This window comes from Aquarana catesbeiana, linkage group LG12 (assembly GCF_042186555.1).
Source record: "Aquarana catesbeiana isolate 2022-GZ linkage group LG12, ASM4218655v1, whole genome shotgun sequence".
Lineage (NCBI taxonomy): Eukaryota > Metazoa > Chordata > Amphibia > Anura > Ranidae > Aquarana > Aquarana catesbeiana.
This window is the reverse complement of record NC_133335.1, coordinates 62919087-62980253: the sequence shown is the minus strand read 5'-3', so window position 1 is coordinate 62980253 and position 61167 is coordinate 62919087. Positions and strand designations below refer to the sequence as shown.

The following is a 61167-nucleotide window of genomic DNA, read 5'->3' as shown; positions in this document are numbered from 1 at the left end:
TCAGCTCCACACTCAGCAGCCAAGAATGAGAGAGGCAGCAGCAGCGGCAGCGGCAGAAGGGAGAAGCAGCTGATAGGGAGCAGAAGGAACCGGAGTTATCAGGGGTGGGAGAACACATATAAGCTGCAGGTTTAATACATTTTTTTTAAGCAAACTAATTTGTTTTGCCCACAGGTTTATGTGGGTTTTTTTTAACTGTACTGCAGCATTGTGGCATGGAGGAGGAGTCCTTAGTAAATGATGATTTTTTTTGAGAGACCCCGTCATGTAGCAAAACGCTTGTGTGAGCCTACATACTGTATCTGTATCTTCTGGCAGTTATATTGACTATGCTGCATACTCTAATATAATGCATATGAATAAACAGTGTACATTTACAAAGTAAGACATGGGCAACTCTTGACATCATTAACCCCTTCCCACCCATCTCAGTCCTTTCAATGAACCTTAAAGTGGAGTCCCATCTGCAATTTTTTTTATAAAGTCGGCAGCTACAAACACTGTAGCTGCTGACTTTTAATAAGGACACTTACCTTTCCAGGGAGCCTGTGATGTCGGCACCCCGAGGCCGATCCATCCATCCATCCATCAGATCAGGTGCAGGTACCACCATTGTAACTAGCCGGTTTCCTACTGTGCATGCGCAAGCGGGGTCTGGGGCGGGGCCAGGGGTGGGGTTGAGGGTGGGGCTAAAGGGGGCCCCATCAGGTAGGCTGTACGGGGCCCCGTGATTTCTATGAGCAGCCCTGGGCACAATACTATTGAAACACTCACCCTTATTGGTCATACAAAGAGAAAACATCTCCTCCTCTGCCTTGTAGCAGTTGATGCCGAGAAGGCTTTTGACCACGCTTCCTGGGAAATTATTTTTGCTTCTCTTACACAAATTGGTGTACCCTCTAGTCTGTTAGCCAAAATAATGCCCCTCTATGACTCACCCTCGGCTAGGGTTCGGGTCAACGGTATTCTGTCTAATCCCATTCATATTCCTAAAGGTACTTATCAAGGCTGCCCTCTTTCTCCTTATCTCTGTTCTGGAAATGGAACAACTTGTGAATGCTATTACATCTAACACTTCTATTCAAGGTCTTATTATAGGCCAAAGAGAAATAAATAAATAAATTATCTCAAATCTTTGGCCAACATAGCAATCTTAAGGCAAACACGTGTAAGATGGAAGCGATAAATGTCACAATACCAGGCTAGATCGTTTCCACCCTACAAGACTCTTTTCCCTTTATAACACCATCAAATATTAAGGTATTCACATTCCCTCTAAGCCAGAATCTCTTTACAATCTAAATTATAAACCCTCACTGTCATTAATAAATAGTAATTTGAAGGACTAGCATCTTCTTAAATTGGAGGTGAACTTGTTTCTGCTAATTATACCTACAGGTAAGCTTATAATAAAGCTTCCCCATAGGTAAAATGAATATCCCACACATGCACCGTTTAGGAGATATTCCAGTGAGCAGCAGCCTGTGATGTCACCAGCGCATGCACTCTGAAGGGTCGGCATACTTATGCTGTCCCCTCAGAGCTCTGTGCTGCGATCAATATTTCCTAAGTGCATGAGCAGGACTGACGTGGCCCGAGCCCATGAACCCGGAAGGAAGACCAGGTGAAGATGGAAGCCTCTGCAGCAGTGACAGGACGCTGCTGGAGGGCTTTATTTAAAGGTAAGTCTCTTGTAATGTGCTAGTATACGATGCATACTAGAACATTATGACATTATCTTGCAGGGGACCAGACTTTTTTATCCAGTATTTACTACCACTTATACCACTTGCCGTCCCCCCACCATCAAATGATGGATGGACGGTGCGGCTCTCATTCTGGGTGGACATCATGTGACTGCGCACCCAAACGGCCGCTCCCACACGCCCGTGGGGGGCACGCAGTGTGGCAATCGTGGCCGCGCCATGTTGCTAGGGCACGGATACATGTTGTTAGGACACGGCTGCCGTGGCTCTTTAACTATCTGATTGGCTGTATCCAATCACAGCCAGTCACATGTAAATACAGGAAGTACTGGTAATGGGCTGTCATCGCCTCACACTTACAGAGCGTGCAGCAAGGAGAGCCTCCTCGCAGGGGAGAACAAGGCATGTAATTAGGGCACTGTTCATCAGTGCCCTGATTACAGTAAAGCCCCAGAAGTGCCAATAAAATCAAGGCCCATAAGTGCCATCAATCAATGCCCATGAGTCCCACCAATCAGTGCCCATCAGTGACACAAATCAGTGCCCATTACTGGTGCCATTCAGTGCTGCCTTTTAGTGCCAATCAGTTCCTGCTTATCAGTGCTGCCCATAAATTCCCATCAGTGCCCATAAGTGTCACCCATTAGTGCCCATCAGTGCTGCCTATCTGTGCTGCCTATCAGTGCCCACCAGTACCGCCTATCAGTGCCCACCAGTGCTCATCAGAGCCACCTATCAGTGCTCATCAGTGCATAATAGTGCCTCCTCATCAGTGCCACCTAATCAGTGCCCATAAATGCCTCCTCATCCATGCCCATAAGTGCCACCTCATCAGTGCCCATCAGTGCCACCTCATCAGTGCCCATCAGTGAAACCTATCAGTGCCCATCAGTGCCACCTCATTAGTGCCCATCAGTGCAGCCTGTCAGTGCCCATCAGTGCCGCCTCCTCAGTGCACATCACTGAAGAAGAACAATTACCTATTTACAAAATTTACTGCCAGAAACTAAAAAAAACTTTTTTTTTTTCCAATTTTTTTTTTTTAGTAAAAAATAAAAAAACCCAGCAGTGATTAAATACCACCAAAAGAAAGCTCTGTTTGTGTGAAGAAAATTATTAAAAATGAATTTGGATACAGTGTTGCATGACCGTGCAATTGTCAATCAAAGTGCGACAGCACTGAAAGCTGAAAAATGGCCTGGGCAGGAAGGGGGTGAAAGTGCCCTGCATTGAGGTGGCTAAACACTTGGTTTGGAAGGATGTCACTTTTGAAAATAGACTTTTCGCTCCACTTACTTTATAGTTTTCAAACTGTACAAATAGATCCCATACATTGCTTTTTTAGTTCTCTAAAGTCTTTATTTTTGCATTATATTTGGGGTGACTCCCATGCCAGAATTGGGTATGATACATTACTCAGGCCTAAACACTTGGGAGGTATGTAGATAGAAGGAACATAATGGGGTTTTTAGGATGCATGGAACCAGAAGGCCAATTTCAGCATATACCTACCGAGACACAGTAGATATTCTGTCAATAAAAATTGTAGCTCATTTGTCTAGAGGACAATGATAATTTAGAGATATCTGGTATACCACAGAGGGGGACATAGGGACTCCAATGGCAATAGGCCTGTGTATATAGGAAGATATTAATTGAAAAGGCCATCACTATGTAGATATTAGGAACAAATTGGCAAACATATATACATATGCAAATATGCACATACACATAATGCAACCAATACGTTGAACCTACCAGAAGATCCAGAGTCAATAAATCAATATTCTAACATATTCATTCCAAAGAGGCATACACTCCCAGTTTGTCTCGCGTTGAAAGAATTAAACTTCCAGAGTGAAATTCAAAAGCTGGTAATATTCCTATATTGACAATAAATGAAAGAAAGAAAAAACAGCCATGTACAATCCACTCCATCCTCAATCAGAAAGAGATAGGATCAAAACAACACCAAACCTTTTTTTTACCTTTATATTGTGGTACCACACATATCTCTTCCTTCCAGTTCAGGCAGCTGCAAAAAATAGCAGGCTAAGGGGTCCTTTTATGCCCCCTCCACTTCCTCCGGCGTCCAATGGCGCAGACGGATGCGCGAACGCCTAGAATATCCAGTGTGCATTCGCAGGTCGCGCCGGAGGTGACGTCACTTCTAAGTGCGGCTAAAACATTGGCGTCATGTTGGAAAATCTGCCAAGAGCAGGGAGTGGCTTCTGGCTAAACAGCCCTTAGCCACTCAATAACACCCAAGCCCCAAGCATCCTGATGTTTTTATGTATAAATAAATTTGATATTTTTATATATCGGTTCATATCTGATTTATTCTTGGCACCCTAAAAATCCCATTATGTTCCTTCTATCTATGTACTTCAATTTAGGGATGTGGTGCCGTTGACTATTCAACATCCAGCAATATTATTTAAAAAACTTGGAATGTATGAGTCTGACTCATTATGGTCACTATCACAAAGTGGTTCATATAGCATCGGATCTAGCTTGGTTCCACAACCCCTAAAGGAAACCATGGGTCCACTTAGGAGGTATGAGTGTAACTCATTTTGGTCACTATCACAAAGTGGTTCATATAGCTCAGGTTCTGCCCTCCTTATGCCCTAAGGCAAATTTGATACCTCTCTGTGTTTTATCACTTCTTAAAATTTGGGACTGTTTACTTAGTATTCGTCTACTATCTTCTTATATAAGTTTGTTAACGCCACTTATTAGTAATATGTCTTTCCCTCCCTGGTCCAACTCCAATGGCTCCTTCCTTTTCTATTTTAAAAATCTAATTTTTAATGACTGATGTCATTGACTCAACTAGTTTAAAACTTTGGGACCATTTACTTAGTATCCTCCTACTAACTACTTATTAGTAATACGGAATTCCCTCCCTGGACCACCTTCAATGGCTCCTTCCTTTTCTATTTTCAAAACTTGTTTTTTAATGACTAATGTAATTCACTTAACTAGTTTAAAGCCTTTGACACAACTGACTGAGTTTGTACCCTGTTATTCAAGTGGGTGGTTATTGTACTTTTTTACAACAAAAAAGAGGCGACCTTCACCCTCTTACCACCTTTGATTCTCTATGTATGCAATTTGATCCCCTTACGCATATTGTAACTTTCTCCTAACTGGGATTTTTTCTGATCAACCTTTCACTTTGTTGAATGGGAAAGCTAGGCGTTACCTTCACAGAGGAAGAAGTTCAAAAATCTTGTGTTTTGTCTTATAAACTCTCTATTGAGAGTAAAGCACAGGAGTGAAATTATAAAGTCATTATGAGATGGTATCATTGGCCCTGGATTTTACAGAAAATATTTTCAAATATATGTGACCGATGCTGTTTATCTCATATAGGCACCATACAACATATACAGTGTGGTGGAAATGTTCTACCATTCTGGGACAATGTCTTTAAAATATATAACGCTTTGTCCTTTTTGGTAGATTTCCCCTCACCACCTCCTTCTCTAACAACTGTGACATTTATGGATCTCTTATCATGTTCTATAATTTTTACTATTTGTTGAACTAGATGGACATATGTCTTTTTTCAACCAGACTAACTATGTAACTATGTAACTACAATGATAATAAATATAATATCCTACACATATCACTAAAGATGTGGGGACAAGTGCAGGAAAAAAAATATACAGGGCAGTACTCCAATCTATGGTACATAACCGCACGCTTGTAAATTGAGGGTTCTATGTTTCTTGCCCAAATTTCACACCACTTTGCCTTACAATTTTCCTGCAATCTTCTTTCCTTATATTCTTTATATCTTGCAACTCTCACTGTAAACATCTCCTATGGCCTAAGGAGATGGAAAACATCATAAATTGGGATGACACAGGAATGAGGATTGGGACATGGGTATTGGTAAGTCTTCCTCGGCTTTCAACCCCATACCCTTTTTTCTCAGTTCTTGACCTCTCTTCTTTACTTCGAATAACCATCCTTCCTCTTGCCTTCAGGACACATACTTAAAGACACTTCTGATAGGCTTTGAAGAAATTAATGATCATGATAAACATGAGTGAGACCACAACGGTGTCTACTAGGGCAGCCACCAAATAATATCCCACCTCAAGCTCAAGACCCACTTAGATCCCCAACATAGTGGGCTTACTTATCAGTAAGACAAGCTGTTAGGCTATTGACCCTTTAAAAATCTTGCAATAGGATGGGTTACACCTGGTTAAAAGTAAAATGAACAGGTCAATCCTTCAAGATTTCAGTCTGCAAGGTATGAGAATATACCTTTACTTAAATGGTTGTTCTCATGACCCCGTAATGTACCAAATGCAATTTTACTTTCTGGAATTTTACATTTATGTAACTGGATAAAACTTAACAAAAGAAAAAAAAAGAGAGAAGAAAAAAAAAACATAAAAAAATATCAATTGTACTGAAACAAGTGTTTTGTTGTACAAATGAAGGGGAACTTTCTCCCCCATGTGGGGTACACAGACCACAAGTAACACCAGACTGAGGTCATATCCCTTTTTGTCTACAAAACTAAAATAGTTTTTGTCTCAAGTTTGACTTTAAAACACAGTTCCTCTTAACATCATAATGCTACTTAAAATTTCACTAAAATGTTTACATAGTTTAAGAACACATGCTGCGATGATGGTCTGAAACAGAGATAGAATGTACCAACATACAGACCATCTAAATAGGGTAAAAACAATCAATTTTAAAAACGACTGCACGCACATGACATTACCAGTCTGAATAGCACCTCAACTTAAGGCAATGGACCTGTGTTGCAGTGCACAGCAACACACAATAATGCACAACCATGTGTTGTGGTGCATTGTGTTGGGAAAAAAAGGTCAGGTTGTGTTGTTATTGTCCCGGGGTGTCTTGGTGCTTCTTTAAAGGGTTAGTTCACCTTTACCAAAAAACTGCCTATAGGAAAAAACAATCTTTAACTAATGTTGAATAATGCCCTTGCTGTAGGTGTAGGCCATTTAAGTTCCTCATGAAGCCTGGCTAAAAAAAACTCACAGATATGGAATGTCCCCATCCTGCCTTGTCACTAGGATGTTGCTAAGACACACCCAGCCATTACTGCTTGCCGCCATCATTACAGAAGTGAGCTCTCAAACCACACATGTGCGGTTCTCTATCTCTTTCATCACAACAGTGCTGAGCCCAAAATCAGAAAGCTCCTGTGATTGTGGGGGCAGACTGTAAATGTAACTGTTGAAGTGTCCTAGCAACATCCTAGCAACAAGGCAGCACGGGAGGGGGGGGGGTGCCACCTCTGGAAACCTTTTGGACCGTATGGATATAACGTCTTCTCATTTATTTGCCAACTATTGATTATACATGAAGGACCGAAAGTGGCAGACTGGAGAGACTTCTTCATGTTATATAGAAATTCACTATACTGATTTATTACTGAGTTCTGTTCTAAGCACAACTCTAATCTGATATTTATAAGCTTTTGACAACTGCTTAGCTTGTGACAACTGCTTAGCTGCTTAGCTATGTTTAAGATTTTCCAAGAGCACTAGAGTTTTTAATAACATTTTAAAAATAGGCAATAATAGCAGTGGCCGGTCCATAAGGGACACAGGGGCCACCCCCCTAATCTCCATGCGCTGCCTCCTAATCTCCATGCGGGGCGCCAGACTTTTTTCTTTTTTTTTAAGCACATGATTAGAGCCTAAGGCTGAAATTAGCTTCAAAAAGACTGGGCTCGAGGCGCAGAGCACTGCGAACCCACCCACTTGTGACATTAGCGAATCAATATTCACTATTGTCTTTTCCGACTTCTCCTCCAATCAGGACTAGAGGCAGATATAAAGAATGGATTAGCCAGGAGGAGAAGCTGGGGAAGCCGCGACCTGGATGGGGTAAGTGTGGACCTGGCAGGGGGTTTGTTTGCCGATTTTTGCTTGTTGACAATGTTTTTATTTACAGACAGTCATTCAAAATATACTCTAAATCTAATTTGTATGAATTTTCAGAATAATTTTATTTGTATGACGTTTATATTTATTAGAAACAGATTTTGATTCCTGTAAACTGATGGAATGCTTTGCAGACCTTAAAAAGTATAGCGTGTAAACTGCCTGCTCCATCAGAATACTTAGGGCTCAAGTAATATTTTATGGGTGGGAAACAACTATTTATTAAAATAACAAGGTACTGATCATCTTGTTAGTAGAACTGAGTAACAGAAATAATGTCATACTTCTAAAGGTTAGTGATCTCACAGAGGCACATTTATTTTATCTTTTGATTGACAAGATTTCATTTTGTCAAGCTGCTAGTGTTTTTGTCCAAGCTAGTGATTGTATGTGAACATAGTTATTAAATGATTGTAAACTGTACAATGTTTAGTAAAGTCATGCTGAAGCTATACACCCCCAAATGTGTAGTTTTTCTGAGAAGAGCAAAACAATCTCACCTCCACCAACTGTAGACAATTTTGCCAAACACGAAGTAAAAGAAATCCTTCGGCCCCATCCCCACTACCTGCTCCCAACATCAGCTGACTAATTTTCCTGGGTTAACATATTGCTTTCTGAAGCTGGTCATGAATGGATCAAAATTCAGCCAGTTCCTTAAGGATTGGCTAAATTTCAATCTATGTGTGGCTGCTCCTGCTCAGTGGGGTATCTAATGTGATGGGGGGCCTCTGATCATTTATGTGCATTATCCCAGGCTCAGTTTTCCCATTCATACTGTAAGTAACGTTTAAGTTTTTTTTACACGTTAGACTGGGGTGCCTTGAGATTTTGAATACTTTTAAAGGGTGCAATGACTGGTAAAAAAAAGTTTGAGAAACATAACAGAGCAAATCTTTGGTTTTTGAGTTTGGTTCCACTTTATGGAACCTATCATGGGTTTCTGACAATATGCTTATCAGTTATATTTTTTCATACCATGACATTATCAATAGTGGTTTTTACTGCATCATAAGGAATGATGGTTTCTCCCATAGTACTAAGTATAAAATTGATGCGCTTTAAATAAAGTGCACAATATGCTGCTGCGACTAAGCTTAAATCCAGGAATAAAAAATGCATACATGTGAATAAAATAAATAAATAATTATGGTGCTAATACATGTGTTAAAATTGCCAAAATAAATCTTCAAATTGGTGATGTGACGGTGAATATAAATAAAATAATAATGACACTCTGAGTACAATGTCTAGGCAGAGATAAATAGTGGGGGAAAGTAAAAATAATTAAACAGTTCCTTCCCTTAATCCAGATTGATTGACTCACTGGGTTAGATCTTTTGTATCAGGATATTTAGTTTTTCTTGCATCCCACTTTAGCCATAATACTGCTGGTGATTCGGCTCTCAGGATAAAGGTTTTATGCAAAGCAAGTAAAGAAAAAATAGATCATTGTGCAGTGAACTTACTAGATAGTACATAAGCAAAACAGGGACAAGAGATACACTCACAAACTCCCAGTCTATTAGAAGCATTCAAATATGCAGATTGCAGTCAGCCACTGTGGACGAGGTTTCCCATAGAGAAACAGCTGCTGTTAACCTTCAGTTGTATTGCAGCACTGAACATCCTAAGCTCCTCCCACGCATTACATCACTGACACGTGACTTTTTCAAGGATCATGGTTTCTCCCATGTCTTTGCTATTACCTCTTTGGCTGCTAAAAAATTAAAGGTAAAGAATTTCTATTGTGCTTTATTGAGAGTTTCCAATGTAATAAGGTGCTCCATGCATTTTTGAAAGCACCAGCAGGTCAGTGTTTTGGGGTTTAAATATACTTTAGCTTAGGACTTATTAGAGTGTCCGATGCTCAACTTCGAAGGTCGTGGCTAAAGTATGCAGAGCCGTGAGCCATTAGGAGCTTTCCTCCCTGTGACTACCATACCAGTCATGATTTTGATGCAATTTAGATAAATACTAAAGCTACATGGCCTCTACATATTTCCAATGATTTTAAAGAGAGTCTCTTGTGAGAAAACATGGGGGTGCCATTATTGACTTTTCCTGATTTGCATACTAGTTCTTGGTAGGGATGAGGTTCAGATTTATGGAATTCACCTGGAATATTTTTTTTTTTTATCCATAATTACCTTTGAACCATGTCTAACAAGGGAGCTTTGGCTAAGCCAGCCATTTCACTATAAAAGGAGGAGATACAAGCCAGCCATAGTATCAGTGTATTAAAATTGCTGTTGGGAAAGGATAGGGAAAGCTGGAAAACTGCAAAGTGAGAGAATAAGGGTCAAATAGGAAACTGTGCAAACTGTACTTTATTTCTGGTTGTTAGCTCTTTGGGCAAAAGAACTTATTTACTTTCTTTTCCTGTTCATATTAATGTTTTTTTCCCTTTTCCTGTTCATATTATTGATATTATATTATTATATGTTTTTTGTGTATGTGTGTGTCGGGGGGGGTTGTTTTTTTTGTGATTGACTTTAGGCCAGCAGTCAATTTTATCTGCTGTCCCTTTCATAGCAAACTTTCTTTTGGTGGAAGACTTCCCTTTGTAAATATGAACTTTAGGCTCAAGGGGTGGTATTTTGGGATTTTCAATTTTTTGGCAGTATCTTGCTTTTTATTTTATTTGAAAGAGCTCTTATTTTAGGTTGAATTATTTTATGTTTTGCTGCAAAACTTAACCTTCGAAAAGTTGGCTTTTGTGGGTTTTTTATTTTTATTTTATGTTAATAGGGCCTTTTTAGGTTTGGGGTGCTCAAGTAATAAGCAAAGCATTTACTAGTTTTTGGAGTTGCCTTTAGTTTGCAGGAAGCCACTGCATTGTTTAACCACTTCAATATCGGGCACTTTGACCCATTTCCTGTCCAGATAACCCAAATTATTGTATATTATTTAGCTTGTAGGAAAGTTACAAAGTATGGTATATACACTATATTGTAAAAAGTATTGTGACGCCAATGAACTTTAATGGCATCCCAGTCTTAGTCTGTAGGGTTCAATATTGAGTTGGCTCACCCTTTTCATCTATAACAGCTTTAACTCTTCTGGGAAGGCTGTCCACAAGGTTTTGGAGTGTGTCTATGGTAATGTTTGACCATTCTTCCAGAAGCGCATTTGTGAGATCAGGCACTGATTTTGTAGAGAAGGCCTGGCTTGCAGTGTCTGCTCTAATTCATCGCAAAGGTGTACTATCTGGTTTAGGTCAGGACTCTGTGCAGGCCAGTCAAGTTCCTCCACCCCAAACTCACTCATCCATGTCTTTATGGACCTTGCTTTGTGCACTGGTGCTCAGCCATGTTGGAAAAGGAAGGGGCCATCCCTAATTTGTTCCCACAAATTTAGGAGCATGAAATTGTCCAAAATGTCTTGGTATGCTGACGCCTTAAGAGTTCCCTTCACTGGAATTAAGGGGCCAAGCCCAACCCCTGAAAAACAACCCCCACACCATAATCCTCCCTCCACCAATGATTTGGACCAGTGCACAAAGCAAGCTCCCTAAAGACATGGATGAGCAAGCTTGGGGTGCAGGAACCTGACTGGCCTGCACAGAGTCCTCACCTCAATCCGATAGAACACTTTTGGGATGAATTAGTGTGGAGCCCATGAGCTAGGCCTTCTTGTCCAAAAGCAGTGCCTGTCCTCACAAATGCGCTTCTGGAAGAATGGTCAAACATTCCCATAGACACGCTCCTAAACCTTGTGGACAGCCTTCCCATAAGAGTTGAAGCTGTTATAGCTGAAAAGAATGGGCCAACCCAATATTAAACCCTACAGACTAAGACTGGGATACCATTAAAGTTCATGGGTGTCACAATACTTTTTACAATATAGTGTTTATACCATACTTTATAACTGTCCTATTCTTAATTTACACGTACCATCAGATAATGTAGGGAAAAGAGCTAAATTATCTCTAGATGCAGCCAAAGCATTTGACTGCATCGAGTGTATATATCTATGGAAGGCCCTTGAAAAATTTTGGGGAGATGATTTGTAAAGTGGATTCAATTATTGTACTCAGCTCCGCGAGCATATATACAAATAAACGGCTTATTATCAGAGCATTTTTGTTTGTCTAGAGGTACTAGACAGGGGTGCCCATGTCACCGTTGTTGTTCGCACTGGCTATAGAACCACTGGCAATAGCAATAAAACAGACAATTACTGTCATGGGATTTCAGAGAGGAGGAAGAGTGAATAAAATCTCCCTATACGCAGATGATGCGTTACTATTTTTGGGAGCTACAGATCAATCTCTAACATCTGCAATAAAGTTGATTGAGACCTTCAGCAGCTTCTTGGGGTTTGTTATTAATTGGGAAAAATCAGTATTACTCCCGGTCGATGATTTAACAGTTGCTTTAGCACAGACAGATTATAAAATACAAGTTGCTACATCCTTTAAATACCTAGGTATATGGGTTTCTTCCAGTGACTGCTGGTGCTCAAAATTTTTTGGGGGGCGCAAATAAACTGAAAAATACTGAACCCCCCATCAATTGTAGCCTCATTGTGAACATTAAATGCAGCCATTGTGCCCAACAAATGCAGCCACTGTGCCCATCAAACGCAGCCACTTGTGCCCATCAAATGCAGCCACTTGTGCCCATCAAATGCAGCCACTTGTGCCCATCAAATGCAGCCACTGGTGCCCATCAAAACAGCCATTGTGCCCATCAAACTCAGCCACTTGTGCCCATCAAATGAAGCCACTGTGCTCATCATATGCAGCCACGTGTGCCCATCATATGCAGACACATGTGCTCATCATATGCAGCCACTTGTGCTCATCATATGCAGCCACTTGTGCCCATCATATGCAGCCACTGTGCCCATCATATGCAGCCACTTGTGTCCATCAAACGCATCTACTGTGCAGCCACTTTTGCCCACCAAATGCAGCCACTCGTGCCCATCAAATGCAGCCACTTGTGCCATCAAATGCAGCCACTTGTGCCATCATATGCAGCCACTTGTGCCATCAAATACAGCCACTCGTGCCCATCATATGCAGCCACTTGTGCCCATCATATGCAGCCACTGTGCCCATCATATGCAGCCACTTGTGCCCATCATATGCAGCCACTGTGCCCATCATATGCAGCCAATTGTGCCCATCATATGCAGCCATTGTGCTCATCAAACGCAGCAAATGTGCCCATCAAATGTAGCCACTTGTGCCCATCATATGCAGCCACTTGTGTCCATCAAATGCAGCCACTTGTGCCCATCATATGCAGCCACTTGTGCCCATCAAATGCAGCCACTTGTACACATCAAATGCAGCCACTTGTGTCCATCAAATTCAGCCACTTGTGCCCAGTATATGCAGCCTCTGTGCCCATCATATGCAGCCACTTGCCCATCAAATGCAGCCACTTGTGCCCATTATATGCAGCCACTGAGCCCATCAAATGCAGCCACTGTGCCCACCGACCCCCCCAATTGTGGAGTTTGCGGCTCTGGCAGCACCCCCCGCGTGCGCGACTCTGACAGAGCCAAGAGGACTTACCGTAGCACTGCAGCAGCTCCTCTCAGAGTGACGGCAACCTTCGCTCCAGCGCGTGTCTCCTCCGATCCTCTTTCTAAGTGCCAGGCATCCAATAGGGTTGCCCGGCGCTTTGGCCAATCAGGAAGCGAAGCAAGTCTGACACCCTGCCTCCTGATTGGCGGGGAGGAAGGTTAGTGTGGAAATAGCGAAAATTAATTTGCTATCATCACACAATTGGATGGGATCAGGGCGCATTCTCTGCGCCCTGAGCCCACCCTATTTTGAAGCCTATTAGAGCCTCTGGCTCTAATCAGGTGCTTCAAAAAGTACCACTCCCTCCCATCCCCGTCATAGGAATCCATGCGTCCGGCGTCCGTGGGGCCGGGCGCATGGATGGGGGGGAGCGGCACCCGTGCGCCCACAGTGCACGGGCCACCACTGGTTTCTTCTAATATAAGGAAATATATAAACTATAAATTAGTCCCTATACTGGATAAATTTAAGATGAAGAGTAGAGCATGGACCTAATTAACTTTATCGGTGGTAGGGCGTGCAAATTCAATAAAAATGTTTTGGGCTCCACAGTTACTTTATGTGTTACACAATTCACTGATCTGGATGCCACTTAAATGGTTTAAAAAAATAGATTCCCTGTTTCAAACATTGTTACAGAAAGGGCAAAATGCTAGAATTAAGCTGAATACACTACAATTCTCTAAAGACAAGGGGGTCTAGCTGTTCCAAATGCTAAAATTAATTTTTAACAGCACAATTCCAACAAGTTGCAGGACAGGGGAGATAGATTAGACAGATCCTGTCCAATCGATACTCCTGAGCAGATCATCACAATATCATCTGTTAGCTCAATTAGAATCGGGTAACTTTGTTTATGCATCACAGGGTCCTACACTGGGGCTCATGTATAAAATCTGGCGGGAAATGAGACATATTAAGCAATATAGCTATATCTCAGTCTATTCCCCATGATGGGGAAATAAAAACTATAAGGAAATAGGTAGATTAAAAGGGTTTGGAGTATGGAGAGAAAGGGGGATAAAATATATTGCACAGCTGTATACACATACATATACATATATTAAAAACATTTCAAGATTTGCAAAAAAAAAATACTTACTGCCCTTTCACACTTTTTATCAATATTTACAATTACGCCATGCGTTACAGAGTCAATTTAAAGATAAAAAAGCCAAGATACAAAATATACCACTCATGGATGTTCTTAAAAAGATACAGGTAAAGAGGGGTCTAATTTCCACTCTCTATGGCCACCTGACTGAGCAATCATAGACGGCGAATAGTTGTTTAGCCAGAAGGGGGTGGGAAAAAGACCTTGAAAAAATTACAGATGAAACATGGCAGTGTATTCTGGAACATGTATAATCTGTATCAGTATCTCCACAGTAATGCTTAACCCAATTATATATAATATATAGAGCTTATAGGACACCAGCTAAATGAAATAAATTGGGGAGGCGGCATACGTCGGAATTCCCAAGATGGTCAAGAGTATCTGCTGACCTAATGCATATGCTTTGGAACTGCCCTGAACTGTTAAGGTATTGGCAGAATGTGGTAGAAACCATCAATCAGGCATATCAAACTTGGATACAGGTAGATCCAAGAATATGTTTATTAAGCCAATTAGATAAAGAAATATACACCCCAGTAATTAGGATACCCATTAATAGGATGCTGTATATAACATGAAAATTGATAGCAATGAAATGGATATGCCCTAAGAGCCCTACATTTAAGGAATGGCGGATACAGGTAAATGAGGCATTGTTAAAGGAATGGCAGGCGTATAAGAAAAGGGGTTTAGCAAATAAATTCAGGGAAATGTGGGAACCATGGTTGACACTACCAGGTTTGATACCATTTATTTTGGGATCAGATGGAAGGATAAGGGTTAACATACTATTTACTAGTTAAAGAGCAGTTAAGGAATGATAACTCAAGAAGGACGGATTGGTGTGGGGTACGCATGGAGGGGAGGGGTGGAGGAAAGGGAGAGAACATTTAGGAAGGGTTTTTTGTTTTTTTTTCTGCTGCCTTTTGTTGTACTGGATGTAATATGTTATTGTTGTATGTATTCAGGATTTTTTCTTTGTATGTGTGTTTCACAATGTGATTGTAATGGAGAAAAATGTTAATGAACAGAGATTTAAAAAAGAAAAGGGTAGGCCTACTCAATATTGAACCCTACGGACTAAGACTGGGATGCCATTAAAGTTCATGTGCGTGTAAAGGCAGACGTCCCAATACTTTTTTGTAATATAGTGTATGTGAACCATGAAATAATGTGATAAATAAATTCAATAAAAGTGAATTATAGAGCTTCTGCTGTTGAAAATGGGGGGGGGGGGGGGAACGCATCCAGTGATTACATTTCTGGTTGTTAGAACGCACTCTGAGGCAGCATTCCCTGTATAGTTTACATTCTCATTGTACAACTACACTTGTAAGTGTAGTTTGTTTTTAATTCTTAAATAAGCGGTATCACGCAATGAAGATCTCTTCAATGATTTTTATGGAAGAAAGGGCTCATTTAGGGGGTATTTGTACTCTCCTGACATTTTGGGGACTCAAGAAATGAGATGAGAGAGGCTGTCAGTACATCAGGACTGATCAATTTTCAGATATACACGGTGTACATCTTGCGGCATGTATGCGTTCCTTGATCATCCGATCAAGGGCAAATACTGCTGTGCAAAATGTAAGCACATTGTTTCCCTGGAAGCCCAGGTTCTGACAGAGGCACAGCACAGAGGCGGGTCAAGATAAAGAGGAGCAGGCACCAAAGCAGAGTAGATGGGTGACAGTCAGGAAGGATAGAGGGGAAAGAGTCAGGAAGGCAGATCCTAGACTGAAACATCCCAACGACCCGTGGAGTGACATTGGTGAAACCAGTCAGGGACCGGCACTGCTGGAGCTGAGTGACTCCCCTAGCTGCCAGGGGAATAACTCCTCCAGTGAGAGTGGGAGTAAAGCCAAGGGAAAGGAAAGACAGATTCTGGTGGTAGGGGACTCAATTCTTAGAAGGACAGAGAGGGTAATCTGTCACAAAGATCTGAAGCGCTGAACTGTATGTTGTCTACCGGGTGCTCGGGTTCGGCACATCACGGATCTGGTGGACAGATTACTGGGAGGGGCTGGGGAAGACCCGGCTATCATGGTGCTCATTGGCACCAATGACAAAGTCAGAGGAAGATGGAGTGTCCTAAAAAATGATTTTAGGGACTTATGAGCTAAATTGAGGAAAAGGACCTCCGAGGTAGTATTCTCAGAAATACTACGGTACCTTGAGCCACACCAGTAAGGCAGAGGGAGATTAGGGAAGTAAATAAGTGGCTGAGGAGCTGGTGGATAAAGGAGGGGTTTGGGTTCCTGGAGAACTGGGGCGACTTCTCAGACAGTTACCAGCTCTATAGAAGGGACGGACTGCACCTAGGGGCAGATCTTCCGGGAGTGAAGATAGCCGAAAAGTTAGAGGGGCTTTTAAACTAGGCGACGGGAGGGTCCAGAGGTAGAGACAGTCAATGCGGAACATATTCCAGAGGGTAGTATTGGGGGCATTAGTGGTGGGTTGGTAGGTTGACTAAAGCACTTAAACCAGAGGTAAGTATAGTAACAATTCCTATTTGCAACCCCAGAGCACCCAATAAGAAGAAACCAACAAGAGACCCCCAAAGCACCTTGTCCCCATGTTGGTGGGGACAAGGGCCTCATCCCCACAACCCTTGCCCGGTGGTTGTGGGGGTCTGCGGGCTTATCGGAATCTGGAAGCCTCCTTTAACAAGGGGACCCCCAGATCCCGGCCCCCCCATGTGAATTGGTAATGGAGTACATTGTACCCCTACCAATTCACAAAAAAAGTGTCAAAAATGTTAAAAAATACAAGAGACAAGAGACAGCTTGGGACAAGTCCTTTATTAAAAAATAAAATAATAAAAATGTCCCACAATTTAAATCCACGCCACCTGACGGAAAAAGAAAAAAAGAAAAAGCTGCAACAGTTCCAGCCCGTGGCCTCAGAGGGGGCGGGGTCACTCGTTTACGTCACCGGTTGGCCCCGCCCTCAGCTATATCACAGCTGTCAACGAGAAGAAGCGTCACTCAGCGGAAGCCTCCCATGGAGGCGGAACCGTTGCGGCTTTTTTTTTCTTTTTTCGGTCTTTTGGGCGGCGTGTATTTACATTGTGGGACATTTTTATTTTTTTATTTTTTAATAAAGGACTTGTCCCGACTTCCAAGCTGTCTCTTGTCTTTTTTACCATTTTTGACACTTTTTTTGTGAATTGGTAGGGGTACCATGTACCCCATTACCAATTCACATGGGGGGGCGGAATCTGGGGGTCCCCTTGTTAAAGGGGCTTCTAGATTCCGATAAGACCCCCGCCCGCAGACCCCACAACCCCCTGGGCAAGGGTTGTGGGGTGAGGCCCTTGTCCCCATCAACCTGAAGGGCCTGGTATGGATTTTGGGGGGACCCCCACGCAATCTTTTAAAGAAATTTTTGGTTCAGGGTTCCCCTTAATATTCATGCCAGACCCAAAGGGTCTATATGAAAAATAAACAGTAATTTGAGCAGCAGGACTGAGGGGGCAGAACGGACATGGAGCTGTCAGGCAGAGAGGGGAGAAGGAGAGGAGGGGGGAGAGCACACAGGAGACACAGAGTAGACTGCGGATGACGGAGGCACATACTGATGACTCCGGTGTCAGAGCTTGGCAGCCCTGATATATTGGAGTCAGTGTACAGGGGGGAAGGGTATAGCCAGGCAAGGTCAGCCAGGTATTTCAGGTGTTACAGGGGGCCAAATGACACAGCACATGCACTGTGATGTATAACATGCTTTAAGGGCTCTTTCACACTGAGCCACCCCGGGCATTAGTGGTAAAGCGCCACTAGTTTTAGCGGCACTTTTCACCCACTAGCGGGGTGCTTTTAACCCCCGCTAGCGGCCGAAGAAAGGGTTGAATGCGCCTGAAAAGCGCCACTGCCTAAGCGCTTTTCAGGCGCTTCAGCAGCGCTGCCCATTCATTTCAACGGGCAGGGGCAGTGGAGGAGCAGTGGAGTAGCGGTGGAGAAGCTGTGTATACACGGCTTTAACATGTGTTCATGTCGCTATTCCAACCCAGACTATAATACAAAAAACATAAGACAAGAAACAGCCTTCTTTCTAGAATTTTTGTGCTGTCTGTGCTGCAGCTTGTGAGAAGCCATGTGGAAGAAGGTGCTCTGGTCAGATGAGACCAAAATCAAACATTTTGGCCTAAAAGCAAAACGTTATGTGTGGCGGAAAACTAACACTGCACATCACCCTGAACACACCATCCCCACCGTGAAACGTGGTAGTGGCAGCATTATATTGTGGGTATGCTTTTCATCAGCAGGGACATGGAAGCTAGTCAGAGTTGATAGGAAGATGGATGGAGCCAAATACCAGGCAATCTTAGAAGAAAACCTGTTAGAGCCTGCAAAAGACTTGAGACTGGTTCACTTTCCAGCAGGACAACAATCCTAAACATACAGCCGGAGCTACAATGGAATGATTTAGATCAAAACATATTCATGTGTTAAAATGGCCCAGTCAAAGTCCAGACCATAATCCAATTGAGAATCTGTGCTCTCCATCCAATCTGACAGAGCTTGAGCTATTTTGCATAGAAGAATGAGCAAAAATGTCACTTTCTAGATGTGCAAAGCTGGTAGAGACATCCCCAAAAAGACTTGCAGCTGCAATTGCAGTGAAAGGTGGTTCTACAAAGTATTGTCTCAGGGGGGCTGAATACAAATGCAGGCCACACTTTTCACATATTTATTTGTAAAAAATGTTGAAAACCATTTATCATTTTCCTTCCACATCACAATTATGTGCCACTTTGTGTTGGTCTATCACATAAAATCCCAATAAAATACATTTATGCTTTTGGTTGTAACATGACAAAATGAGGAAAATTTCAAGGGGTGTGAATACTTTTTCAAGGCACTGTACGTTTGCCCATATAGTGTAGGTGTGATGGCCAGTTGTCCTCAAGCTTTTGGCTATTTAGTGTATTTAAAGGTTTTGGTGGCAACCATTAAATTAGGACTGGTCATTTTTTGTCTTTCAATAGAAAAGAAAAAAGTTCAGACACCAACAACACACTACATCCGGTCACTTAGTTTATTATACAAAGTCAGCTCTACATTAGTCAACAAGCACTTTAAAAACCACAGTTAAGAATCAATCTGAATCCAAATACTTTTCATATGCCACATTATCGTGACCATATGCTTTTCACAATGGCTGTGCTTAGTGGGTGAACCACCACAGTTCTTTGTGCTATTACACATTTTTGGAAAAGCAAATTAGCATTTTCATAATAATAGACTTATGTCCTGTTAAGGCCAGTGTGATAAAACATATCAATGCCATATAAAGATGATTTTCTAATCAAACCATACATGGAAGACACAAAATAACCTTTTAACTACCAGTATATTGTTAAGCTATTTAGGGATTGGTTTGAATGGCTATGAAAAAAAGCATGTAGTTGATGTTTATAATTCCTAACCAATCATTTGAATGTATTACACTTTAGAATTCCAATCCTCATTTTATTAATGTGCCGAATGTGTCTCTGCAACAGCATTATTAGGATATGTATAAACAGACCAAGCTAAATTTACGTTTTCTCAGCTTAAAATGTGGGTAGTTCCCGAAAGCCATTGAAACTATCACATACGGTTTCCTTTCTAATGAAATTAACATCTAAAATCATTTCAATTCTTAACCAAAAATGTATACATATGTTAACTAGTTTAGTATTTGTAGAGGCTCTTTTTCTATCAAAATTGTTAGGGTGTTTGCTCCACAAGCCTAAAGAGAACCTGCCATGAGGAAAATACCATCCCCAGTCTCCCTATCTGAAATGACAGTGCAGTCATGTTGATGCTTTGATGACACTAGTTTTGTGTTTCTCAACCAGAGTGCTTTTTGGGTTCCTCCAGGAGGCCCTGTGTCCCCTAAATCAGCATCCTGGGTTGCCATGGTGTGGATGGACCAGCCACCAACACCATAAATCCTAAGAAGGCCTAGGGTCAGGGCATCTGGCATCATTCATTGCCATGGTGAGGGCGGCCGGCTCGCCCGCACCATGGCAACACATGATCCTGTCCAGGGCAAGTGTCATGCAGTGCTGCCCCCAGCATTCAAGAAAAGATGGATGTCTACCTCCTCCAGACCTTTTCCATCTCCTGCCTGATTGTGGGGCTCTGAAAATAGGGGAAACTTTGACCAGGGGCTCTGTGAGGGAGGGCTCCTTGATGGGAAGACTATATGATTGGGGGGCTCTTTGACTGGGGGAACCCTGATGTGATAGTGGGATCCTAATGTGATGGGGAAGCTCTGATGTAATGGGAGGGGACCCTGATGTGATGGGGGCATAGGGGTGGGAGGGGACCCCATGCATAGTGGTGACTCTGATGTTATGTGGGGCCTCTAAGGTGAAGAGGGGACCTTGATGTGAAGGGTGAGGCCTCTGACGTGATGGGGGACTTCTGATGTGACAGGAAGTCACTTTTGTAAAGAGGGGACTCTGATGTGATGGGGGGACCTCTGATGTGAATGGGGGCTTCTGTTGTGAAGTTAATTTTATCAAGACGCTTGTGTGCATCATCCCAGGCTCAGGTTTTCCATTGATAAGTAAACCTGATAAGTAACCTTTACATTTTAAGGGTGGTGCAACATAAAAAAAGGTTGAGAAACATTGCACTAGTTAGTGACTTAACTAAATCTGGAGCTGATTCATGAAGCTTAGGGATTAGCATGAAAAACAGAAAAGTAACATCTTCAGAAGGCAACTTAGGAATGGCACCTCAATGGCAGGTTTTTGTTAAGACCTTATACTGGTGGAAGCAAAATATAGTAAAACACTGTGCATGTGTTATATTTTACATTTATATCATAGCTGTAATAATCGGGAAACAGGAACTATCATGTTCTACTTATTTTATTAACAGTAAAAAAAGGGAGACTAAAAAGTGCAATTTGTTTGACTCTAACTGTACAAACAAATGTCCCAGTGTGGTTACCAACCATACAACACACACTGTAGTGTGACCAGATCTGGCTAAATTGGTAGCAGTTTTGTGGTTGGAATTGCTGGCCATACCAGCCATACCAATTTCTGGTCAGTTTAGTGTGGCTCCATTGCCTTGTAGTGTCTTATAGAGCCATCCCTACATGCACCCTTCCGGTACATAAAGAGATTTCCGGGTGGCAAGCCGCCCCCCTGCCCTTCAATCCTCCCTGCATTGTACCATCTGAACTCAGGGTGTGTACTACCCTACCCAGAGGTTCAGGGAAGTGGCACCTGAGCCAACAATGGTGTACAGGTAGCTTGGTAAGTGTTTGTACACACATACGGAGTAAATTATATGCTTGGCAATGTTTAAGAGGTTGTTATCAACACATTCACTTAAAGTGGTTGTAAAGTCAGAAGTTTTTTTTTTTTTATTATATGGATCTATGCATTAAGAAAAAAACATTCTGTGTGCCCCCCCCCCCCCCCTTTAGCCCTTCTAATACTTACCTGAGCTCCATCTCTATCCAGAGATGTTACACAAGAGACTCGGCTGTCCGGGTCTTTCCCTCCTGATTGGCTGAGACACAGCAGTGAGTGCCATTGGCTCCAGCTGCTGTCAATAAAAATCAGTGATCCAATGAGGAGAGAGTGGACGGACTGGGCCGAGCCGCGGCTCCATGTCTGAATGGACACACAGAGCAGTGGATCGGCTTGGGTGCCCCCATAGCAAGCTGCTTGCTATGGGGGCACTCGGCAGAAGAGAGGGGCTGAAGAGGGATACAAGAAAAGAAAGATCTGGACTGCTCTGTGCAAATCCACTGCACAGAGCAGGTACGTTTGACATGTTTGTTATTTTTAACCCCAAAAAATTGACTTTAGTACCATTTTAAACATTTTATAAAGTAATATATATTACTATAAGATTAGATGCATTTACTTTCTACTAAGAATATATATATTTTTTTAATTTAAAGTGCAATTAAGTTATATACTAATACTTATATGTACGTCTTATAAATAAAATTAACTTTAGAACTGAATTAGGCATGTTAGGCAAAATAAAGAACACATCTGATTGGTATTTGTTTTGTATGTTTCTTTTCTCCTTTCTTCTTTGTGACCATATAACTAATCCCAAGCATTCTTCTTTAGCTGCTTGTCTCACAAGCATGATTTTCTGTTGGGGAACACTCTGTTGCGTTGGAGCCTAGAATATGAACACACATGTCATTAATGCACTATGAAGTTGATTTAAAAATCTTAAATGCATTGTGGCCCGTTAACACTTTATATTTTAATAGCCATACGGTAATTTAAGCGTTTGTTACCCCAAGACTTAATATTCCTGATATGTGCCTGATGTACCATGTACTATTGTACATGTATGAGAAACTATTCTGTTCTCTTTGTATTACTTCCTTTATGTGACATCCCTGGTACTCCAGCTAGTTCCCTTGCTTTCCTATTAATAACTGAACACACTAAGCAGCAGAGCATACCGTGATCAGTTCTCTAACCACCTCAATTCAGGGAACTTTCACCCCCTTCCTGCCCAGGTCATTTTTCAGCTTTCAGCGCTGTCGCACTTTGAATGACAATTGTGCGGCCATGCAACACTGTACCCAAATTAATTTTTAATAATTTTCTTCATACAAGCAAAGCTTTCTTTTGGTGGTATTTTTTATTTTTTTACTAAAAAATTTTGAAAAAAAACATTTTTTCTTTGTTTCTGTCGGTAAATTTTGTAAATAAGTATTTTTCCTCCTTCATTGATGTTTGCTGAGGAGGTGGCACTGATGGGAACTGATGAGGTAGTACTTATGGGCACTGATGAGACGCCACTTATGGGCATTGATTAGGTGGCACTGATGAGGAGGTACTATTATGCCTCACTGATGGCCACTGATAGGTGGCACTGATATGCTCCACTGATGAGCACTGATAGATGGCACTGATAAGTGGCACTGATGGGCACTGATAGGCGGCACTGGTGGGCACTGATAGGCAGCACGGATAGGTTGCACTTATGGGCACTGATGGGCAGCACTGATGGGCACCAATGGGTGGCACTGATGGGCACTAAAAGGCAGCACTGACTGGCACCAGTAATGGGCACTGATTTGTGTCACTGATGGGCACTGATTTGTGTCACTGATGGGCACTCATGGGCACTGATTGGTGGCACTCACGCACATTGATTGGTGGCACTGATGGGCACTGATCGGTGGCACTTCTGGGGTTTTACTGTAATTAGGGCACTGATGGTCAGTGTCCTGATTACATGCCCTGTTCTCCCCTGCAAGGAGATGCCACTGATCAACTCTCCTTGTCGTACACTCAATGAGAGCCGATTACCGGCACTTTCTGTATTTACATGTGACCAGCTGTGACTGGACACAGCCAATCACATGGCTTAAGAGCTGCGTCAGTGGCTCTTTACAGAGATTGGGGTCACGCCGTATCCTAGCAACACGGCGCTGCGTGACAGTGGGCGGGCGGCAAGTGGCTAGCTATGCTGGGAACTCAGTGTATTCTCCTCCAATGATCAGACTTGCACAGCCATTCACTGGGAAGCTCAGTGTGCTGCTGCTTCTCCTCCCCCAGCTCTTATGCAGCTGAGAGCAGAGGGAATGTGATCAGTTATAACAAAGTGAAAAGGGGGATTTATATATTTTTTTTTATATCTATACAAAAATGTTTTGCGTTTAATTTCATTTTTAAACTGAATGAGTTGTTTTACACGGTGATCATTTACAATGACTTTAATTCTTTAACTAGATTTGAATCTGCTGGAAACTGACATAGTTACATATTTACATAGTAGGTGAGGTTGAAAAAAGACACAGGTCCATCAAGTCCAACCTATGTGTGTGATTATATGTCAGTATTACATTGTATATCCCTGTATGTTGTGGTCGTTCAGGTGCTTATCTAATAGTTTTTTGAAATTACTTCTAATCTTTATCATAAAAAAATGAAAGCGGACCCTGCATGAAAAAAAAGGAGAGGTGACCTTTAATGACAACTCTAGATCCCCAAAATACAGCATTGCATTCATTACAGCAAATAAAGTGTTATAACTTTGTGAACTGAGCCTGGATTGCTAATAAAGGATGTTCCCCTCCCTTTATACAGATTGTTTTTGGCATTCCAAGCTTACCTTCTCTTGCAGTGATTGTATTTATACTTGATGTAGTTGGCTCTGCTTCTTTAACACTGGAAAAAAGAAAATTATCTTTTTTTTAAAAAAACATTACATACTGGTTCAATGATCCTCTCTATGAAGTTACTGATATCCTAAAAACACATCAACTGTAACAAAGAATAGAACACCATTGCTAATAAAAAACACAACCAGCATTTTTGTGAGGACTTCTGAAAATGTTTGGTAAATCCAGTGAAATCTGGAATTGTACTGTAGGTTGTAAAACATGAGGGAACTGAAGTAGACAGAATCCATAGCAGCTAGGCATTGGAAAGCATTCAGCTTCTATCTTTTATTTTTCAGAGCTTAAATGAACAAACTGAAGATAGAAGCTGAGTGGTTGCCATCCATGTACATCCACTCCAAATGTTGTCTGCTCCAGTTTTGATAACTTCCCCCCATTGATTCTCTATTGGATTCATAGGGGTTGATTTACTAAAGACAAATAGATTTTGTAGTTGCTCCAGAGCTTAGTAAATGGGGTAAAGCTTTGCTTTGCAATGAATACCCAATCACATGCAAGGAATACAAAGTTTTTGATATAGGTAAATCATCTTATAGGCCGTTATTTTTCTAGAGACTCTACTGGTGAGATCTCTGTTTTTGAGTTCCAGTGTTTATACCAGTGGGCGAACCTTGGCATCCCAGATGTTTTGGAACTACATTTCCCATGATGCTCACGCACTTTGCAGTGTAGTTGAGCATCATGGGAAATGTAGTTCCAAAACATCTGGGGTGCCAAGCTTCCTCATCACTGGTCTATACCAATATGTGGCCATCATGATGGGCTCAGACTTTTCTTTTTTTATATTAGGGGAAACTGTGACAGGTGCTGGAATACACAAAGGTAGGTTAGGACGCCCATATGTCCCAGGTAAACAGGAACAGTCAGAAATTATGACAGGGAGACCTTGTTAATAGAGAACTAAAATCAAGCCAGGGCTGACTCAGCTCACCAATGTCTACCTAACTAAACCATCATTTTGGGTTGGATAATTATGTTATTCCATTTTAGGTGTGCACCTCTGTGTAGTACTTACTGACAGTCCTGTTGCTCAAGCAAGTGTTTATATGTGGCAATTTCCTGCTCGAGAAGATTTTTTTGATCCATAAGAATTTTATACTCTATAATTTGTCGCTCTAGTTCACATCTGTTGTGGGCGATCTCCGACTCCACATTGTTAATCATTGTCTGGAGTTGGTCAAGTTCTGAACTGTAGTTGGCTTCTGTTTCTGTCAGTGTGTCTTGAAGAGCTGAATTCTGTGAAGAGAGATCAAATAATAAGGTCTTTTTTGTATGGCATTCAAAGCACTGTAGCTTCAAAAATTGTGTTTGTAGAATAGATATCTAGTAAAGGTGAAGGTATGCTTACCAGTAACAGTTTTGTATTGCCATAATGTAACGTTTATACATAAATTAAAGTGGACCCAAACTCTAGAACCTGTGCCAAAACATTGCAAGCAGAATTCAAACCTGTATTGTTTGTAGGCTCTTTGGAGCTGATCTTTTCCCCATTACTGAATTATTATGCAGGCACTGGGTTTCTGTGTGGGGCTAGCCATCTTTGCAGAGGCAGAGCTTTGCTTACTCATGTTAGAGCTGCCTACCCGATGATTGGTGATCTGATAACTGGTGGAGGAATATTCAAGAGACAGCATGGGAGGTTCTCAAAGCACAGGTCTACAGAATGAATGAAGCAAAAGCAGAGAGATGCATGCCGTGCTGATTTGTTTCCAGCCAGCATGACATTAATGACATTTCACCCCAATTCTTATGCAACTAGCAGTCAGAGGCAGCAGTACCTTAGATCCCACACTTCCGATATTTAGCTGTGAGGTTGTCATCACAGGAATTCCTAGGCACCTTCACATATCAGGAAGTGCATGGTATTTTTCCGGAGGAATTGAAGACAAAATGTTCATTTTTCAGCATATTACTTAATAACAGCTTTCCAAGATGTTCCATATAACATAGTAAATCTTATTTTCTTTTAAGTTTAGGGGAAGTTTTATAAGTTACAACTGTTTCCTCTTATACTGACCACAGACATTCAAGAGCAATCTTATATATGGCACTGATCTGATCACCAATATATCACCCCGTGCGTATTTTAATTTACATGGTAGAGGGAAGTATAATAAGACAGCCATGGCTCTATTTTATCCTAGGGTAAAATCTTGTAATAAGGATCAACAGAAAATAAATTATATAGCTAATTACTGTTTTCCCTAAAAATAAATTGCCCAGGTTGTATAGCTCAGCATGATGGCACCTCTAGACAGAGTGAGTGACAATTGCTTCACCTCAGTAGTTGTCCTAGTCCATAACTCCCAACTGTCCCTCATTTGGAGGGACCGTCTCTCTTTTAAGAACAAATCCCTCTACCCCCTATGCAGTCTCGGTTGTCCCTATTTTTGGTCTGATGTGTTCACCTCTTTACAAAATTGAATATTTTACTACCAAAAGTGTCACGCTTTACTAAATTTTTTATCCAACCTCTGAATTACTGAATTTATTATCTTGAAAAGCCAATATAAAGCACTTGTGTGGTTTAGCCAATCATTTTCTGCATATTAGATCTTTGTGGTTAGTAGTGTAGCAGTGACCATGCAAGGATGTGTCCTTTGCCTATATGCTGTGGCTGAAGGGTGCCCCACTTTATTGTTACAGAAATGATTTGATTTATTAATGATGAGCTGTGAAAGAAGACAAAATACCAACTTCTTGCAACCATTTACAATCCGTAAAACAAACAAGAAAGTTATGCTTATATCGTTTAAAGAAAACATAAAGGCAAAACTTTTATCAGATATTGATAGATTAAATTCCCTGTGATTTTATTAAGGTCTGTGCCACATTAAAATGATTTTCCTTCAATTCCTATGCAGGAGACACAAGAAGAGGAAATCATGTTGTGGAAATTTCCCTCTTAGATAATTGTCACCAGACCAGGTGACACAATTGCAAGACTTGGAAGCAGATAAATATAATGATTTATGAAATACTACAAGCTTCCTTTGTGTTTGAGTACGGTATTGTACTTACAGCACATACTTGGTGAAGTTGAGCATATTGTTCTTGGCTTTTTGCCTTCTTGGGCTTTTTAAGAGGCTTCATACTGTAAATATGTTGTCAGTTGCTCTTATTATAAAGCCAGGTATAATTAAGTCTTATCCTTTAGCGTAAAAGGACATTTGCAAACAAAGTAAAAAGAAAACACAGAAAAAACAGGAAAAAGGAAAAATACAAAAGTTAACCAAGAAATTTAAGCAACCAAAGCGGACAATAGAAAAACCGAGGCTGAACAAAGCTGCTGATAGAGCAAATGGAAGTACAAAAACAGATAAAAAAAGAAAGAAATACATACAAGAATAAAAGCAAGGAGGGATAAAAGTCAAATGGTGGGGTTTCACATATACCAATTTTTAGATGAAAAGGAGAGTCAGTACAAAATCAAGGGAACTGACAGATTAAAATAAGACTTCAGTCAACACTACATCACCCTAATACACATTAAAGTACCAAGTGGCAACACTTACCATGTTCAACTGACTCTGCAGATCAATTTCCAGGTTCTGTATATTACGCTTCAAGTCAATTATCTCAATCTGCACTGATTGAATGCTTTCTGATCCTGACTGGACTTGGAAACTTAGTTCTTCAGTCTATAAAATTATAAAATACAAAAGACCATCATAGCATTCAGTTTTGGAAATGCTTTTATTTACATTTTTATTACAAAGCTTCATAATTACATGAGAATGAGAATATAATACTGAAAAATGTAAATGTTTGGTTACCCTTGCAAGAAACATGGCTTCAACATCTCTAAGGTTCCTGTCCATTAGGTTTTCGTACTCTTCTCGAATATCAGACAAAACGCTATTCAGATCTATAGATGGAGCAGCATCTAATTCCACACTGACTCTGGCGCCCAGTTGACCACGGAGAGAGTTCACCTCCTGGATAAGATGATCACATGAAAAATGTTATTAAGACCTAAAAGAATAGTGCCATAAATACATCATTAGAAAGAATGTGCATCCTCAGTTCCACAAGTATTTTTTTGAGGGGGGGGTGACAAACTGGGCATAATAATTCCAAGATATAAAATGAGTCATCTGGTAATGTATTTGGTTATAATTATTTTTAATTTAATTTTAAAATATTTTTAATTAAGTTATAGATATTTGTAAGTTTAATTTGTTTATGCTGGCATTTTATACCTCATCTTCAAGGCAAGAGATATATATATTGAATGCAACGCCCTCTTCCCAATGCACACGTTCCTGTAAAAGTGGCTGTATGACTAAGTGGGTGCTGAAGCGACCACCAGCTGGAACCATGAGCAATGAGGAATGTCACCAGCACACCATGGGTCTCCAAAACATGGATCCAAATCTTTATTTAGTGATCACATTGTTACAGCAAACAGCAATTTTTCAAAGCTTTGCAGGACTCCTTCATCATGAGTGAATTTGGGGTGGAGAAACTTGACTGGCCTGCACAGAGTCCTGACCTCAACCCGATAGAGCACCTTTGGGATGAATTCGAATAGAGATGGCGAGCCAGGCCTTTTTGTCCAACATCAGTGCCTGATCTCACAAATGCGCTTCTGGAAGAATGGTCAAACATTCCCATAGACACACTCCTAAACCTTGTGGACAACCTTCTCAGAAGAGTTGAAGCTGTTACAGCTGCAAAAAGTGGGCCAACTCAATATTGCACCCTACGGACTAAGATTGGGATGCCATTAACGTTCATGTGTGTGTAAAGGCAGTCGTCCCAATACTTTTGGTAATATAGTGTATATTGAATGGACTTCAGATTTAAACTATAGAGGAAAATGACTCGGATTTACATATAGTAGCTACCTAAAAAAAGAATGTACAATATTTTGAAAAACTATTTCAGTAAGGAGTAATTCGAGAGATGTGCACAACAGAAACATTTGTTTTGTTTTCTTTCGTATTCATTTGTTAAGTTAATCAATTTGTTTTGTCATGTTCATTATATTAGAATGATTCATTTTCGTAATCCATTTTATATACTTGGATTCATTTCATATCTTTGTTGTTGCGAATCCAATAGTATTTTAGAAGATTGGCTATATTCCTTTTAACATGTTAATTTGTTATTTCGGGAGATTACTTATGAATTCTCTTAAGGTTGGATGGAGGTGGATCCATCAGAATCTGTGAAGCATAACATAACAAATGGGACTAAATTAATTTAGTTAATATCCAACTCGAACACAATAAGTAGGAATCATTACCTTTTATACCTTACTGTATTTATTGCAATATGTTTCCATTTCATATGTAGTGCATTTTCTATAAAAATTTAAAATGTTATTGCACTATAAAAACCAAATGGATTTGAATCAATTTGGACCATTCTTTATGCCGTTATGTTATTTCGGATCCTTCAAACATTAATAAAAGGCCTAAACTATTGCATCATGTCATCATGAATGAATACGAATGAATTTGTTGTTTCATTGTAATTTATTTTGAATTCATTGACATTGGTTACTATTGTGATTTGGAGATTCATATACATCTGGATCTCCAAATAACAAAAATTTCAACCGAATTTCGATTTGTAACAAAATGAATCATACATGTCTAGGATTAATGTCTACCAGCAGGGGGCACCTACTAATCCACTGGTTTGAACATTTGGAGAACAGAGTGTTTCTTGGTTTTCATCAGTTGAGAAAAAATCCAGCACACAACCAGATCTTAGAAACTGTGTTTTATATTTACAGTATTTGTGCAACTTACCTCCTCATGGTTCTTCTTCATTATTCTGACTTCTTCTTGGAGTTCTTGAACATTCATTCCTAGTTCCGGGTTTTCTTTATTTAGTCCCTCCAAGATTCTTTGAAGTCCTTGTACATCAGCTTCCACATTGTTGCTTAGTCTGAGTTCAATTTCATATCTTTAGAGTAAAAATGAATAGCTGTTATAACAACTGCAGAAGAGGCTATGAACACATTCAAGGGAAGAAGACGTGTGACTTTTGTATTTGCGACTAAACTCTAAATTCACAGGGATTCTGAGAAACTGCACCTAAGTAGGTCAGACTGGGTTCAAAAATCTTATTCACCCTCTACCACAGGTAATTTATCTTAAATCTAGTTTAGTTTTTAATTTAGTTACTAGCTGGAGCTGGAGGCTCATATCTATTCTAGTGACCTTAAAGTTGTATTAAACCCTCAGCTTTTTTTAGTTTAACACATTGAGCACAATAGAATAAACATTTACTGGTAAACTATTTGTTAAAATTCTTACCCCAGCATTTGCAGTTTACAACTTTCAATGTTGCTGGCTCCTGCTCTGTCATTGCTTCTTCCCTAAACTTCTAGTTTTTGCAGGAAAGAGTTACCAATGCCATCAGGCTGTTAGCTTGTAGAAAGAAGGAGGAAGGAGGAGCAGGGGGGTTCCTAGTCATCCTAGGCTATGAGGCTGTGTGTTTCTATTGATGCACACAATGTAGAGAGACACAGCTCTATGCCCTACATGCAAAGGTGGCTCCATAGGATTCTACAAAAGAAAGGAGCCACCCTGAAACAGGAAACGTGTGGTCATGGCACAGCTGAAACTGGAACATACAGTAGGGAAGGATTAAAAGATAAAGAAGCTTCATAATCAGTACATTATTAAATCGGCCACTAAAAGTGCTTAAAAAGTGAGGGTTTGATATTACTTCAGTATATCAAAACCCAAGGTTAAAAAAATTGCAACCTCAAAAGAGATATTTCCTCCAACTGAGTCTTTATCAACCTGGGTTCTGTGGAACACTAGGGTTAGTCCAGAGATTGGTGTGCATAGTTCTTGCACCAACATTACCTGGCAGACTGTAGCCACCCTTCTCACCTGTTGGCTTAGTATCTATGGACAATGAGGATTTTTCTTGCTGTTGTTAAAGGGTATTCTTCCCCTGGACAACAATTGGAAGGACAACTTTTTACACCGACCACTAACATAAGAGGGCATTCTTCTCACTCAACACCAGTGTAAGGAGACCCTTCTCCCACTGATCTTCAATGTACAGTAAGAGGGCCCTCTTCCTCTGACCACAAATGTAAGGGCATCTTTTCTACAACAAAATTATTAAGAAGAGAAATGTTAAAAGGTATTTCTCAGCTGAGAATGTAAAGAAAGTACTGCAATCTGTGTTGCCTGCTTTACGTTTCTGGTTATTATTATTTGTTTCATTACATTCTTATTATTGAAAATGATTTTGTTATAGAGCAGGAGAGTGTTAAAAATTAGATAACAGTTATGCCACATTTTAATTATTTTATTACTATATCTACAATGTACTATTTAATATACTAGAAGTACCTTAGTAATACTAGGTAATAGTTTTTAACTGGGTTTCCACATTGGTAGAAAGATACACTAGCCACACAAAAATTCTTGTAGCTCACAAAATATTGTCACACTCAATACATGATCATCTGATTCCACCTTTCTTGTTTTTTTTAATCACTTTGTTCTGACTGATATCATATGCTTACTTGTTGCTAAAGTCATCAATTGCCCATTTAGTATTGTCAATTTGCAGATCAATGCTGGACTTCTCAATAGTGGCTGATAAGATCTGTATAAAAAAAACAGAAATGATCATGTTGGGTTGGTTAACAATTACCAATCAAGAACGCCTAACTGTCACATATTTTGCATGTCAACGAGTATGTAAAAGTATTGTGGGAAAAATGAATGTTATGTCAGGATCTGGTAGATTAAAAGTTTACATAAATTTTGATTGTTACCTTTTTCTGGAGCTCGTCAATTGTTTTGAGAAACTGGCTAGAGTCAGGCAAAGCACTGGGGGCATTGCTCTCATACCACGCAGATATTTTCTTCTCCAATTCCTTATTTTCCTGCTCCAAGGTGCAAACCTTTTCGAGATAAGATGCAAGTCGCTCATTCAGATGCTGCATGGTTTCCCTTTCATTGATTCTGAACAGGCTATTGCTTTTTGAACTTCCATAATCTCCGGAGTGGGCTCCACCACATTGCATATTATGAGAATGTCCATGTGAATGGGTGATTTCTTTAAACCGTAGATTTCCTTGAGCACTAGAAGCCCTGTGGTGGTTGTCAAAGGTTTCACCATGATAGGAATTGTAAGATCCTCCACGTGTTGGACTGGTTACTCTAGCATGATGAGATATCTTGGACTGTCCATAGAGGTTTTTGTAGGCTCCTCCTGAAGACAGACAATTGTCCTCATGGCTGGCTTTGTGGGTGAATGATCCAAAGTGGGTATTATTAAATCCACCACCATGCTTGAAGCTTCCATATTTGAACTTAGGAGAAGGTGCTGGAGAATAGTTCATCATATTGTGTCTAATGGCTTTAGCAAGGATGGGATCAAAGAGAAGTGTTACAGCTGTGTGTATGTGATACAAATGTAGCCAGTTTATAGAATCCTTTTTATATTAAGTCAAAGGGTGTTGTGAATTGTTAGAGATGTTTATAGGATTTTTTTTTACAAGCATCTGAATCCTTTGTCCCTTGTTGTACATTTCATATAGAATGTTGTTTGAACTTCATGTGATTTGTCATATAGTCTGAAACATAAACTTATTGGAAGGCGTAGAAGGTTATTATATATTTATTGAACTCCTTGTTCACAGGTTTAAGGCATGTGACAGCAATGATGACTTATAAATGCTGTGCAATAATTTCTAGAGTTGCCTAGTCATTTGAACGGGTCATCTCATTCTGGCATTTAGACCCCTTTTATACTTGTGTGACTTTTCCTGCGACTTTGGACATCAGAGTCACATGACAAGTCATACCCCATGATTCCCAATGATAACCATTCAAATCTATGCGACTTCAAGTTGCAACGACTTCAAAATAGTCCCTGTACTACTTTGGTCCAAGTTTGATGCGAGTTGAGGTCCATAGACCTCAAGTTTATACAGGTATTCCTTGAAATTGCGGCAAAATCGTGGCGTCAATATTGCGGCCACAAAATTGCGGTAAAATCTCACGACTTACAAATCACGGCAGTGTGAAAGGGGTCTTAGGCTGTTTCAAGTATGATTTTGCCATAGGAAAACTGTGGCCAGAGTATGGACATTAACAGCTTCAGCACTGGAAGATTTTACTTCATTCCTGACCAGAGCACTTTTTGCGATTCGGCACTGCGTTGCTGTAACTGACAATTGCGCGGCCGTGCAATGTTACACCAAAACAAAATTGACATGCTTTTTTCCCCACAAATAGAGCTTTCTTTTGATGGTATTTGATCACCTCTGTGGTTTTTATTTTTTGCCGTATAAAAAAAAAGAGCGACAATTTTGAAAAAAAGCAAAAAGGCAGTACTATAAAAATGCACTGATTACTGTGTAAATGACACTGGCAGGGAAATGGTTAAACACCAGGGGGCGATCAAGGGGTTAAGTGTGTCCTAGGGAGTGATTCTAACTGTGGGGGGATGGGCTACCACTGACATGACATGACAGCAATCACTGCTCCCGATGACAGGGAGCAGTCATGTCTCTGTCATGTCACTTAGCAGAAGGGGGAAATGCCTTATTTACATAGGTATCTCCCAGTTCTGTGGCTCCATGACTCGATCGCCGGGACACTGGCGGACATCGAGTCCGCGGGTTCCGTGGGCACGGTCATGCTGTATGCGGCAAATGGGCACGCACCTGCTAGCCCCGCCAATTAAAGGGGACGTACAGGTACACCCATTTGCCCACCACTGTGCCAACATATATCGGCGTGCAGAGGTCGGCAAGTGGTTAAATTATTTACTACATAACAAGCAGTAAACAAGCATTAAAATAAAAACAGAAAAAATTAAATTACTGCGCTATCCCAAAAATGATCGTGTATATAGGGTTGACCTTTAAATGAAGTGACAAAAGCTGCAACTAAAAATGTGAGACACACACACTACAAATATCATAAAAAGGAAAGCTGCGCTAAAAAAAATTGATATGTGACCATAAACAATGATACAATCAATAAAATCACACCATTGAAAATACATAAAAAATATATAAAAAGTTCTTGCAATGTGGTATCACATCAACATTTACATTTTCACCAGTGATAAGTGCAAAGAATTGTGATAATAAGGTATATATCAAGATGCACGTGTAACAAAATCAAGTCCACACAGATAGGCTAGTTGAAAAAAGCCCACTTATATGCAGTTGTATGGAAGGTGACTTATAATCTTCCTGTCAGCAAAGACATGCAATTTCTACACTCGGAGGGGTGTGATGGGGTGCAATGAGAGAGTGCCTCCACCCACGAAAATGCTGCCGCTTACCAGTTCCTTAGATCCCCTGTTTAAGGAGGTCATACACGCCTGTGGCTCTTAACCCCAGCCTCGGGTCTTTCACAGCTAAAGGGACTCCTCAGGCTCTCCATGTAAGATGTCATCACATGTGGTAGAAGTATGTTCATTCACCATGAAAGGACATAAGAGGTTCCATAGCGTAACACGTTTTTAAAATTTTATTGGTATAAAAAGGTAATGGACTTACAGTTATGCAGGAGAAGTAAAGCGGTACAAAGCGATGGATTAAAAACAAAAACCACGAGCCGGCCAGTTCTCGTATGCTGCCCGTAGCTTCCGGGACTAGCGCGGTATGTGGTGACGTCAGCACGCCGCTCCTCCCTACTGCGTTTCGTCACAGATGACATCTTCCAGGGCCGTGGAGAGTTTGAGGAGTCCATTTAGCTGTGAAAGACCCGAGGCTGGGGTTAAGAGCCACAGGCGTGTACGATCTCCTTAAACGGGGGATCTAAGGAGCTGGTAAGCGGCAGCATTTTCATGGGTGGAGGCACTCTCTCATTGCCCCCCTTACCCCCCCTACGAGTGTAGAAATTGCATGTCTTTGCTGACAGGAAGATTATAAGTCACCTTCCATACAACTGCATATAAGTGGGCTTTTTTCAACTAGCCTATCTGAGTGGACTTGATTTTGTTACACGTGCATCTTGATATATACCTTATTATCACAATTCTTTGCACTTATCACTGGTGAAAATTTAAATGTTGATGTGATACCACATTGCAAGAACTTTTGATATATTTTTTATGTATTTTCAATGGTGTGATTTTATTGATTGTATCATTGTTTATGGTCACATATCAATTTTTTTTAGCGCAGCTTTCCTTTTTATGAAGCATTCAAATAAGCTCTCATTGACATTTGTAGCTTCAAAAAACTCTGGAGAAACGAGTCCTTAATATTTATAAGGGATCTAGTGAAGTCACTCAAACCATGTCTCTGCATTCTGCTCTCCCCTTTTGCACATTCATTGTGTTTACAGAATATTATAGGTTAGAAAGCTGGCAAGTTATTGGCTAAGTTATTAGAGCTAAATGATAGTAGAAGCTAATGAAAATGAAAGCATTTTTTTTTCAGAAATTCAAGAATGAATTGCCCCATGGTGCTTGCAGCTAGAGAGGTCAGTAAGGGTTTATTTTAAAGTTCAACCTTGGGACGGTAAAAAAAAAAAAAAAAAAAACCCTTGTAGTGGGGCCTTGGCACTGCAAGGTTTAAATGCTCATTAACTCTAAGGGGTAGAGGAAGAGGATGTCTTACTGTATTCCTCACTTTGGCCTGCTCTGGCACTCACCTCTCCACCATCTTCCTAGTCAACAACGTTACACATGGGAGCTTGTTGGACAATAAACAAGGAGACAGAATCTATAATTCTTAAGAATTCTACATGCTGTGTTTTCGTTAAAAGATGGCAAAAAAATATGCCGGCATACCCTTGTATATAGGTACACATATCTGATATTATTTATAAAGTTAATGTTTTTGTAAAGGAATTTTTGTTAAATAACAAACATGTCATACTTACCTGTTCTGTGTAATGGTTTTGCACAGAGCAGCCCAGATCCTCTTCTTCTCGGTTACCCTGCCAGTTGTCTGGGTCCCTCCCCCTTGCCGAGTGACCCCAAGCGGCACTTGCCGAGTGCCCCCCTAGCGGCTTGCTATGGGGGGCACTCGTGCGTGCTGGCTCTCGAGCTGGCTTTCTTGAGTCCAGAAGACACAGAGAGCGTGGCTCAGCCCTGCCCCCCAATCAATCCACTTACTGACTGTGATTGACAGCAGTGGAAGCCCATGGATCCTGTAGAAAAATGATCCACACTCCGGTTGTTGCTCTTAAAATTTCTTTATTGAATAGCCACAGTGAACAAAAGCAGATTAAATCAGTTGACGCCTTTCTGCCTATAAGGCCTTAGTCATAACCTATGGATCCTGCAGCTGCATCTCAGCCAATGAGGAGGGATAGACCCAGGAGAGCCGCTGCTCTTGTGCCCATTGCTGGATCGACATTGGGCTTAGGTAAGTATTAGGGGGCTGAGAGGGGAGGTGCACGCTGAAGGTTTTTCACCTTACTGCACAGAATGCATGAAGTTAAAAAACCTTCAGCGGATAGAACCATTTTAAGTTGCAAGAGCTTTACATTTTTTTCACTAAAGTGGAACCCTGATATCACAAGCACATGTAAAATGGTAGTTCATCAAATAGGATACAGTTGGTGGAGCTGTGTAAAACTGGATGGACAAATAATCAGATTCTTTGGTAAACAAAACATCTCCCTGATAGGTATTTCATCTGTGTATTTAGCTTAAAGAGTTTAGCTTTAAATGCTCTTGGGTAATAAGTTACTTTTATGTTTGGGATACGTTGACCTTGTCTTAATTTAGCATGCCCTTAGAATTTAATAAAGACAGGAAAATGGAACGCAACATTATGTTTTTTATTGGATTTTTACACAAATACAGAAGAAATTGCATAATGAAGTAGTACAACCAAAGGTGATATATATTCCAATATAACACAATATGTCAAAACAGATGTATGTAGTAACAAGCGGGTAAAGCACAGTACTTATAGGTGGAACATAATTGGAAGAGGTTCAATAGTTGTAGAGCAATATCAACATTCTATATATAGGAGTCAAGTTTTAACCCAAGAGAGCCATGGCTGCCATGCTTTCGTGAATTTGTCTAGCCTGTCCAGACATAATGCTAGGGATTTTTCATATTGAACGAAACATTTTTTGTTAAAGTAAAAGACTTAAGCCTGCCATAGACGGTTTGAATCTCGGCCAGTTCAGGAGGGACCAGCCAAGATTCAAACTATGTATGCGCAGGCTAAAGGTACTCAAGTTGATTGATCAATCAACTTGAGTACAACCAGCCTGTCAGGTTATACATGATGCGAGTTGCTAGCGGCTATTATACACACACTGACTGTGTTGATGGGGGAATTCATTGATTTTCTTTGTTGAAGGAAAGAAAATCACTGCATCTACGGCTTCACAATAGATTATCATACAGGCTATTACTCCTTGATAACACAAAGTACAGAGTGGAGCACTGTGAAGTATGAAACCTACAGCACTGCATAGAGAATGGAATAATTTGGAGTATATATTTTACAGGACAGCTTATAGAGCATAGAGGTATGGAGTGTATAACACAGTAAACAGGGTATAGAGTAGAGCAGTGTGGAGTATACAACATGCAGTATAGTGTATAGAGTAGAACATTGTGGAATACAACATACAACATGTCAGTCTAGGGAGAGGGGAGTGTTAGATGTACTAGCAGGTTTAAATACACTAACAAATTGAAGCCAAACTCCAGCTCACACTTTATAATTAGTTACAGCAAACTGTTTTTTTTCTTTGGGGGCCAAAAAAGCTGAAAAACAAAAATGAATGCAACCATCACATCTTGGAATTGGTAAGCTGCAATCTAATAAATGTTTGCTTTTGGGTTTAATACTGCTTTATTTCTATAAACTGCAGCAGTTTCCTCCTTAGTCTGTCTTAAGCCAAGAGAGCCACAGCAGAATATACCTGACCCCTGCTCTTGCTGTAATAATAATAATAATAAATAATAATGCCCATGTGGGTGTAAGAACACTGCATGCTTTGTATGGAGTCACCCTCATCCCAGCTCTCCCAGTAATGGAATTTCAAGTCCGAGAACTTGCTTTTCTGAACATTAATAAATCACCAAGACCTGATGGCTTGCATCCAAGGGTACTTAGGGAACGCAGTCAAGTGATTGCCAGACCGTTGTTCCTAATTTTTACAGACAGTCTACTGACTGGAATGGTACCAGCTGATTGGAAAAAAGCCAATGTAGCACCAATATTTAAAAAGGGCCCAAAATACATCCCTGGGGTGTCTATAGTATGCCTGTAAAGGGGCGCATGTTTCCCGTGTTTAGAACAGTATGACAGCAAAATGACATTTCAAAGGAAAAAAAGTCATTTAAAACTACTCGCGGCTATTAATAAATTGCCGGTCCGACAATACACATAAAAGTGCATTGATAAAAACGGCATGGGAATTCCCCACAGGGGAACCCCGAACCAAAATTTAAAAAAAAATGATGTGGGGGGTCCCCCTAAATTCCATACCAGGCCCTTCAGGTCTGATATGGATATTAAGGGGAACCCCGGCCAAATTTTTTTAAAAAATGGCGTGGGGTCCCCCTCAAAATCTATACCAGACCCTTCAGGTCTGGTATGGATTTTAAGGGGAACCCTACACCAAAATTAAAAAAAAATGGTGTGGGGTCCCCCCAAAAATCCATACCAGACCCTTATCCGAGCACGCAACCTGGCAGGCCCCAGGAAAAGAAGGGGGGATGAGAGAGCGCCCCCCCTCCTGAACCGTACCAGGCCACATGCTCTCAACATTGGGAGGGTGCTTTGGGGTAGCCCCCCAAAACACCTTGTCCTCATGTTGATGGGGACAAGGGCCTCATCCCCACAACCCTTGCCCGGTGGTTGTGGGGGTCTGCAGGCGGGGGCTTATCGGAATCTGGAAGCCCCCTTTAACAAGGGGACCCCCAGATCCCGGCCCTTCCCCCTCTGTGAAATGGTAAGGGGGTACAAAAGTACCCCTACCATTTCACAAAAAAAGTGTCAAAATTGTTAAAAATGACAAGAGACAGTTTTTGACAACTCCTTTATTTAAATGCTCCTTCTTTCTTCTATCTTCCTTCGGTTTCTTCCCCCATCTTCTTCTTCTTCTTCTGGTTCTTCTGGTTCTTCCTCCGGTGTTCTCGTCCAGCATCTTCCTCCGCAGCGCCGCCATCTTCTTCCCTTCTTCTTCTCGGGCCGCTCCACATCCACCACGATGGGAGACTCCCGCTGTGTGACGCTTCTCCTCTTCTGACGGTTCTTAAATAATGGAGGGTGGGGCCACCCAGTGACCCCGCCCCCTCTGACGCACAGTGACTTCCCTGTCTGCCCCCTCTGATGTCACGGGGAATGCCACAGGAAACTCTCCGTCAAGTCCCCGTGCATCAGAGGGGGGCGGGGTCATTGGGTGGCCCTGCTCTCTGTTATTTAAGAGCCGTCAGAAGAGGAGGGAGCCTCACATCATGGTGGATGCAGAGCTGCCCGAGAAGAAGAAGGGAAGAAGACGCCGGCGCCACGGAGGAAGATGCTGGACGAGAACACCGGAGGAAGAACCAGAAGAAGAAGAAGATGGAGGAAGAAACCGAAGGAAGATAGAAGATAGAAGAAAGAAGGAGCATTTAAATAAAGGAGTTGTCAAAAACTGTCTCTTGTAATTTTTAACATTTTTGACACTTTTTTTGTGAAATGGTAGGGGTACTTTTGTACCCCCTTACCATTTCACACAGGGGGAAGGGCCGAGATCTGGGGGTCCCCTTGTTAAAAGTTCAAAGCTCATCCCTACTGTTAGGTTGCATTTGATGGGCACTGGTGAAGCTGCATTTGATGGGCACTGGTGAGGCTGAATTTGATGGGCACTGTTGAAGCTGCATTTTATGGGCACTGGTGAAGCTGCATTTGATGGGCACTGGTGAGGGTACATTGATGCATTGATCGCTTGCACGTGAGAGGAGGTCAGTGACAGCGCCACCAGGCCAGTCTAAGGGGGGTCAGTGATGTAAGGGGGGAGTAAATACAATAATGTAATGGGGCACTGATATAAAAGTTTCCTCCTTATATCAGTAATATATCTTATCTTAGTGTATTATTTCTGTGGAAAGTGGTCTCTATTCACCCTCCCACATCCCCAGAGTTCCTGGGGTCCCCCTTGATGAGTGCTCCACTTTTACCACTTAAACCCAGAATTTGCTTATATATATATATATATATATATATATATATATATACATTTATTTATATTTTTATATATATATATATATATATATATATATATATATATATATATATATATATATATATATATATATATATATATACATATATATATATATATATATATACATTTATATATATATATATATATATATATATATATATATATATATATATATGTGTGTGTGTGTGCTTTCATATCTGTCTTATTTATATGTGCTTTAAAATGCATGGTTTTCCCTTTTATGAACAAGAAAATAATAATGTAATGCTGTTGGGCAGGTATTATAATGCTATTGGGCTGGTATGAAAATTTTCCAGGGCTGGTTTTCATTCCCAGTCCGGCCCTGCCTAAAGACATGCTAATCCCCTCCATGCAGTCTTTGTTTTAAAGACCCAGCAAGCAGCCCCTCCGTGCTTACTTTTTAGAATCATTAGTATACGTATACTAATTGTATACATTAAGAGTGACACATATATCTATTCATTCTTTTAACCATTAGACAATAGCACTAAAAAATATTTGGATCAAGTTTGGTGCAGTGACATACTGCTAAATTATTATTAATATGCATTTATATTTCACTTCAGTGGCAGCACCTACCACCTCCATTCCTGTTTGTAATAGGGCAGCTGCACATCAATTTACCGTTAACTGACCAGTCCCACATTGGGATCTCTGATCCTCCTAGGCTGCCTTCTAAAAAAGCTGCCAGTACTACAGGAGGGTGGTGTGTGATATTACCCGGAAGGCTACTTATCAGCCTGGTACCAGCCAGCTCATTTCAATATCAGTGACTGCATTGAGGTCATATAAAGGGAAGAATTCCGGTGCTCCAAATAATGTGATGCCCCTTTTTTTTCAAACGTTTAGTAGTGGCTTTAGTAGCAAATCTTTTTAGATCAATGATATCATCTAATATAAAAAGGAGGCAGCAATCCTCAGAGGGTGTCTGGTGCCTCTGTAGACAAGTAACACAATAAGAGAGGGGGGGAGGCGACAACTGAATAAATCTTACTGGTTTCAGTATATTTTGTGTAAGGTGTAAAATTTACAGGTCCATGGAGTGAAGATACCCATCAAAGATAAAAACATCCTGGGGTACTCTGATGCCGCTCTGCGGGCTCCGGTATCGATCACTCGGTCGTGGGGGTGTTGAATTCGGTCACTGGATTTTGTGCAGTGTCCACTTGACAGGAAGCTCCATGTTGACCAGTCTGGAACGTGGAAGCGGAAGTGATGTTATCGTGGCAGGGCGGGCATCCAAGCTGAGGATTTGCAATGCAGGAAATGTACAGGCTATGCACTCAGAGCTCACAGCTCCTTTTACTGGCCTATTTCTCTTAGGAGTTTAAGTACCTGGGCAAGACATCCTTGGCCATGGATCTATAATGGGCAGTGTACCAACACTAGAAAAAAGTCCTTTTTAATGTATTAAAACAAATTGTTTAATGAAAAAATAAAGGATGGAATAAGTGAAAAGGTAAAAATGAGAACAGATTTCTTGTAAAAAAAAAAATGAGAACAGAAATAAAATGCACTATAAAAATCAAGTAATGGTGTTTGGAATAAGTATACAAAAAAAGATACAAAAAAGGGGGGTAAAAATAAAAACAAATGGAAATTGGGAGGAAACAGGGGGGGGGGGGGATTATTCTTTTGGGACAAGGAGTTACTTACTATGCGTATTAGATAGCACCATGCCCAACTTGTGAGGAACTCGATGTCCAGGAATGGGTAAAAAAACTACCATAAAAATCACGCTGTAAAACACCAAAAGAAATTTGGGGCTTATAAAAAAGGGGGACAATAATAAGGAATGTGTCTCTATTTCTTCGTTGATTCCCCCTGGCGAGAGAGTATTCAATGAGTATATCCAGTAGGTCTCCTGCTGACATAAGCGTTTAAAGCATTCCGCAGCAGGAAGACCTCTGGGGATGGCCTCGATGACCCAGGTTCTGAGGCCCATAGTGGATTCGTGGTGTTCCTTGAGAAAATGTAGAGGGATACTGTGGTTTTTCCCATCCCTTCTCAATGAAACGCCTGTGTTCGCCAAATGGTTGGCACAAGGTGCGTATGTCCCCTGTCTATAGAGGCACCGGACACCCTCTGAGGATGGCTGCCTCCTTTTTATATTAGATCATACCATTGATCTAAAAGATTTGCTACTAAAGCCACTACTAAACCTTTTTATTAAAAAAGGGCATCACATTATTTGGAGCACCAGAATTCTTCCCTTTATATGACTGTTGAACTGTTGTGCCCTTTTTCCGAGCTGCACCTTGTTTTGGATGTCCCTATTTTTGCTGATTTTAATTGTACCTAATTCCATTTTTTAAATAATTGTATTTTTGGTTAATTTTTGGTACATCTCCATCCAGTACCACAGTCCACTGATACATAGTAATGGAGCTCATTATAGAAATTGAAAAAGATACATTTAATATCCTAGATTATATTTATTCTCTGTTTCCCACCAACCTTATTTCCTCTGCCAACCAACACTGGTGTGACATTTATTTCTTGGAACAGTATCTTCTTCACAAAATCACACCCAGAAGCCTTAGAGTCCTTACACAATGCTCATTCCTAGATCCAGATTTATTTAAAGAATGGACATTTGTGTCTAAATTCTGTACGGAAAAATGGATCAAAATCATTATTGCACAAAGAAAAAGGAAATATGAGACCCTAGTGATCGGGATCAAGGAGCTGTGTGGTCACATTTTACAATGTATCACGCAGCTCCCCTACACCTGCTTAAGGACTCTCAAAATAAATACCATCAGGAAAGAGAATGACCTAATTGCCAACAAATTGGGAAAATTTAGGAGGGACATTGGTGATTACACCAACAATAAGTTTTTTTGCTGGAAAAAAGCATTTAAGCCACTCTTAGATGGCAAACCATTGACAGCATCAACCCAGCATATCAATCCAATTCTATTATTACCCATTCTCACTCGCCTTCCCCCTCAACTCAACCCCAAACCCAAGCGATTGATAAACAAAAATAAAACACCCAAAGCTCTTCATTCCAGCAATAAGTCCAAGGTAACACCTACACCACCACTAGGGATGAGCCGAACACCCCCCTGTTCGGTTCGCACCTGAAAATGCGAACAGGAAAAAAGTTTGTTCGAACTCGCGAACACCGTTAAAGTCTATGGGACACGAACATGAATAATCAAAAGTGCTAATTTTAAAGGCTTATATGCAAGTTATTGTCATAAAAAGTGTTTGGGGACCTGGGTCCTGCCCCAGGGGACATGGATCAATGGAATAAAAAGTTTTAAAAACGGCCGTTTTTTCGGGAGCAGTGATTTTAATAATGCTTAAAGTGAAACAATAAAAGTGTAATATCCCTTTAAATTTCGTAGCTGGGGGGTGTCTATAGTATGCCTGTAAAGGGGCGCATGTTTCCCGTGTTTAGAACAGTCTGACAGCAAAATGACATTTCAAAAGGAAAAAAAGTCATTTAAAACTACTCGCGGCTATTAATGCATTGCCGGTCCGACAATACACATAGAAGTTCATTGATAAAAATGGCATGGGAATTCCCCACAGGGGAACCCCGAACCAAAATTTAAAAAAAAAATGACGTGGGGGGTCCCCCTAAATTCCATACCAGGCCCTTCAGGTCTGGCATGGATATTAAGGGGATCCCCCAGCCAAAATTTAAAAAAAAATGACGTGGGGGTCCCCCTAAATTCCATACCAGGCCCTTCAGGTCTGGTACAGATATTAAGGGAAACCCCGCGCCAAAATTTTTTTTAAAAACGGCGTGGAGTCCCCCAAAAATCCATACCAGACCCTTATCCGAGCACGCAACCTGGCAGGCTGCAGGAAAAGAGGGGGGGACGAGAGAGCGCCCCCCCCTCCTGAACCGTACCAGGCCACATGCCCTCAACATTGGGAGGGTGCTTTGGGGTAGCCCCCCAAAACACCTTGTCCCCATGTTGATGAGGACAAGGGCCTCATCCCCACAACCCTGGCCGGTGGTTGTGGGGGTCTGCAGGCAGGGGGCTTATCGGAATCTGGAAGCCCCCTTTAACAAGGGGACCCCCAGATCCCGGCCCTCCCCCATGTGTGAAATGGTAAGGGGGTACTTTTTGTACCCCTACCATTTCACTAAAAAAGTGTCAAAAATGTTAAAAATGACAAGGGACAGTTTTTGACAATTCCTTTATTTAAATGCTTCTTCTTTCTTCTATCTTCCTTCATCTTCTTCTTCTTCTTCTTCTGGTTCTTCTGGCTCTTCTGGTTCTTCCTCCGGTGTTCTCGCCCAGCATCTCCTCCACGGCCTCTTCTATCTTCTTCTCCTCAGCCGCTCCGCACCCATGGCATGGGGGGAGGCTCCTGCTCTTCTCTTCATCTTCTTCTCTTCTTCATCTTCTTCTCTTCTTCTCTTCTTCATTTTCTTCTCCGGGCCACTCCGCACCCATGCTGGCATGGAGGGAGGCTCCCACTGTGTGACGCTTCTCCTCTTCTGACGGTTCTTAAATAATGGGGGGTGGGGCCACCCGGTGACCCCGCCCCCTCTGATGCACGGGGACATGACGGGACTTCCCTGTGGCATTCCCTGTGGCCCCGCCCCCCCGTTATTTAAGAACCGTCAGACGAGGAGAAGCATCACACAGCAGGAGCCTCCCTCCATGCCAGCATGGGTGCGGAGCGGCCCAGAGAAGAAGAGAAGAAGATGAAGAAGAGAAGAAGATGAAGAAGAGAAGAAGATGAAGAGAAGAGTGGGAGCCTCCCCCCATGCCATGGGTGCGGAGCGGCCTGAGGAGAAGAAGATAGAAGACGCCGCGGAGGAGATGCTGGACCAGAACACCGGAGGAAAAACCAGAAGAGCCAGAAGAACCAGAAGAAGAAGAAGAAGATGAAGGAAGATAGAAGAAAGAAGAAGCATTTAAATAAAGGAATTGTCAAAAACTGTCTCTTGTCATTTTTAAAATTTTTGACACTTTTTTAGTGAAATGGTAGGGGTACCCCCTTACCATTTCACACAGGGGGGAGGGCCGGGATCTGGGGGTCCCCTTGTTAAAGGGGGCTTCCAGATTCCGATAAGCCCCATGCCCGCAGACCCCCACAACCACCGGCCAGGGTTGTGGGGATGAGGCCCTTGTCCTCATCAACATGGGGACAAGGTGTTTTGGGGGGCTACCCAAAAGCACCCTCCCAATGTTGAGGGCATGTGGCCTGGTACGGTTCAGGGGGGGCGCTCTCTCGTCCCCCCCTCTTTTCCTGCGGCCTGCCAGGTTGCGTGCTCGGATAAGGGTCTGGTATGGATTCCTGGGGGGACCCAAGGCCGTTTTTTTTTTTTATTTTGGCGCGGGGTTCCCCTTAATATCCATACCAGACCTGAAGGGCCTGGTATGGAATTTAGGGGGACCCCCACATCATTTTTTTTTTAAATTTTGGCCAGGGTTCCCCTTAATATTCATACCAGACCTGAAGGGCCTGGTATGGAATTTAGGGGGACCCCCCACGTCATTTTTTTTTTTTTACATTTTGGTTCAGGGTTCCCCTGTGGGGAATTCCCATGCCGTTTTTATCAATGAACTTCTATGTGTATTGTCGGAGTAGTTTTAAATGATTTTTTTTCCTTTTGAAATGTCATTTTGCTGTCAGAGTGTTCTAAACACGGGAAACATGCGCCCCTTTACAGGCATACTATAGACACCCCCCCAGCTAGGAAATGTAAAGGGATATTACACTTTTATTGTTTCACTTTAAGCATTATTAAAATCACTGCTCCCGAAAAAACGGCCATTTTTAAAACTTTTTTTTGCATTGATCCATGTCCCCTGGGGCAGGACCCAGGTCCCCAAACACTTTTTATGACAATAACTTGCATATAAGCCTTTAAAATTAGCACTTTTGATTTCTCCCATAGACTTTTAAAGGGTGGTCCGCGGCATTCGAATTTCCCGCGAACACCCCAAATTGTTCGCTGTTCGGCGAACTTGCGAACAGCCGATGTTCGAGTCGAACATGAGTTCGACTCGAACTCGAAGCTCATCCCTAACCACCACCCCCCAGCACTCACAGGAACATTGAACATTCGCCACAACCACCCGCAGCACTGAATCCTGCGGTAGATAGGAACCCCACAACACCTTGTCCCAACACTGCTCTTATTATAAGAGTTGAGACAGACACACAGCCCAATATGATCATACCCTCTTCTATCCTAGGTACCAGTCCCTCTGTGACCATAAATTCAGCCATCATCCCGGATGATTTTTTAGAGTCAGCCCCCCTACCCAACACTACCAAAGAAAGCTCGCAGGAGAGGAGGAAGGAGGGGCAGAGGCAAACTCAAAAGGAAAAATACAGAAAGCCTAAAAATTTTCTCCACCCACTTAATATCATCTGAGGAGACCTCACTTTTGAGTAAAGGTATGACATTTGAACCAGCCATACTCCCCAACCCCTTCACGTTGTTCAAAGATCTTAACAAATTCATCAGAGACCTTACAGTTAGGAGGTTCTGCAATATAAAATCCTCTCTCAATCTACCACCCCTGGAGGAAATCACTGGAATTTCCAACCTCGATGCCTCCCTAGTAGATACTGATTCCCCTACCACCACAGATTCAGAAGTATTTCATGCAGAAAATCCATTTGCAGACATGGAATTGTCCATTCAACACTTTTTAACTTCCCCCCAATTCAACATACACAATTTAAACCCAAGTCCATCTTCAACCCAGTACATAAAAAAGGCCCCTATCTACAAACTTTCTACCAGGTTATGTACACTGATCTCATCCAAATCATCATCATCAGCAATTAGAGAAATGCCTCACTTTAATAGATGACTGGATGACCATCAGCTCCCTCAAACTCAACGGTTCAAAAACAGAACTTCTTCCTACACGCTAACAAAAATTCCAAAATTAAGACTTCGTGGACACCTCCCACCATCCTCGGACAGACCATCTCTCCAAGCACCAAAGCCAAGAATCTCTGAGTCATCTTTGACTCAGGAATGACAGTGGATGCACAAATAGGATCAGTAGTTAGCGGATCCCACCATCTCCTCCGCCTGCTACGTAGACTCATCCCCTTCATCCCAGAAGAGGACAAAGCGGCAGTTGTGGGAACAATCATCAATTCCCGACTCGACTATGCAAATTCGCTCTACACTACACACCTAATCGCAGTCTTCAATCAGCTAACCAAAACCTCCTCATCATTCCCAAATACCGCTACAAAGCAAAGGGAGAACGAAGATTCGCAGTCCAAGGACCTCAACTATGGAACGCTCTTCCGACCCACATCCGCATGGAAGAAAACCATCAGGCCTTCAGGAAAAAACTAAAGACCTTCCTTTTCTAAGAAGCTGACAACAGAGAACGTATCTAGCGCCTTGAGGCGATTCAGTTCGCATTTGCAGCGCTCTACAAATCATTCATACATTCATTAATTCAAATGTGTATATCAGCCCCAAGAATAAACCCAACCTCTCTAAAGTAGAACAAAAAGCTCTTGATGAACTAACCAATAATCACAACATCATCATAAAAGCCGCAGATAATGGCAGAATCCCTTAGATTGTTATCAGATGGCAACACCTTTTCAAAACTCACTCATGACCCATTGCCAGAATTTATTATTGAAGCCACCAGATTGGCCAACAGAGCCCTACAAGAGAATATCATCTCTAAAGCAGAACTATCATTCCTTATTAAGGGCTTTCACAAAACGCCCTACTTCTATCACCTACCCAAAATTAATAAGGACCAACACAATCCACCAGGCCGTCCCATAGTAGCCGCAATGGAAAGCATTACCAGCGGCTTCTCCATGTACGTCGACTGGTTTCTTCAACCTATTGCACAAAACCTCTCATCATACATCAGAGACAGTACCCACTTACTGGACATGCTTTCACCATACACCTGGGAGCCCACATACCTATGGGTGTCCCTGGATGTTATATCCCTATACATTTCAATCCCCCATGAAATAGGCCTCAGAGCAGTAGAACATTTCTTCTCTGAGGACCCCCTCATTAATCCCAGACAGGTGCACTTCATTTTGGAAGCTACACAATTTTGTTTAGAACATAATTACTTTGAGTTTGACCACACCTTTTATTTACAATCCCAAGGTATTGCTATGGGAGCCAATTTGGCCCAAAGCTATGCAAACCTAACCATGGGCTATTGGGAATCACAATATATCTCACACAACAACCCCTTTGCTGCCCAGGTCATCTACTATGGACGCTATATCTATGATATTGTAATCATATGGGATGGCATAAGAGAGAGTGTAGAGTCCTTTGTTAAGCACTGCAACCACAACTCACTAGGGTTATCCTCCACCCATGTCAAGGACCCTGATAAACTAGCTTTTTTAGAACTATAACTTCACCACAGTGAATCCCAGACACATGCAACCAACTTTGTTAAACCAACTGCTGGAAATTCCTACATCTACTACCGAAGCTGCCACCATCCCAGGTGGATCCAAAACATCCCCAGGAGTTAATTTTTTAGAATTTGCCACAACTGTACCAAAGATGAGGACTATCAGACACAGGGGAAACTCCTTATAGAAAAATTTCAGGACACCTTCCCACTTTAGTCCAAGAAGCTTTCCTTTACCATGCCTCAAAACCCCCTCCAAAGTCTAAGCCATCAGATGACCCACAACCAACACGATTTACAACCCAATTTCATTGTTGTCATAAAAAAGTGGAGAACATCCTAGCGAAACATTGGTCCATTCTACTGGGTGACCCTTTTTTGGGCTCATCCCTTACCCAACAACCCAAGTCTCCCATTGCAAAGCCAAGGATTTGAAGAGTAAAATAGCACCCAGCAAAATCCGAACCAGTATACCCACCCCCGCTTCACGCATTCCCTTAATTCCATTAGTGGGAATGTTCCAATGTAAGAAAAAATGATGTCTAACTTGTAAGATTGTTGATCATTGTCAAAAAGCCTATACCGTTAAAGGTAAAACATACACCATAAAATAATTTTACAACTGTTCAAGTGAGCACGTGGTGTATTGTCTAACCTGTCCTTGTGGCCTCTTCTATGTGGGCAGGACCATACGCACCCAGCACCAACGATTTGGCGAACACAGGCGTTTCATTGTGAATGGATGGGACAAACACAGTGTCCCTCTGCATTTTCTCAAGGAACATCGCAAATCCACTATGGGCCTCAGAGTCTGGGTCATCAAGGCCACCCCCAGAGGTCTTCCTGCTGCGGAAAGTTTTAAACGCTTATGTCAGCAGGAGACCTACTGGATATATATCCATATGGATTGTATTGATATATTCAACCAAATGCACTCATTTTCTATTTTCTATTTTGAGTGTGCTTCTTTTCCCCTATGTTTGGGGTTAGATAAGTATTACCTCTATACCTTTTAATCTTTGTACAATAAAACTATGTAATTTTATCTACTATCTCTCCATTCTGTGGTCACTATAGTCCGGTATTGTAGGATACTGGGGATTGTTTCCAATATTTACCTAACTAAATCATCTGCATTCTTGGATGAGGCCAAAGTCTTCTATTGAGCCTAAAGGTAACATACGTAGTCATTGTGTTATGTCGTGCTGATGATGCCATCATTTAAATTTAGAGAACTATAATGTAATTAAATCCATGCAGCACAAAACGTTTAATGTTCATAAAAAAAGGCTACATGACTGTGGTGCTAATGATGACTGATCTTAATGAGAAGACATATGGCAGCCCTGCTGTTTAAAATTCAAGAGACAGCAGTGACATTTTTCTGAACAGGAGATACAGAGTCAGCTTACATCCACCTAGCCAGCCAGTAACCCCCTCCAAGAACATGGCTATAAACTCAGGAACGCATCTCCATGGCCTATAGTACACAACTTTTCCGACAGGATCATAATCCTGTCCCAGACCTGTTAATAACTAAATCTTTAAATAACTAATTCATTTTTTAACAAGATATCTAAAGCTTAACATTGCAGTCTTTCAGTAGCTGATCATTATCATGTTACTATGTCTATTAGCAGTAAAAATTAACAAAGTGTTATCAGCATTTACATAATCACCTGGAAACACCTGAGAATTGGGATCAGCCCATCATAAATGTGTTAAGAGCATTCCAGCTTTGTCATACTCTAGATAATTTAATTCATTAGGGATACCTGACATGCAATAAAATGTTTTTACATGGTTAATTGAGATTGTAAAAGCCACTTAGGACTGATCTACACTGATGGCTGGCTTATCTGACCTCCAAGCTATTCTATTCTATTCTCTGAATCTTAAATTCAGTTTCAAAACCTACACACAGTTCATAAAGTCATATATGATGAGGCTATGTTAATAATGATTATACAGCCATGGCCAAATGTTTTGAGAATGACACAAATATCAGTTTTGACAAAGTGCACTGCTTCAGTGTTTCTAGATCTTTTTGTCAGATGTTAGTATTGTATACAGAATTAAAATTACAAGCATTTCATAAGCGTCAAAGGTTTTTTATTGACAATTACATTAAGTTTATGCAGAGTCAATATTTGCAGTATTGACCCTTCTTTTTCAAGACCACTGCAATTTGCCCTGGCATGCTGTCAATTGACTTCTGGGCCACATCCTGACTGATGGCAGCCCATTCTTGCATAATCAATGCTTGTAGGTTGTCAGAATTTGCGGGGGGGGTTGTTCACCTGCCTCTTGAGGATTAACCACAAGTTCTCAATGGGATTTAGGTCTAGAAAGTTTCCTGGCCATGGACCCAAACCTTCAATGTTTTGTTCCCCAAGCCACTTAGTTATCACTTTGGCCTTATGGCAAGGTGCGCTATCCTGCTGGAAATACATTGTTCGTCATTGCGAATGATTGGGAGAAGTTGCTCCGGGAAAATGTTTTTGTAACATTCTTATTCATGGCTGTGTTCTTAAGCAAGATTGTGAGTGAGCCCACTCCCTTGGCTGAGAAGCAACCCCACACATGAATGGTCTCGGGATGCTTTACTGTTGGCATGACACAGGACTGATGGTAGTGCTCACCTTTTCTTCTCCGGGCAAGGTTTTTTTCCAGATGCCGCAAACAATCAGAAAAGGGCTTCATCAGAAAATATTACTTTACCCCAATCCTCAGCAGTCCACTCCCTGTACCTTTTGCAGAATATCAGTCTGCTCCTGATGTTTTTCCTGGAGAGAAGTGGTTTCTTTGCTGCCCTTCTTGATACCAGGCCATCCTCCAAAAGTCTTCATCTCACTGTGTGTGCAGATGTACTCACACCTGCCTGCTGCCATTCCTGAGCAAGCTCTGCACTGGTAGAGCCCCGATCCCACAGCTGAATCAACTGTAGGAGATGGTTCTAGTGCTTGCTGGACTTTCTTGGTCGCCCTGAAGCCTTCTTCACAAATGCAGTGGAAATGTGTTTTTTTTATGGGATTAGGTTCATTTCCATGCCAAAGGGGGACTTTGCAATTAATTGGAATTCATCTGATCACTGTTCATAACATTCTGGCATATAAGCAAATTGCCATCATAAAAACTGAGGCAGTAGACTTTGTGAAAATTAATATTTCTGTCATTCTCAAAACTTTTGTCTACGGCTTGTATAGCTGAACGTGGAAGAAGATACTGAACGGTTCAAGGGTAAACACTCCTAGACTGTCATATACAAATTTTATCTGAAATCACTGGGGTATTTGTTTTCCCCAAACCATTCTTAGCCATCTTCAATCTAGAAATTGACAACTTTCTGATTGGCTACTATACAGTAATTACTCATATTTTATTAGCAGCTAGAATTACTATAACCAGACACTGGAAACAGCAACAAGCACCCAATCCATCCAAAACTATTGCCATAGTTAAAACACACTGCTCGTACAAAAAAATGCTGGCTTTAAGAAAAGACACCTACCCCACATCTGAAAATGTGTAAAAATCCTTTAGATTGCTTAATGAGTCATTATGTAATACGCAAAGAAAGGAAAAGGGCACCTATGTAAACAAAGTTATTTAAAAGTGAAAGAAACTGCAAACACTCTATGATATTTGTCATAGTGACCAAATATGTGTAAAACTGTGTTGCGCTAATCAGTGTGATATCAAATAATACCAACATAATACAACATAACAAAGTGAATAAATTAATTAAAAAAGGAAACAAATTGGTGTGAATAGTCGACATAATATGTGAAAGTCCACAAATAGTGCAAATTGAGGAATAAAGGCTCTTGTAGTCAGTACACCACCTAGCAGACAGACAGACTTGAACCTCTGCTGTTTCTGGCAATGACTACCAGAGATGCTGGACAGCCCCCTGTCTGATCCATTGAACAACCCTGCCTTGTGCCTTGACTTCTGCTGAACCTTGAACTCTGCTTCTCCCATGAACTTCCTGATTTAACCACTTAGCGGCCACCCCACATACATTTACTGCAGCAGGGCAGCCCCTCCGTGCCAGATCACATACCTAGTACGTGATCTGACACTTCCAGGTCTGGTGTGCATGGATTAGATGTCTGCCAGGACTCGCCAGTCATTCGGGAAAGAAGCAGAACAAGGAAGACTGTCGTTTTGTCAGTAGGGAAGGTAGTGATCCAGTGCTTCTGCAAAGCAGGAGTACAAGCCCCTCCCCCACAGTAACCAAGCACAGTTTGGGCTCTTGATTGCCCCTGATGTCAACCCCTTCCCAGCCAGTGTCATTAGTACAGTGGCAGTGCATATGTTTAGCACTGATCACTGTATTGGTCTCACTGGTCTCCAAAAAAGTGTCACTTAGTGTCTGATGTGTCCGCTGCAATGTCGCAGTCCCGCTATAAGTCGCGGATCACTGCCATTACAATAAATAAAAATTACATAACTATATCCCGTGGTTTGTAGACGCTATACTTTTTGCACAAACTAATCAATACACACTTATTGGGGTATTTTTTACCAAAAATATGTAGCGGAATACATATTGGAATACATTAAATACTAAAAATAGCTACAATGCATTTAAGATCAAAGATGTAACAAATATAAATGTTGACAAGTTTAGCAACTACAATCCTTATACAGTGACATATACTACAAAAAAACGACAAATCTGCAACATTACTAGTATGGATAAAAAATCCACATACATCGATATATACAAACAGATACATACTTAAGAAATAATATTTTTGCAAGGTCCTTCTAATATCTTGTTCAGTATATATATCAGTATATATCAGTATACATATATGTGTACATGTGCACATACAATGGTAAATAGTATATATAAAAAAGAAAAAAAAAGAAATAGTAAATAAGTCCAAAACAAAAATTTGGTTAAAGAAAAATACTAAAAAATAAAACAATAAATTGGCATGCAATACTCAAAGGACCATATGTGTGCACATGAACAGATCTGGACCACAGCCCTAATTAGATGTCACTAGAAAGAAATATATATATGGAGAACCCATCTGTCAAAGACGGGAAGACCAAAACCAAAAACATTGACCTCTAAACATAAAATTGGTAGTTATCAAGAAGTTTAGAAAAATTAACAAACAAAAAGGAAAAAATGAAGAAGGAGTTGTCTCCTTCTCCACCTAAATTTACAGAATTGTGTGCTTTATGTGATCTTGGTGATCTAGTCCAGTGATCTTCAAACTGCGGCCCAAGGGCCGGATCTAGCCCTTTGCTTGCTTTTCTCTGGCCCTTGGGACAATATTTCATTCACTGACGTAAATGAAGGACGCCTTTCCTCCCAGTGACACCAATGATGGGGCACAATTCCTACCAATGACATCAGCGATGGGGCACAGTTCTCCCAATGAAGGGACAATTTGTACTTTCGATGGCCACAGTCCTGCCCCCCTAAAGTCTGAAGGACAGTAAACTGGCCCTTTGTTTAGAAAGTTTGAAGACCCCTGATCTAGCCTCTGAATCAGATCCCAAACCAGTGGAGTTGTCGGGTGGTCATATTGTTATACCTTTTAAACTTAGGTCTGATTTTTACCCTATTAACTCCAGGGGTAAAGATATAGATATTTTTCAGAGTTTGGTGGAGAGGCATTTATTTGACTAACATAGCTTGCAGGTGTACAGGTAATGTTACATCCAATAATCTTACACTCCAGGAAAAGGGGGCTCTCAAGGATTTGAGCAGAGATAGCAGCATAGTTATCAGGAATGCAGATAAGGGGAGTTCTGTTGTAACTCTTAATTCTGATGTACATAGGTATGAAGCATTACGTCAGCTTTCATACGATTAGACCTATTTGAAACTTAGGGGTGACCCTACCTCTACATTTAAAAAGTATTTATACACATTGCTGAACAGAGCTGTGATAACAGTCATTTTTAATTCGAGGAAAGGGATATGTTTATTCCAGAAGCACCTATTATGCCTATTTTCCACCATTTTCCAAAGGTTCACAGGGGGGTTACCCCACTCCTAGGTAGACCCATTGTAGCTGGAATTAGGTCCCTTAACCACTTGCTTACTGGGCACTTAAACCCCCCTCCTGCCCAGACCAATTTTCAGCTTTCAGCGCTGATGCACTTTGAATGACAATTGCGCGGTCATGCAACACTGTACCCAAATGAAATTTTTATCATTTTTTTCCCACAAATAGAGCTTTCTTTTGGTGGTATTTAATCACAGCTGGGATTTTTATTTTTTGCTAAACAAACAAAAAAAGATGAAAAATTTTGAAAAAAAAATCATGTTTTATAGTTTGTTATAAAATTTTTGCAAACAGGTAATTTTTCTCCTTCATTGATATGCACTGATGAGGCAGCACTGGTGGGCACTGATAGGCTGCACTGATGGGCGCAGATAGGCACAGTTAAGGCGGCACTGATAGGCACAGTTAAGGCGGAACTGATAGGCACAGATAAGGCGGCACTGATGGGGACAGATAAGGTGGCACTGATGGCCACTGATGGGCGCTGATGGGTAGCACTGATGGGTGGCACTGATGGGTGGCATGGATAGGTGGCACTGATGGGCACTGATAGGTACCACTGATGGGGGGCACTGATGGGCGGCACTGATGGGGGGCACTGATGGGCAGTGATGGGCGGCACTGATGGGCACTTATGGGCACTGGTATTTGACACTGATGGGCACTGATAGGTGGCACTGATGTGCAGCACTGTTGTTGTGGCACTGATTGTGGGCACTGATGGGTGGCACTGTGGGCACTGATGGGTGGCATTGTGGGCACTGATGGGTGATGCTGGTGGGCACTGGTAGGCGGCATTGCTGCCTATTGCTAGGCAGCAATGCCTAGCAATAGGCATTGCTGCCTAGCAATAGACCCCTGCCTATTGTCACTGGCAGGGGTCACTGATGTCCCTCTCACGGCCACCGGTGATCTGCTTTTTTTTTCCTCCTCACGCTGTCAGAGCAAGGAGGAAAAATAGCAGATTACCGGCTCTGTTTACATCACATGATCAGCTGTCATTGGCTGATCATGTGGTAAGGGGTCGGGACCAACTCCTTACTCCGATCTGTGATCAGGCGAGTCACATAGACTCGCTGATCACCGCGCGCACCGCGCGCCCTGCAGGGGGCGCGCAGGCCGCTCGTGCACGGGACGACTTCAATAGACGTCGTCCTGGCAATGTAGGTCCGCGTTGTTGCCGTCATTCGGCAATAGCGCAGATCTAAAGAGGTTAATGAACGCCTTGGTCAATGGGTGGATCACCAGCTCCAGCCCCTTGTTTCCGATTTACCTGGTTTCCTTTGAGATAACAAAAAGCTGCTGGGTGATCTACAGGGGTTTAAATGGAGCCTGGAGTATGTGTGGATTACCTGTGATGTTGCGAGTTTGTACTTGTCTATTCCCCACTCTCTTGGTCTCCAGGCGATTTCCTATTTTTTGAAACATCATAGTAGTTACTCCCTTGTCCACTAGGAGTTTATTTTATTGAGTTTAGAGTATTTGCTGACTCCAGGGGCGTTGCTAGGTCTACAAAAGATCTGGGGCTGGAGCCCATAGCAGCGTAGTAAAGAAAGTCATACGCTTGGGCGGGCATACACATGTATATACAGTAATATACGTGTGTGTGTACAGTATATATCCCCAGAGAGCCCCCCACTTAAATCAGGGTCCCCAGAGAGCCCCCCTTACATCAGGGTCCCCAGAGAGCCCCCTCTTACATCAGGGTCCCCAGAGAGCCTGCCCCTTACATCAGGGTCCCCAGAGAGCCTCCCCCTTGCATCAGGGTCTCCAGAGAGCCCTCCACTTGCATCAGGGTTCCCAGAGAGCCCCCCTTACATAAGGTCCCCAGAGAGCCCCTCCCTTAGATCAGGGTCCCCAGAGAGCCCCCCCTTAAAATCAGGGTCCCCAGAGAGACCCCCTTTACATCAGGGTCCCCAGAGAGCCCCCCCTTACATCAGGGTCCCCAGAGAGCCTCCTCCTTATATCAGAGTCCCCAGAGAGCCTCCCCCTTGCATCAGGGTTCCCAGAGAGCCCCCCTTACATTAGGGTCCACAGAGAGCCTCCCCCTTAAAATCAGGGCCCCCAGAGAGCCCTCCACTTGCATCAGGGTTCCCAGAGAGCCCCCTTACATTAGGGTCTCCAAAGAGCCCCCCCTTAAATTAGGGTCCCCAGAGAGCCTCCCCCTTAAAATCAGGGTCCCCAGAGAGCCCCCCCTTACATCAGGGTCCCAGAGAGCCCCCCCTTACATCAGGGTCCCCAGAGAGCCCCCCCTTACATCAGGGTCCCCAGAGAGCCCCCCCCCTTACATCAGGGTCCCCAGAGAGCCTCCCCTCCCCTTGGGAACTCCTGCAGAGACTTGGGGCTATGGGCCCCAGATTCGGGGCTATAGCCCCAAAAGCCACCCCCTAGCGACGCCACTGGCTGGCTCACTATTTTTTATGTTCAATGGGGACTTCTAGCTTCAGAAGTGCGGGCCTCTATGGAAGCTAAACTAATATAGATGATCTGATTTTTGTTTCCAATACAGAGATAGGCAGTATGGATGAGTGTTATACATATAGATTTAAAAGTGCGCTTATACTCTAAATGATCGTGCTGATTAGTGTTTTTATAAAAATAACTTATAACGCATAAACAATAAATATATGCTTCAAATTCCTTAACTGTGGCACATATAATCTTGCAGTGTACTTTAAAGCATGACAAGTCCGCTTGCTAAAAGTGCATACAGGTACGGGGTATGGTATGGAGTGCAATCAGCTGTAGCTCAGGACAAATGACTACCCCCTTGCAAATCGTGTTTCACACGCAGTTGTACTCTCAATCGGCTTTCTTATGTGCTGGGGATCCGCTTTTTATTATCTTCAGTTTTGTCTCTCAATCATGTAATATAAATAAAGAAGAATTCATTGCGCAATATGCTAAATGCTATTAAATGGAAGAAAAACTGAGTCCACTCACATTAGATTAAATCATTCTGGGCGCATAGAGCAGTCAGTTTGTCCACCAGTATTTTCCTCCTCGACGGCGAATTAACATGGATTGTTTGAGGATTTGCATCATTTAATTTACAGAACATGCCCACAACTTTGAAGATGTTTTTTTTTTTTTTTGTTTGTTTTTTTGTTTTTATTGTGAAGCAAACAACAAATAGGACAAAATAACAGAAAAAGTCAATGTGCATAACTATTCACCCCCCTAAATTCAATACTTTGTAGAGCCACCTTTTGTGGCTATCACATCTCCAAGTCACTTTGGATAAGTCTCTATGAGCTTGCCACATATTACCACTGGGATTTTTCCCCATTCCTCCTTGCAAAATTGCTCCAGCTCCTTCAAGTTGTATGGTTTGCGCTTGTGAACAGCAATCTTTAAGTCTGACCACAGATTTTCTATTGGATTGAGGTCAGTGCTTTGATTAGGCCCTTCCAACACATTTACATGTTTCCCCTTAAACCACTCAAGTGTTGCTTTAGCAGTGTGTTTGGGGTCATTGTCCTGCTGGAAGGTGAGCCTCTGATGTAGCCTCAAATCACACACAGAGTGGTACAGGTTTTGCTCAAGAATATCCCTGTATTTAGCACCATCCATCTTTCCCTCAACTCTGACCAGTTTCCCAGTCCAGACTGCTGAAAAACATCCCCAAAGCATGATGCTGCCACCACCATGTTTCACTGTGGGGATGGTGTTCTTTGGGTGATGTGTTGTGTTAGGTTTGCGCCAGACATAGCGTTTTCTTTTATGCCAAAAAAGTAAAATTTTAGTCTCATCAGACCAGAGCACCTTCCTCCATACATTTTGGGAGTCTCCCACATGCCTTTTCGCAAACTCAAAACATGCCATTTTGTTTTTTGCTGAAAGTAATGGCTTTCTTCTGGCCACTTTGCCATAAAGCCCAAGTCGTCATGGAGAAGTGGAAGAGGACTCCAGTGGCAACCTGTGAAGCTTTGGTAAACTCCATGCACAAGAGGGTTAAGGCAGTGCTGGAAAGTATTGGTGGCCACACAAAATATTGACACTTTGGGCCCAATTTGGACATTTTCAGTTAGGGGTGTACTCACTTTTGTTGCCAGCGGTATAGACAATAATGGCTGCGTGTTGAGTTATATTGAGGGGACAGCAAATTTACACTGTTATACAAGCTGTACACTCACTACTTTACATCATAGCAAAGTGTCATTTCTTCAGTGTTGTCACATGAAAAGGTAGAATAAAATATTTACAAAAATGTGAGGGGTGTACTCACTTTTGTGAGATACTGTATATACTATTTCTTTCATTACTGTCTTATATATAAATATTTTCCTTTTTTCCTTTTTGTTTGTTAATTCTTCTTCTTGATAACTACCGATTTTATGTTTAGAGGTCAATGTGATTGGTTTTTGTCTTACGGTCTTTGATGGATGGGTTCTCCATATACAGTGTCTTTGTATGACCATTTCACTTCAACTCTCCTCCTTTTCTATTCCCCCCTTTACCCGACCCAGTTTGTCCTTTTCCCTCTCCCCTCTCCACCCAACTCCCCCTTTTTCTTCCCCGCCCCTTTCTCTTCTTTTCCCCCCTACCCACTCCCTTCTTTCTGTCTCTCCCTCCTTTTTTTTCCTCCTTCCATTGCCCATCTCTTCTCCACTTCCCTCCCAGCTTTTCCTCTTTTTCTCTTCCGTTTCATATCTTTTTGACTGTGGCAGAATATGTAATACATTATGACTGGATACCACACTTGACTTTCCCATCTAATGATGGTATTATACCCATATTGCTTTATAGTTGGCAAGTCTCTGTCCATTACCATTATGGAAGCCTGTACTTAAGCTCTACAGCTATCTTATATCTTTACTGTGATTCTGCCTTTATGTTCCTTCAATCTATGATATCATTAAAGCCTAGCAGAGGTAGGTAACCATCTGAATTACTGACCTGGGTTATCATAGGGTCTTACAACTACTAGGCCTTTAGCTCTAGCAGGTGACTGGGATATGCTGCCCTGCCTTTCTTTTTCTATACTTTTTATTCTTAATACACTTTTTACATGATATTTATTTTGTTCACCTTTGGTTCACACGTATGTGTCAGGCATGTCCCCACATTCTGCTCACAGCTCACTACGCATGCCTCCTTTTTTGGTTTGCTGTCTTTCAGATACAGTTATGTTATAGTATATGTTGCGTCTTATTAAATTGAAATATTGTATATGTATATATTGTACTGAAGACTGAATGTCTTCTTTTTTAGAAATTGTTTATAAGCTCCTGAAGAAGCGGTCCTCGCAAAACATGTAGAGCTTGCTCCATTGTTACTTACACTTGTCTAGCCGTGTCTTTCAGTTCGGGCTGTTTTGGCTTGATACATCTGACACCAATTGGAGATATCCAGTCTAGCACTGTAGATTGCTACAGTCTTTTTAAATGTTATTTTTTTTTTAATTGCATGTATAAATTGTTACAAATAACATTTATTATATTTTTATCATTAGTGCCTAGAAAGTAAATTTTTCCCCTTCTCCAGTTTACACAGCCATTAATGTCTAAACTGCTGGCAACAAAAGTGAGTACACCTCTAAGTGAAAACATCCAAATTGGGCCCAATTAGCCATTTTCTCTCCCCAGTGTCATGTGACTTGTTAGTATTACAAGGTCTCAGGTGTAAATGGGGAGCAGGTGTGTTAAATTTGGTGTTATCGCTCTCACTCTCTCATACTGGTCACTGGAAGTTCAACATGGCACCTCATGGCAAAGAACTCTCTGAGGATCTGAAAAAAAGAATTGTTGCTCTACATAAAGATGGCCTAGGCTATAAGAAGATTGCCAAGACCCTGAAACTGAGCTGCAGCATGGTGGTCAAGACCATATAGTGGTTACCAGGACAGGTTCCACTCAGAACAGGCCTTGCCATGGTCTACCAAAGAAATTGAGTGCACATGCTCAGCGTTATATCCAGAGGTTGTCTTTGGAAAATAGACATATGAGTGCTGCCAGCATTGCTGCAGAGGTTGAAGGGGTGGGGGGTCAGCCTGTCAGTGCTCAGACCATACGCCACACACTGCATCAAATTGGTCTGCATGGCTGTCGTCCCAGAAGGAAGCCTCTTCTAAAGATGATGCACAAGAAAGCCTGCAAACAGTTTGCTGAAGACAAG

General features: G+C 41.6%; 1 protein-coding gene across 1 annotated transcript; it reads right to left on the bottom strand.

Annotated features, from left to right (window-relative positions):
• Positions 1-22407: 22407 nt before the first annotated feature.
• On the bottom strand, positions 22408-32821 carry LOC141113764 (keratin, type I cytoskeletal 19-like). The gene is made up of 8 exons (XM_073607043.1): positions 32249-32821; positions 31994-32076; positions 30252-30408; positions 28266-28427; positions 28005-28130; positions 25505-25725; positions 24420-24475; positions 22408-22466 (listed from the first exon to the last, which is right to left on the bottom strand). Exons 1-8 carry the CDS (start codon positions 32819-32821, stop codon positions 22408-22410), a joined length of 1437 nt encoding a protein of 478 aa, XP_073463144.1.
• Positions 32822-61167: the final 28346 nt, after the last annotated feature.

Bases quoted from the DNA above. Each gene is read 5' to 3' on its own strand.
- LOC141113764 (XM_073607043.1), bottom strand. From the start codon at position 32,821: ATGATGAACTATTCTCCAGCACCTTCTCCTAAGTTCAAATATGGAAGC. The intron at 30,409-31,993 runs GTAAGCATATGA...TTTACTCTAAAG, and splicing joins ATTGATGACTTTAGCAACAA to ATATGAAATTGAACTCAGAC. The intron at 28,428-30,251 runs GTAAGTTGCACA...CATCTTATCCAG, and splicing joins TGAAGAAGAACCATGAGGAG to GAGGTGAACTCTCTCCGTGG.